Genomic DNA, 72,089 nt, shown 5'->3' with positions numbered 1-72,089 from the left:
AAAGGCACACCTTCGTGGCAGAGCTGCTTTAAAGAAGGGAAAAGAGAAACCCAAGGGGGTAATCGCAGGACTCAGGGCAGAGAATCGTTAGAGATGGTTCTGGAGGGGGATGGGGGAAGAGGGAGCACGAAACATGCCAGGTGCCGGTACCACCTCGTTCTTAGTTGACATCAGACTTGTCTCTGCTCCTTGTATTAATAACGCTTTACTCTTTATGTAATTTTACATATTCGTTTTTATGTATTAGAGACATTGAAAACAACAGCAGTGACAATGAAGGCTTCTGCACTTCTCTCGCCTTTAGTGTTTCAAAATTATGCATCAAATCTAAAATTATACCAATGGAGGGGCGCCTGGGTGGCTCAGTCGGTTAAGCGTCCGACTTCGGCTCAGGTCATGATCTCGCGGTTCGTGAGTTCGAGCCCCGTGTTGGGCTCTGTGCTGACGGCTCGGAGTCTGGAGCCTCCTTTGGATTCTGTGTCTCCCTCTCTCTCTGCCCCTCCCCCCCTCACACGCTGTCTCTCTCTCTCTCAAAAATAAATAAACATTAAGAAAAATGAAATCATACTAATGGATAAAAATGGTATTTACGGTACCCCAAGCAGTGACAGGTTCACTTAAGTAGCCTTTTCCAAATTTAGTCTTTGAATTGTTTTTTTCTACAGAAGAAAACATATAGTGAAAAAAAAATCTGACGTTACATCAATGTTTGTAGAAGACACACGTTTCTTAAATTTTAATTTGATCAAAGTACTTTGTTTTTTGTCTTCCTACTGGTCTTCAAACAATTCAGGTATAATTCATTCCTCAAGTGGTGAAGGGGACTGCTGAGCCCACGACAAATTACCCAAGACAAACACTGAGTTGTGGTGGCCACTATCGTCCAACAAAGAAAGAAGTAGATGCAAGAAACAAGATGACTGGGAGTGGAAAGATGTAGGGCCTCACATCATCAGTTACGTTGTCTATAGACATTGCAGAGAGGTAGGTAGACACACCTTTCTATCATCTGTCTATCTATCTATCTATCTATCATCTATCCATTCCTCTGTATCTATCTATCCATCTATCTATCATCTATTGTCTATCTATACACATATATGCATAAACACATATCTGTGCGTGTATGTGTGTGTATTCTAGTCCCCGCCCCCTCCCCCGCCCCCCGCCCAAATCACTGAGTAATAGTGAAGGCAAAGTCAGAGCCTGGTCTATATGCTGGAAAATTCAGATGACAACTACTTTCTAGGACTCTCCTCTGCTGAAATTACATCTGAAGGCGGCACTAGTGGGTCTGACGGGCCATGCGCAGAATCTCTGGGGCTCGGTGCTAGGACATTACTCTGTTCCAGGAGACTCAAGCACCCCCAGACTGGGTAAATTCTCATGGAGAGCACAACCTACACATGGAAGAGCTTAGTTGGCTTCCAAAAAGGCAAAGTCAGAAATAAATATGTTATTAGACACCCGGGTGTGGTGAATCCGATTGCTTTTTGCATTTTTTGTTTCTGTTTTTAATATTGTCTCATTGTTTTTCACTGTGAAATTAATTTCCAATAAATTGGAGCTCGGAGATTGTTGGTGAAGTCATACAACATATTTAGCGGAATCAGATTCTTTTGGAAATTAAGCGTACGAGAGATGTGGAAGCCTGGCATTGTTCAAACTAGCCCAGTTTCCGTCACGGGGCTCTACGCAGGGTTCCAGTACAATCTGGGAGGATTTCACCTTCTTTTGTTAATTTCCCAACTTCAACCTCAACAGACCTTGAGACCTTGTTTGATATGACAAGTGTATAGGATGCACACGTGTGTCATGTACCTTGTCTCTCCTTCTCCATATGGATCGATGCCTAGATGGATAGAGGGTACGTAGATGGGTGATACATCATAGATGATAGATGATAGATAGGTAGGTAGGTAGGTAGGTAGATAGAAGATAGGCAAATGGATAGATAGATGGATAGGTAGATATATGAGAGATGAGTGGATATGTGGGTGGATGGATAGATGGATACAGAGATAATAGATATAGATAGGTGATAGATAGACATACATGGATATAGATAATACACATGTAGATATAAGTATAGTTATATTATACTTGTAGGTACACATGTAGGTATAAGTCTCATTATATGTAATATAACTATACATGTATACATGGCTCCACAGATTCCCAAGTCAGAAATATTTGTAAAAATTTGTGAATCCTTTCAATTCTAAAATTGTGGGTCTCTCTTCTATGCACGTCCAAGAGACTTTGCTTGTTACGTAAAAAAAGGTTGGCAAATTAACAAACTTCTTTCCAAATTGAGTGACTTTTAAGTAACTGGTGGTGGACGTGTGGATGCGTTTGTAGGTGGTGGGGGGAGACAGAGTGATAGGCGATGGCTGGATAGATAGATGACAGACAGACAGACAGACAGGTGGCAAGCAGTTCGTAAGCCGGACAAACTAAAGTAGTAGCTTGTCCACAGAACACACGCTTTAATCCCTCGATTCCCTTTTATGTCAGAAATAGTCTCCTCTGGCTCCTGCCTCTAACCCCGCTCCTGGAGCGAACTCAGTCATCAGCCTGCCACTTCCTCCGGGAAGGCTTCAGGGACACCTGCTCCCAAGATACAGGCAGGCGCCCGGGGTCCTGGGACTCCGGGTGCGTCGGGTATGCACCTGCTGCACTTTCTGCCTCGCGGTAGCTGCCCGTCTCCACTGGTCTCTCACTGGTCCGCGGACCCAGGAAAATGCAGCGGTGTTTGAACGTGGACGGGCCACGGAACTGTTAACGGAAGGGAGAACACAACGAAGGAAGTAAAATCAGTGCATCTTGAATTTGGATAACAGAGAAAACCAAAAATATCCATCTTTTTTTTTTCAGTTTTGCCCTTATGTACTTATCACATATTCCCCCAAATAGCAAAACTCAGTATTATCCATCCAATTACTTTTCATTTAACAATGGCTGTATCATCTTGATAATTATCTGTAGTCTCTACGTATTTTGTGATGGAACAGCATTTATTAAACTGTTTCCCAACCTTCGAAGGTGCAGATGAGTCCAGAAAACCAAGAAGATTGTTTTCCACTTAGAACTTTTCGTTTTATTGAATTATATCTTTAAGAAACAATTCTAGCACTTAGAGTATTTCAGTAAAGGCTACTAGTAGCTTTACTCCTTAGTGATTAAGAACACGGGCTTTGGATTTAGACAGACCCAGCGTCTCCATTTACTTGCTGTGCGATACTGAATAAGATACTTAACCAATCGAAACCCCAATCTCCTCACCCATATAAGCAGGATAACATTAGAAGTAAGCTTGCAAAAATTAAATGAGATGATGCATGCAGCTAATCACAAAGTCCTTCTGCATAGAAATTATTCAGAAAATGACAGGTCTTTGCAAGAAAGAACTTTGCGGAAGGGCTAAGGACCCTGCCAGTCACACCACTGCCAGCCATGCGGTGCAAGGCTCATTTTGCCTGCATGACGGGCTAGAAGACGCCTGTGCCGACGGATCTGGCTTCGTGCTGTGTTCTCCTGGCTGTTGTGCTGTTGTGGATCGGTGGCCCCAAGTGGATCGCACCAACGGATTCCATTCATTCATACAATGAATCAGAAGCCATCAGGATGCTTCTGGAAATATGCCTCTTTCACAAAATGCCTGACAATTCTTTCCTTGTAGTTATTTACTTTGTATTTGCTGGTGGAAAATATTTATTATAGTTGCTTGTCTGAACAGAACAGGATGAGATCTGTAGGTGGAGCATGAAGGGTGGGTTGTGTTGACATCCTTAGCCATTTTTGTTTCTGGTTTTTCCGGCTTTGGGGGGGATACAGTTGGCATCTAACATTGGATAGGTTGAAGATAGGCAACATGATGGTTTTGATTCATAATGGGAAATGATGACCACGATAGTGATAGTTACACCTCAGTCACTTCGGATAATTGCCGTGATTCTGTGCGTGCAGAGAGAATGTTCAAGATCTACTCTCTCGGTAGCTCTCAAGTGTACAATAGAGTGTTGTTAGCCATCGTCCCTGTGCCTTACCCTGGAGCCTAGTACCGTTCATCTTACGCCTGGAAGTTTCTACTCTTGGGCCAACATCTCCCCATCTCCCCCGTCCCCATCTTCCAATCTACTCTTTGTTTCTAGTTCAGCTTTTTCAGCTTCCACATGTAAGTGAGACCATAGAGCTTTTGCCTTTCTCTTCCTGACTTACTTCGCTTAACATACTACCTTCGAGTTTCACGCACGTTGTCAGGCAAGTCCGGATGTCCTTTTTTATGGCTGAATAATACTCTGGTGTCTGTTTCTTTACCGTATTTTCTTCATCCACTTGTCCACTGACAGACACTTAGGTTGTTTCCATGTGTTGACTATTGTAAACGGTGCTTCAGAGGATGTGGGTGCAGACACCTCTTCCAGTATTGGATTCCAGAAGATCCACCAACTCTCCAAAGTCACTCAGTTCTAAAACGGTGCACCCTCGTCACGCTAGGGCTTGAGTAGACAAACAAGTTGTATCAATTCTGACCCCATTGTGTCGAGCAAATCTGACACGTTTAGCTACCGTGATGAAAATGGGTACACATGCACAGAATCCCTTCGTGTGCCCTTGCAACTCAGTTTGGGATGATAATAGACTCATTGTTTGCGGGAGAAAACTGGAAAACTACCGGTCTTGGTTGAAGTTGTTTCCACGATCATCGCTGACAGTGTCCAAAGCCCCTTGCTCCAGCAAGGAGGGAGAGGTAAAGCCCAACGTGAGTGGTGAACTGTCCACCGCACCCCTTTATCACGTTGACTTGACCAGCACCACCATGTGCCCACGGCCCCTCACGGTCACTTTAAGCAATCGTGACCACGGTGCCTGAGAGGTTATGACAATTCCAACAGCTATGCTTCTTGATCACGTGGTTCTTAGACCTCTACCGATCCAACCAGGCCTCTTTGTCTCCTGTATTACTCATCAAGTGCATCTTCTGTCTACACTGCAGAATTCCCTTCTGAGATAAGTTGGTTCTGACTCCATTTCCAGTCAACGTAACTTGCCAACTCAGCTAATGGAAAAAAATATTTTAACGTGTAATAAGAGCAATCCCAAGGCTCCCATCTCTGGCTCTGCCACTGAATTGCTTTTTGACTTTGAAAGCCTTGTCACCACATCTGTGAAATGAATGGATTGCACCAGGCAGCTTTCGACGTTCCTCTCAACTTTAAGTTTCTGGGAGTCCTGGATTCAATCCTAAACAGAATCCTCAATAAAGCAGACCCACAATCTAATTCTACGGGAAAAAAAGGAGCAAATTCTAACAGTAACACTAGATATGTATTTTAAAGATATCTGGTCTGTGAGAGCTTTACATAAATATCATAGAATAGAATAGAATAGAATAGAATAGAATGTATGCAACCCATCCTTCTTTACATTCAATAGAGTGATCAGAATATCATTTCGGATGAACTCCCTGAACCACTACAACATTCTCAAGCTCCAGAACATGACTAACAGTCCAGCATTTTCTAAGGCAGGTGAGTGAGGTCATACATTTTAGAAAGGTTTCCAACATTGAGAATTGAACCTAAGAAGGATTTTACCAACTCAATTAACTGGACAAGTCTATTGAGAAATGCTTAGCCTGTAACAAAGTACCACAGACTGGGTGGCTTTTGAACAATTTACTTCTGGCAGTTCTGGAGGCTGGAAGGCCACGATCAAGTGCCAGCATGGGCGTGTCCTGGGGAGGGCCCTCTTCCTGGGATGTGGCCAGCTCCTCTCACCTTGTCCTCACGGGGTGGAAGGGGCCAGGGGCCAGGGGCTCTCTGGGGTGTCCCGTGCAATAACACTGATTCCATTTGTCTATTCTGCCCTCGTGACCTGATCACACCCTAACACCGTCATTTTGAGGGGTGGCTTCGACCGACGGACTTCGGGGGGAGACACAAACATTCAGACCGTAGCTACAAATGTACCCAATTTCTTGAGTGGTTTGGTTTCTGATGTTTCATTAGATCTGCTTATTCATTCATGCATCTTTCTTGAATTCATTTTTTAATTGTCTTAGTCTATGGTTTCTATTCCTCTGCTCTAGTTTATTAATCCCTCCACCCCCCCTCCCGTTTTTAATCATGGTGCTTACATGCTGACAAAGCATTCGCTTTCTTGCCTAATTTTATAAACTGTTCAGCCGTGCCCTTATTCACTGTTTTCTTTTAATTATGTATTCTTGTTAACCTCTGCATGCATTCAAAGTTACAGATTGCCATTGACACAGTATTAATTAAAGCATATAATTTATGACATTGGAGCTTGAAATTAATAAGTGACAACACAATTACATGGTTTGCCTAATTGTCCTTCAGTAATATAAAGATTGACATTTGAAGCTGCATTAGAGGCTAACAGCACTCATAAAGTCACAATAGCTTTGAAAGTAATCACAAGAGAATGTAAAGAAACCAGCCCATTTCGAGGGACAGATACTGGGCAGTTAAGCGGGAGTGCAATTATCTTTTCTCTTTTTATTAACAGTTTGAATCTATGGGGGAAAGTTCGTCTTAATAATTGAAAAGTACCTTGTATTATGCTTAATTTGTGTTGTACAAAACTTTGAATACGTTGTAAACAAAGCTCCTTGTCTTTTGGGTGTATTTAATCTCATCTTTGTCATTTTTGGTTGTTTTCGCTTTTTTGCCCACATTATTTTTTATGCATTCAGATTAAAGGCATTCTACACATGTTCAGCTTCTGACATCATCTTCAAACCCGGTAATCTGACCAAGTGTTGACATTCTATTCAATGCAGTCTTACTTTCTAGAATAGACACCATGACATCAAAATAAATCAGGGCCCACAAGCGTTGCTGGCTTCAAGTTCTCTCTCGATCAAGTACAGCGCTGCACTCAGCGCGGAGAAAGGGGTCTGAAGGACGGCATTCTCATTTAAATATCATATTGGTCCAAATGAGTCCGTCCAAACAGGCTAATGAATAGAGAGAATGGCGATTTCACAGAGCCTGAAGAAAGGGGCTATTTCAAAACTAAATTCATAATTTAAAATGTTAAATTATTTGTACAAGTTTTCAGTTTGGAAACTTAAAAAAAATCTATTTTTTCTGATAGTAAAAAAAAAGCTTATTATAGAGTGAGACAGCAGTTATTTACAGTGTCAATGAATTATCAATAAATATTTGAGTTAATATTTGTTTTATCATCCAAACATGAAAATATATTCACAAAATACACACATATGGAGTGTGTGTGTGTGTGTGTGTGTGTATGTGAGACATGTATAGGTCCCCTTCACACTTAGAAAGGCACAATACATTGATTCTGGAACTCAATGGTGAGGTACTCATTATTGTAAATATCTCCTTCAACTTTTTAGAAGGTTTCCCTAAAAGATACTCAAATAAAAAAGAAACTAAAAAAATGCATGATTCTGCATTGACGGTAGGAACCAGATTGCCTTGGTTCACACCCTGGTTTTACTGCTTTGGTATCGTCTCAGACATAATGAAAATGTTCAGTAAAAAACTATTTAGTGGAAGGTTTCATTCTAGTTGAGCTGGTAAAACTTTATCTCCAATTTCCATAAAAGTTTGTTTATGCACACTTACTGTTTTTGAATAGGTCATCAATTCATCAACTACCTTTCAAAAATATTTGAATAATAAATCAACCTGATGAACAAATGAAAACAGCTGCGGCATCCCGCCCTTTGCACAGTTAGCCAAGGGGAGGGGGGCATATGTCCGCAGAAGGAACACTGCTTGGGGAGCACCGCCAGGGGCTCAGTCGGTTAAGCGTCTGACTTCGGCTCAGGTCGTGATTTCACAGCTCACGGGTTCGAGCCCCGCGCCGGGCTCTGTGCTGACAGCTCAGAGCCTGGAGCCTGTTTTGGATGCTGTGTCTCCCTCTCTCCCTGCCCCTTCCCCGCGCATGCTCTGTCTCTCTCTGTCTCCCAAAAATAAACAAACATTAAAAAAGTTAAAAAAAAAAAAAAAAGAAAGAAAGAACACTCCTTGGGATCAAAAAGGAGTGTGGCCCACTGCTGCATGCGACACAAAATGGATCTCAGAAATAATCCTCAGAGTGAAAACTCCTACTTACAAGGAAATTATTCAAACTTCGAAAACAGGCCAAGGTAACATTTGATTAAAAAAAAAAAAAAAGAAGTCAGGACAACTGTTATTTCTGTGGGGATAAGGGGACAGGTCAATCAGAAGAGGCAAGAGAGAGTTTGGGGGGGATGATGATAATCGTCTCTATCTTGCTAGGGTTTGAGTTAAATAGGTGTATGCATTTGCCAGATTCAGTAAATATGCACTTAAAGCTTTGAGAATTTGTCGTCTATGAGTATTACCTCAAAAGAAAAATGAAGCAAAGGCGTATATGAACCCTAATTAATGATATAAATGCTAAAATATTTATGAGGTGTATCGATGCCTTCAACTGGCTCTCAAATGCTTCTAAGATGAGACAGGTATGTGGGCAGACACGATGCAGCCCTCGGAGTAAAGTCCTAGCGATATAATCTAGTGGTGGCTGTACGGGTTGGGTCACTGTTACGTGTTTTCACTTTATTTACATGTTTGAAATTTTGCATAAGAAAATGGTTGAATAAAAATGGTAAAGGTATAAAAAACTGCCTCTCCGGGGGGAGAAGGGTTCTAATGGATTGTACACACAAGGCAGTTATATTTAAAATATATAAACAGGGGGGCCTGGGTGGCTCAGTCGGTTGAGCGTCCGACTTCAGCTCAGGTCATCACCTCACAGTTGGTGAGTTCGAGCCCCGCATCCAGCTCTGTGCGGACAGCTCGGAGCCCGGAGCCTGCTTCGGATTCTGGGTCTCCCTCTGTCTGCCCCTCTCCCACGTGCACTCTGTCTCTTGCTCTGTCTCGAAAATAAACATTAAAATTTTTAAAAAAAAATATATAAGCAAAACCACTGCTATCCCTTCAATATATGAATTATTCTGATCTTTTGGCTAATGTATGGACTGTTTTGACTTGCCAGGACACAGAAAAAGAAGGCTTTCCATGTATTTGCAGAAACTTGAGGGGAAAATTCATAAACTATTCGGTTCTACCGAGTGTAATTTTCTTCTTTAATGCAGTAATATTGCATACAGATAAAGGACTTGTAAACTGGAACGGAAATTTACTCAATGTGACCCAAACTTTTCTTTCTATATCCCATGTGTATTATGCTGGACTGAGTTTTCGCTATCTTAAACCTTAATGAGAAGTCCCCGAGGAGAGAGAAAAGAAAGCCCATGTGAACAACGTGTTCCCAATCTTTGGTTTCTCTACCTCCAAGCTCTTAAATAATTTTAGTGCCTAAGTTGTAGTCGGAATTTCTTGTGCGGAACTATGTGTCCGTTTTTCCAAAAACCCGGTCTCGTCTCCTAAGTTCTAGTCGGATGAGGAAGCCCATCTGTGAATGACTAAGAAGGTGAGGAGAAAGTTGGGGTGTTTTCACGTTCCCTCCGCAAGCGCTGTGCCACCAGGAACCGCAGCCTCACGGGGGGAGGTTGACGGACTCCCACGTTCCTGAGGAGTCACTTGTGGGGAAACGATGGATGGCAGCTGGTCAGGATCTGCAGGCTTTCTCTCAAAGTCCTTCAAAATACCACTATCAGCATTTGACGACGCTGGAGATTGGAGAGAGGCAGGTTTGCCTCGCACTCGATGACCAAACGGAAGTCCCGGGGTGGAGGGCACCCCCGTGCCCACCCCCATACATGTGCGTGTGTGCGGATGTTGAAATGAATGGATATGTTTGCATCCAAGAAAACAACCTTTCCCGTCTCTTCCTTTCTTTCCCCCCCTTTTCCGCCTAAATCGTCAAGAAAACAGAGCCACGTTTTCCAGAGTCTGACAGGGCACACCTTCTCAGTGCGCTTTTCCTTCCCTCCCCTGCTCTCCCCGCCCCCACCCCCGTGTCCTTCAAGTTCAAGTGAATTATATTCTCTAACTGAATTCAAATGAGTTGAGAAGAAAGGGACCCGTAGACAATTTGACTTTGCATTTTTGTTTCTTCAGCTTGAACCTGAGCTAAATGCCAAATCATAATAAAGAGGTCCCTTCGGTGCCTCTATTCTTTGTAGGGTCAGAGGAACGGACATTCTGATTTTCTCAGTTACGTGTCTGCTATGTAAGGACATTCAGCGGGGGCTCCCTCTGGCTCCTGTCGCTGAGCCGAGACCCTGCGCCTCTGGTTGAACACCCCCACTGGTGGGGTGGTTGTGGGTCTGTCTGCCACCGGTGGTTGAACTCCACGTCCCCCTGCCCCCGGCCCCGCTTCTCTCACAGGCCACATGGCGTGTCCACGGTGGTCAGGTTGGACACGGGGTCTGGTTTCCTGGACGTGACATCACTCAGCAGGAAAGAAGCGGCCCTCCAGCCGTGAGTGGTGTGGCTTTGAGGGAGGATCGCTGAGCCCTGCGATCTCTGGAAACATCCCAGCAAATGCTGACAGCTCTGTTCTCTCTTCCCCCAGCATTTCCGGCTTTTGCAGTTTCTAGGGGAACATATTCACCCTGAAACGGGAATGGCTCCAGAGTCTCACAAAAGTGAATAAAATTCTACGGAGGAAAATAAACGCTCCTGACTCTCCAGTCACCGAGACACGACAAGCAAACGGTTCTCCGGTTGGCACTTGGCTGTCAGGGCTGGTGCAGGGAGACGTAATAGATTCAGAAAACTTTCTTGCAGACATACAGGAAGCGGTTCCACTGTGAGCATTTTTATCAAAATCCATTTCAATGCGTTTACATGCATTTAATCCTTCATATGGTTCCCGTGAAGAAGGGAGAAGACCTAAGCAAGAGACCCTATTCCGTGAGAACAAGTTTTCCGGGTGGGGAGGAACCACAATGGTACCGCCATCGTATTTGAAGGGATCCTGGCTTCCGTGGCTGGCGCCCTCCCACCCTCCTTCCTTCCTTCTGCCTTTCTTTTTTCTTCGGTACGAAGTGCAGAGATCAATACACCTCTGAAAAGACAAAACAGAAGACAGAGTGGCTGCAAGCAGCCTTGTACTGAGGCAGTAACCCTGATGAATAATGTTGCTGTCATAACAGCAGGGATAATTTAATGCTGGCACTTAGCGACATGATAAATAGCTTGTCAGACGCAGGCAGCGGCCGAGTCGCCTCAACTGCCCATGACAAGTTCTGAAATATTAATCTCCGGCACGGCCGGGGCTGTGCCAGGAGGCCGACGGGCCCAGCTTCCAGAAGGATCGGAAGAACACAAAGTTTTGCTGTTGTTTTTGCTGAAAAATACTTCATCTGTGAAGCCATGTCTCTAAGGTGACGATACAATTCCGTTTCAGAAAACATGACTGTGGACACCGGGACATTCCAGGCACACGACCTGGTGTGCATTTCTTTTTCTCCGAAGTTCGTGTCAACTCATCAAAATTTGATTTACAGGAAGCACGTGAGAGTGTTCGAGATCTTATTACAGGGATGAATTCACATACCACCTTTCCCCCAGTGATGGCGTTAGGCTTCTAAAAGCATGGGTAGACTTCACTATCCAGGAAAATTAGCAAAATACCTTCATAGTCTGACCTATCAAGTGGTGGGTGTGAATTTCCACCTTATCTATTTATAACGTGATGTCAAAGGGAAGGTGGGGCTTATTGGTGTGTACCTTATATTGGTCAAAATGTGATGACCACACAGGAAGTCAAGCTTTACCTGTCAGGCGTATTTTGGAGGAGAGAATGTGAGCAAAGTAGTTAAAATGAAGTTTTTTTTTTTTTATTCTGCCCTTTTCCACAAAAGGATTTGAAATGGATAACAAGAACAGGTGTGACAAAAACAGCCTGTAGAAAAGGATAAGCGATTTGAAAGAGGGAAGAAAATAATTTATTTCACTGTACATTTTCCGTTTCTAGATACGTCTTATGCTTATTCCAGTCAGGGATTTGAGACAGCGTCTGTGCAAATTAAAAATAAGTACCAAGGGGGGCTCCTGGGGCCTCCATCCGTTGAACATCGGACGTTGACTCAGGTCATGATCTCGCGGTTTGTGAGTTCAAGCCCCGTGTTGGGCTACGCGCTGGAAGGGCAGAGCCCGCTTCAGACCCTCTGTCCCCTCTCCTGCCTCTCCCCCACCCTCTCAAAAATAAACATTAAAAAACAAATAAGCACAAAGAAGTAACTTAAGGGAGGGCAAGTTTGCACCATTTGAAAGACGGTGGGATTTGGGGTTCTCAGGACAAACCGGTCAGTGACCCTCCAAGGATGTGGACTTACCTGCATTTGTGACCAGATTGTCGCCCCATCTTTGCTGGGCGTCCGGCCAGGGCAACACCTTGGTGCTGTTTATGTCTCCACCATGCTCCAAGTATCAGCAATCAGCTGAATTTCGTTTAAATGTAGCTCTCCGAGGGCCATTTCAGCTTGTTTCCAAACAGCTCCTCTGGAAGGAGGGCCTCCCTCCAGAAGGTACACCTGCCTGGCCAGCCTGGAAGGTCCTGGAAGAGAACCACGTTCCGCTCCGCTCTGATGGGCACTATCTCCGCTTACAGGTACAGGTGCCATTGTGCTTCTCGCACTTTCCGTGTCCCTCTTCCACGTGGTTGAGCGGGTCCTTCCTTCCGGCAGCGAAGATGTCCCGTCCGCCGTCCCTGAGCCTCGTCTCTCCAGCGACCACGGCAAGCGGGGAGCGCGGCGCTGACCTGACCTTGCGAACCCGATCACCCCCAGGGGGGCCGACGCCTGCCTCCCCTGGCCCCGGTGCCCCATCTCAATTCAGGAATCCAGACGGGATGAAGATAAAGTTTGGGAGGATTGGCTAATTATCTGTGCTGTATTGGGGAATTTAACGTGCAATTCACCTTTCCCCACTTAGCACTTTATTTGATTCCACCACCAATTACTGTTGGACTGAATTGATTCCCAGGGTACCAATTTTTCAAAATGACTGACGGGGGTGCTGCTTCTCTAAGTACCAATTGACCTAGGTGGATGGGATTAGCGTCCGCAGAGGGTCCTGAGAGGACTCTGCCTGTTCAAACGGTCTCGCTGCTGGAAGTGTGGAAAGAACGTCAGGATCCCTCCTTGAGCCTTTATTCCTCCCGAGCCTGCCTTTCCCGCCCGGTTCCATAGCAACGGCACTGGCCCAGCGGCTGCACTGCTGTGGGCACCAGGAGGCCTGACCCGGGTCTCAGAGGACGTCTGCTAATCCAGGTAGCCGAAGGGAAATAGCAGCGCTGAGCCATCAAAGGCCATTCTGCTCCCCGGGAGCCTTAAGGAGGCTCCGGGGGCTCCTGGTTGGAGTCCCTGTGAAATGCGTCTTGAATGATTTTACGTGAAAACAGGGTTCACTCAGCACGGAGGCTAAACATGTTGAGAACACTCTTTACAAACGGTGATACGATACTTACGATATTTGGGGGGAAGGCTGGAGATGGCAATTTTGAATTTAATTTCTAAGACTTAAGGAGCCCATCAGATGTTGAAAGCAGTATGTATCTGGAATGCAAAGGCTGGAGAGATGTGTGTAGGGATGCAAACACACACACACACACACACACACACACACACACACACAGAAACACACACTGGCGCGTGTCAAAGGAGACTTGAAGTCAGGGTCTGGCAAAGGAGCATATGGTTGCCTAGGTTGTAGACTTTCCCGCTCTCTGACCCAGAGAAGGGATTGGAAACAACTTCTGTACTTCTCTGTCATACTGCACAGCAAAATGTTATTTGTGAATCAAAAAAAAAAGCATATTTCATTTTTTATCGGGATCTGGCAATCACCCCAAATGGAAGTCTTGGGGGGGGGGGTTCGAACAAGGCACAGGGAGAGACTCTCTGTGGAATTTCTCTGGGAGGTTTGGCCCTAAGTGTATCTTGACTTCCTGGTGAAGTTCCATACCTCTCACAGATATGCATGTCATTTGAAGCCAGAAGCTGATAACGTGAATGAAAAATGGGACCATTGGATCAACTTGTCAAATGATTTCATTGCAGGGGAAGATTAGGCTGCATGACAAGGAAGTCGCTCCCAAATCACCAATTCCAATGGTATTAATTGTCCCTGATCTAGGACGCTGGCACAAATAATTCTGACAAAAGATTTACTGTGCAACATTAGATGCTATTTACTGATAAATGATGGAGCACTTCATTAGCTAATGTTGAAAAATCATGGTAGACATAACAGAATTATTAGGGCTTGTATAGAAATCCCATTCTATAATGAGTTATTACTCTAAAATAATAGCAGCAATATGTTACAATTAAGTACTCTAGAAAGGAGCTTTCCACAAGAAAGGTGCCAGGATTTGAGTGATCTCCTGAACCGCTACTCATTACAAATGAATTCCACTGGCTTCTATCCATCAAAACTCTACTTTCAAGAACTTAATGAGAGAAAACAACAGAGTGGCTCGGGCCTGTGTTATTCTAAGTTATACCAAGTTTCAAACCGGGAGCAAAATAGCCAGGGAGACTTTTCTCTCCTTGATTTTTTTTTTCTTTCTTTCCTTCTTTCTCTTTCTTTCTTTCTTTCTTTCTTTCTTTCTTTCTTTCTTTCCTTCTTTCTTTCCTTCTTTCTTTCTTTCTTTCTTTCCTTCCCTCCCTCCTTCCCTCCTTCCCTCCCTCCCTCCTTTCTTTTTCTTTCTTCCCTCCCTCCCTCCTTTTTCTTTCTTTCTTTCTTTCTTTCTTTCTTTCTTTCTTTCTTTCTTTCTTTCTTTTTCTTTCTTTCCCTCCCTCCCTCCCTCCCTCTTTTCTTTTTCTTTCTTTCTTTCTTTCTTTCTTTCTTTCTTTCTTTCTTCCCTTCTTTCTTTCCTTCCTTCCTTCCCTCCCTCCTTCCCTCCTTCCCTCCCTCCCTCCCTCCTTTCTTTTTCTTTCTCTTTCTTTCTTTCTTTCTTTCTTTCTTTCTTTCTTTCTTTCTCTCTTTCTTTCTTTCTTTCTTTCTTTCTTTCTTTCTTTCTTTCTTTCTTTCTTTCTTTTGTAGCTATGCTCATGCCACAGGCAGACTTGCTCCTGGGCCTCATCTATCCTGGTGTCGCAGATACCCGTTAGGTGAGCGGTTGGCAATGCTCTGGAACCCACGGCCCTCTCTGTCTCCCATTCAGGTCCCTCTTCCTAAACAGCTTGATTAAATAAAGTGTAATTAGGAATACTTCCGCAAGACCTTCATTTCTGTGCATCAATTGATTCTTGTTTTTGCTTTGCTTTGGGTGTTTCCTCTTAGAAATGTAAGACCAGATAAGCAAAAAAGGACGGTGCAGGACTGGTAGAAAAGAAGGGATGAGATTTAAGATCGCATCTGTAGTAGCCCAGGCCTCAAACCCTTGGGCAGACTGCCACGCACTGGAGTTCTGCAGATGGGATTATTTTTGTCTGCGTATTTGACACCTTTTGCTCCAAATGAGGGTGGAAGAAATGGGGTTTGAAGTCATTCCAGCTTTCCAGAGGCACATTTATGCCATGTCGCCTTTATTTGGTAGCTGTTATTTGCAGTGTACCTGCTGGGAGCCGATTCCAGCCGACCACACCGGCACGGCACTACCAGACACGCCATCGGTAGACGTGGTCTGTGCGTGGCTGGGAGAGAAGGACCCAAAGACACAGGTGATGGAGTAACTTGCTCAAGTCCACACAGCTCACGAGAGGCAGCGGAATCTGCACCGAGGCCTGGAGGGGAGGCCGGTGCTTTCTCTACCTGGCTTTGCCTTTCCACGCGCAGTGCTCGCTGTTGACCTTGTGATCACCTTGTGATCACCTCTGTCGTCGGGAATGTAATTTTGAGATCTGAGCAAAACCATGCGTGTTCGCTCACGACGTACGGCCGCCCTCCCTTGTCTGAAGGCCGTGCAGACCTCGTGGGTATTTCTGGGGAGCCGTCAAAGAATCCCAAGAAAGGAGGCCGGTGGTTTCTGTAAGATAATACGTTTTCGGCTGGCTCCCGCAGAGGTGAGTTGACAAGGACGACATGTGTGTCCCCGGTTAGGAAGATTGGAGCCTGCGTGTAGACGTCTAACTTGATTTGATTTCCAGCACCCTTATCTCAAAATGTTTAGGAGCAGCAAAGTTTTATGATTTATTACCTTAAAGCCACAAAATCTCTGGGTGACAAAATGCAGCTACAGTTCATCCTCTTCCCAGCTGCTGTTGAAACACACAGAATTGTTCTGCATCGCAAACGGTTTTGAAACAGTGGCCGTTAGTGACGGACGTGTGCTCATTTATGCCTGGAACGGAACACGCGGGACTTTCCCATTTATTTGGAAAGTAGACCTCGCATGATAGAAATGAGTTGTGCCCTCCTTATGGCTTTCAATAATGTGGTTATAAAAAGTAAAAATCATAGCGGGCCAGCTGAAAGGAGCACAATATACAGATTTCTAAAATAGTACTGTCGTGTTAAAATGCAGTTTATCTGGAATTAGTACATACTGGTTAATGCAGATAGTCCATTAGCTGTCTAAAATAAAATTGGTAAATGCAATGACATATTTTCTTGTTTAAGCATGGGCCTTCTAATGAGGTATATTAAACTTCCTTACCCGTTTATCGACTAAAAGAGCTTCACTTACGTCTCTTGATAAGTATTCCCTGTGCGGAACACCAAAGATTGTATTGGATTTGGGCTAATTTAGGATAATAATTAAAAACATACATTGCTTCCCCAGCACAATTCCTCAAAGTTAAAATTATCAAATTTTATTTCAGTTTTGTCTACAGAACGGTGACAGGTGCTTCAAGGAGTACGAGTTTTCCCCGCTTACTGAAATTTTGTTGTGCCTCGAGGTAGCATCGGCTACAGGGTGGAAGGACGTAGAGGTCGTGTGGAAGGACAGGCTGACCTCACCGTTGGATGGCATTGGATATCACCACCGCTGGGACTGCCGCCAGAAGCCCGTGTCTCTGAGGATGAAGCAAAATCTAGAACTCGAGCCAGGGACGGTCCTCAGGAACACCTGGGAAGGCCATCCTTCCTGGAGGTGCGGACACTCCTCGGAGAGCCTCCACCCGGAAGGGCCCAAACCGTGAACAGTGCTGCCCTGTGTTATTTCCCACTATTTGTTGGCGGGGGGTGGAAAAAGGGTAAGTGAGTTAAATGACCAATTATATTCAAAACAAGTGAATTTAAAGCTCAATTATGAGGACATTCCACTGAGCTTAATAGGTCTATAATTTATCAGGAAGGTTGGCTCTCCTTTGCGGGGCTGCAAAAGGGAGAAGCAAGCAGGAAGAGAGACAACTGGAGTGCCAGCGTTAGGAGGGAGGGGAGAGGACAGAGGCCAGCTTTGCTGCAGTCACACAGCCCCGGGCACCGCTGGCGCGTCGCGAGATAGCGCAGCCGCGGTGGGAACGTTATGGGCCGGGCAATCCCACCGCCGGGTGTTCAACCCACAGGACTGAAGCCAGTATCTCAAATCGCTGCTTGGGCCCGCGCCCACTATAGCCTGGACACAGCCACGGATCGGAGAATGTGCCATGGCCCAGCGTCGGCACACGGTGAACGGATCAGAGAACGTGGTGCACGCAGGGCCGGGCAGGGTACTGAGCACTGACAGACAGGGAAATCCTGCCATGTGTGACATCGTCCAGCCACGCAAGGACAGATCTGCTCGACTCCACTCCAAGGAGGATCTTCAAGAGTCAGAGTCAGGGGAGCGGGGAGCAGGGTGGTGGTTGGGGGGCGGGGGGGAGGGGGAAAGGCACTGAACCCGTCTGAAGTTCAGTTACACAAGGGGAGTGGGGCCCCGAGGTCTGCTGGGCCACACTGTGTCCGCAGGTAACAATGCGTAAGTCTCATCTGGAATGTTACAACAAGGAACCGACGGCTTTCTGTGGGTGGAAAACCGGAGGCCTTCAAAGGACAGGTGTAAAGGCCGTGTCGCCTGAGACCTGGCCTCACCCTGCCCTTACGGTTTCAAAAAGAGAGCCCGTTATTACAGGAAAGCCCCTCTCCCCAGTTTCCCTGGACGATTATCTACGCCCGCATTTACAGGGAGCAAGCAGGAAGGACCGAATTCCTCCAAGGTCACGCGGTGATCCATGGTCCAGGCCAGGCCCCAGTCCTGCCCGTGGAGCCAACGGGCTCTCGGTGTTGTCCTGCCCGGGCCGGGCCATGGTGGGGACTTTGGACGCATAGTGTGAGGCTGGCGGCTCAGGTCTCGCCCCGGATCCCCTGCTGTTGGTTGACATGGCAACCCTAGGGTGGCTTTAAAATAGCGAGATCCGAGATCCGGGGTGTGCGTGCGCGCGGGGCTGACGCCTGGTGGGCACCGATGGCTGGTGGGAGGGCTCTATTTAACCAGACAGATAACACAAACCCGGCCCCTCGAAAGCAGCATCTGGCTAATATAATATGGCCCCATAATTCATTTTTAACTTCCTCTAATGGCTCCAGTCATTGCGTCATTACAAATATTAGGTGTCTGGGGGAGGGGCGCGCGTCTGCGCCTGGACGGCCCGGCGCGGGCGGAGGCCGCGCTAATCTAATTAGAAAGGTAGCCGAGCTGAACGGCTGTGCTCGCTCCTCCTTAGCATTCACAAGTTAGGTCCCAGCAGATGCGCTGTGAAATTAATTTCCTCTGGTGTAACCAGAAACTCTCTGTTATGCAATTTCCATTTCACAGATGATAACCTATTATCACTTTATTCAAGGAAAATGTGTTAATAGCCACAAGGAAAATTGAATTATTCATATTTGCTCATTTCTATTCTGAAGCAAGCTCTTCTCTTTTCATGCATTGGGAGAAGGCTAATGTAAACATGACCAGATCCTTGTAAATTGGCTTGTAGAAGAGGCTGTTAGCATACTGCCTGGGGACGGCTCCAGGACGGAGGTAATGACTGATACTGGGAAGTGCGGCATGTGGGAGGCAGGCTGCTACCAGGTGGTGATGTGAGCTAATGGGAGCCAGGTCAAACACTTCAGCTGTTAATTCAGAACTTCGGCAGTGGAGACGCGGGAGGCACGGAGGTAACAAGTGGGAGCGCTCTCCCAGCCTGAGCCGCCCTGGCAGGGGGAGCCCGGCTGCGTGGGAAGGGCCAGGACGCGCCCACAGGTGGCGCGAGTGGGGGGGAGGGTTGCAGGTGCACCTGTTCGAGGAGAGCCGAAGGGGAAGACACGATTTAGAGAAGTCACTTTGCACTTGGGGCCCAGAAGCCAAGTTCTCCCGGGCCAACCGCACAGAGGATCCACGGTCCCCTCTGGTCGCTGGTTGTGACTCTTCCAGACCCAGAATTCTGGGGTGGGTTTCGGCCCTTGTCCTTAATGACACAGGAGCGAGAGCCTGGATTGTTGGACGGGGCTCAGCCAAGAGGGTCCTCTGGGCCCCCACTGGACCTTCCCGGGTGTAGGCTGGGAGCTGAGGTCCCCAGGAGCAGCCTCGGAGCGCACGGCAGAGCACACGGGTGACGCACATCTGGCCCGCGCGCCCCCCGATCGAATCACCTTCTTCGCGCTGAGCTGAGGGGGACAGGGCACCCTCCGAGCACCCGTCATGCCCCCTACCGTGCCCTGGGCAGGACTGGGCAGGCTGACACAGACAGGCATGGACAGAGAGGAAGGTGCGTGGGTGCGTGCGCGCACACACACAGAGGTGGGGCCTCGCGCCCTCGCGCAGAGAGTCAGCGCTTTGGATTGGTGTTTCCAGAGTTGGAACCGGTAGCAGGCATTGTCGGCAAAACCAAGAGGCCGGTGGTGGAGGAAAGGCTCTGGGGCCTGACTGACCGGACCCCAAAGCCCCCTTCCTCCCGTTCCCAGCTCAGAACCTAGGACGGCAAGCTCCCCGGACTTCCCTTTTCGCCTGTGTAAACCGGGGCTGACCCCCGCACTCACCTTGGCCTGCTCCGTGGGTCTTGCTTGAGCTTCCTGTTTCCCGGTGGGGTTGTGCAGGGAGTCTGAGCGGGCCGGGTTCTGGTCTGCGGGTGGGTGTCTCCTGCTGGGCAGGTACGGGTGGGTGGACAGACAGAAGTTCACGGTGCGGGGTGGGGGGCACCGTGGAGGGAAGCCGACCACAGCGGGTGCACCACGAGTTTCCGTCAAAATGTCCGGAACCGGGAGCCTCGGAAGGAGTGTCTCAGCTGGGGCAGGAGGGGGTGCGCCTGGCGTGCATGGAGGCCCGAGGAAGCCTGTGGTCCCGTGGCGTTTGGGGGGGGGGGGGGAGGGACTGGCAAATCCTTTCGGGCTCCTGGAGGAACGGGCTGGAGGCCTCTCCCCGCAGAGGAACACTCAGTCCCCCTCGCCTTCAGAACTGGCTGTGCCTTGGGAAGAGGGGGACATCCCTCTGGCCAGGAGCTCTCACAAGGTAGAAGGTCGGCAGAGCATAAAAATGGATGACCTGAAGTGAGTTATTCTACAGACGTAATTTTTCACGTTGTATGTTTGGACATGCTCGCTGTTGGCGTGTCAGAGCAAAAATATGTTGAATATACATATTTTAAACATTTATACTCTGATGCAGATATTCTGATAGATTGGTGGGTAGGTACATGTATAGACCATCTTCAGAGCGGGGAGATGGCCCCTTTCTATCCACTAGGCTTCTTCAGACTCCTCTCTGATATTCGGCCCAAAGACATATGGCAGGAGTCTCAGCGTCACCATTGCAAGTTAATTTGTCATCATTTTAATGAAAGCATTAATATATTTGATTGCTCAGGCTGGTCCTTAGTGTTACGTATTTTAAATCCACTTTTCACTGATATGGGTAAGGTTTTCTTTAGATTTGTGAAGCAAATTACTGTGATTTACGTATAAAATAGATTGATAAACTGAAGACCTTGTTTTTAAGTTCAGTATGATGATATCACATGGCCCAGGATTTTATTTATTTTTTTATTTTATTTTATTTTATTTTATTTTATTATTTTATTTTATTTTAATTTTAAAGTTTATTTAAGTTTATTTATTTGTTTTGAAGGGGGGGAGAGAGAGAGAGAGAGAATGTGCACGGGGGAGGGGCACAGAGAGAGAGGGGGGTGGAGAGAGAATCCCAAGCAGGGTCCACGCTGTCAGAACAGAGCCTGATGTGGGACTCGAACTCACCAACTGTGAGATCATGACCTGAGCAGGAACCAAGAGTGGGACACTTAGCTGACTGAGCCACCCAGGCACCTGTCTTTTTCAGAATTTTGTGTGAACGCAGGTTTTCCTTTCTCTGGGATAAACGGTCTGTGAACCAGTCTGACACCATCCTGGAAAAATCCATCCTTCGTGACTGTTCTGTGACCCGAAGCCCTTCTGGAGCACAGCCCACCGTACCGTGTTCTTTCTTTCTGTTTAACCACACTCTTGAGGGCACCCTCCGGGCGCAACATCCCTGCTCTGCTCTGGAGAGAAGACTGCAATTCTCCAACATCCCCTTCCTAGAGGCCCCCCCCCCCCACCTACCAGCCTCTGGGGCTGTCAAAGCAGGCCTCACCGGAGGCGACACCGCAGAGTCTGGTGGCTTGTGTCCGCCAGTCCCCTGGACAAACCGTTTCTCAGCAAGCTGGACTTGCCAGCCTTTTTCTTCAATCTTCTGGCTCCGTGGGCCTTTGGAGGATATTTGGCACGTACTTCCCTTGCACAGAACACATGGGAAAAAGATCACTTTAATGCCGGGCCACTTAGTAGTTGCACGTTTACTTGATAAAGCGATTGCCACACCTTTTCCACCACGGGGGTCCCACTTTGCATTCTGCCCAGCAATGTATGCGCGTGAGGGGGTTTGTCCCCCTTACCAGTGTATCCTGGCCAGATTTTGTTTTATTTTAGCCACTCTGATAAGTGTCTCATAATATCTCATGAGTTTGATTTTGCATTTCCCTAGTGGATAATGAAGCTGAGCCCCTTGTTATGCATTTATTGACATCTGTGCATCCCGTTTGGTGACTTGGCGTTCGTGCGTCCTGTCCATTTTCTAATTGGATTTTTTGCTTTTATTCACTTTGAGTACTGAAGGCTCTGTATACCTGGTAGAAAAGAGTTCTTTGTCAGAGAGGTGACTTATCAGCGTCTTCTCCCAGGCCACCGCTGGTCGTCTTGTCCTTTTCACGGGGAGCTTAACCGAACACTGGGCTTAATGTTAATGGCGTCTGAGTTATCAGTTTTTCCGTTTGTGAATTATGTTTTGAGCGTCCAAGAGCGAGTCCCGGAACCTGAAGATTTTGTCCATTGTTTTCTTTCTGTTTTATATTGTTGCATTTTTACATTTAAGCCCATGATCCATTTTGAGTGATTTTTTATATAAGGTGTGAGGTGTAGGTTGAGGAGTATTTTTATTTTGTTTCTTTGCTTTGGTACTATGGGGTTTTCTTGTTTCTGTTATTGTTTCCTGGGGTGTTTTGTTTTTGATTTTGTTTGTTTTGCTTATGAATGTCCACTCCAGCCCCGTTTACTGGAAGGCAATACTTCCTGGGATGATTTACCTTGAGCCTTTGTCAACACTCCATTGAACATATTTTGTGGTTCTATTCTGGGTTCTCTATTCTGTTCCATTGAACAGAATATGTCACTGTTCAAATACCATGCGGTGTTCATTACTGATGATGTGTCACGAGCCTTAATATCCTCCCACCCTGTTCTTAATGTCCAAGGTGGTCTTAGCTATTGTGCACCTGTGCTTTTCATAGAAATTTTAGAGTCAGTTTGTGTATGTCTGAAAACACCATGCTGGGATTTTGATCGGGATTGCATTGAGCCTGCAGCGCAGTTCAATCTTTTTCCACGTTGAGTCTTTCGATCCACGAATCCGGAGTGTCTCTCCATTTATTTAGACCTTGGACTTATTTCGTGAGAAATGGATCATTTTCAGCATCTCGATGATATACATGCTTCATACGTACGCATTTCACTTTCTTTATTGCAATTGTCTATGGTACTTGCTTTTAATTCCAGTCCTCATGTATTCGTTGTTAACGCATATAAATGCGATTGCTTTTTCTACGTGGATTTTGTATCCTGCAACGTTGCTGAAGTCACAGATTGCTTCTGGGACATTTTTGGAGATTTCTTGGGATATTTGTTTTCTTATTGAGCTAATCTTGTTATCCTTATGTAATGTTCGTCTGTCTTTCTGGTAATTTTCTTTTCACCTAAGTGTGCTTTATCTTCTATTAGGATAGCCACACCTTGTGTGTGTGTGTGTGTGTGTGTGTGTGTGTGTGGTATATCTGTGTCCATCATCCTACTCCTATTATCTTTGTCATTGAATTTGTTGTGAGTTTCTTCTGAGAGCATTGTTTGAGGTTGGTTTTGTGTGTTCATTGTTTTAATTTAATTTTGACTCACTTGTAATGGGTATTATTTACACTACTTACAATTATGATGATTATTGATTTGTTACCCTTAGGTCGGCCAATTTACCTATTTTTTAAAATTTTTTTAACCTTTATTGATTTTTGAGACAGAGAGAGAGAGAGAGAGAGAGAGAGAGCATGAATGGGGGAGGTTCAGAAAGAGAGGGAGACACAGAATCTGAAACAGGCTCCAGGCTCTGAGCTGTCAGCACAGAGCCCGACGCGGGGCTCGAACTCACGGACCGCGAGATCGTGACCTGAGCCGACGTCGGACTCTCAACCGACTTTGCCACCCGGGCGCCCCTGTTTTACCTGTTTTTGCTCCTGTCCCTTGTTCCTCTGATTCTCCTTTGGAGTCCCATGTGTTACTTTTACATGACTAACAGTTTTCTCTGTTTGCTGTGTTTGTAGTTGTATTGTTGTGTGGCTGCCCTGGGTACCGCATGGTAGTTGTTGTGTCACGTCCGGCGAAACATGCTAACCTTACTTCCATGGTTCTTCTCCATCCCTGCTCCCCAAGTACTGTGCCCAGTATGGACCGGTGTTACGATGGTGTGGCGCTCATCAAGCGCAATTTAGAAAACGCCGAGGAGTTCAGGCCGCTGCATTCACCCACAGGCATGCCTCGTACTGGCCCTTCTCCTCCCTTCTGCTCCCCCATTTCCCCTTTGGCCGCGTCCTTTCTGAGGCTCGACTCCCTCCAGCCTTTCTTTAAGCCCAGATCCACCAGCAGGAAGTTCCCTTTTCTCCAGATTTCCTCGTGAGAAAGTGTCTTTATTGTCCCCCTATTCCTGAAATATTTGTTTGATTTTTGCCGGATGCAGAATTCGTGGCTGAAGGTCCTGTCACTCAGCACTTGGACAATGCTCTGTCCCCTTCCGGCGCCTCCTTGGGGTGGCATCGGACGTTGCTGGCTTTGCCGCTCTGAGGATAATGTGCTGTCGCTCTCTGCTTGCTCTCAAGATCTTTTTCTTTGCCAATTTTCAGAGATTTCATTGCGACACATCTTAGTTTGCATAGACTTTTCCTTTTGAGTTTATCCTCCTCAGGCTCACTCAGCTTGTTGAATCTCCAGGTTGCCATCTTTTGTCAGATGTGGCGATTTTCTGTCGTCGTTTCTTGAAATGCTCTCTAGCCCCTCTCTCTGTTGTCCTCCGTGGGCTCCAGGATGGGAATGTGGCTCCTGCCCGCAGCCCGAGGCCCCGGAGGCTCTGCCCACTTCTACTCTATCCCTTTTCTCTCTGTGGTTCTGGAGGGTGAACCCCATCGATCGGTCCCCACGCCGCGGTTACCGGCTTGCTAGTGAGCCCGTCCGGGGAGGTTTCCACTCTCAGTGGTTGTGTTCTTCAGCTTTGAAATTTCCAGTTAGTTCTTTCTTAGAAACTTGTATTTCATTGCTGATATTTCCTTTGCCCATTTGTCCAAGACAACTTGTGATTGGTTGTTGAGCTACTTTGATGACGGCTCCTTTAAAACCCTTGCCGGGCACTTCTGACGCGTGATTTGTCTCCAAGTTGGCCACGGTAGATTGCTTCTGGTTCACGTTGTGATTTCCCTGCTTGTTAGCATGTTGAGTGGCTTTCGATTATATCCTGGACATTTGGTCTGTTATGTTAGGGGATTCTGATTCCCATTGAAGTCCCCTATTTTAGCAGGCTGCCCCAGGCCTAACTGTGTGGTTCCCATGATAATTCATTTATTTTTTTTTTAATTTTGAGAGAGAGAGAGAGAGAGAGAGAGACAGCAAGCAGGGGAGGAGCAGAGAGAGAGGGAGAGAGAGAATCCCAAGCAGGCTCCGCACTGTCAGCACAGGGCCCGATGCGGGGCTCCAACTCAGGAACTGTGAGATCGTGACCTAAGCTGAAGTAAGGCGCTTAACGGACTGAGCCAGCCAGCGCCCCCCCGCCCACCCCCACCCCAGGGATCATTTAGCTTTCAGAGCCTTTGTGCTGATATTTTGGTCTGCTTAGTTTGTCTGGCACGGCCATGGCTTTGCTCAAATCTGGCGGCTATGGCTGAGGGGTGGGGGGAGGGCAGAAGGAGCTTCCCCTGCTGGCTTAGCTCCTCGCCAGGGATCCAGGAACGTCTATGTCAAGGAGAAAGGCTCGGCCCCGGGGGGGAAGAAAAGCCACTCGTCACAGGAGGATCTCCTTGCCAGTGTTCTGGGCCCACCTGTGGCTGTTGGAAGGCCCCCGTGCAGCCTGGGAGGGGATGGGCCTGGGCTGCCTTCTGCTGCCAGAGTGCACACACGTTGACTCAGTACGTTCAAAGGTATCGTTTGTCCTCTTACTTAGGAAAAAGAAAAAGTTCCAGAAGTCAATGTTATTTGGTACCGACCAAATTCTCCTCTTGCTCAGCCGGAATCACAGAAGCGTGCTTTCCTCATAAACACTCGCCAAGCTGACTCCCAACTGGCCCCAACCCCGCCTGCTCCTAAGACAGCAGAGTTCCCAGACCTGACCACGTTTCTTTTATAAAATGATCTGATTCTGCGGCTCTCTACAAACCGAATGGGTTAGTCTCTCCACATTCCCGCAAGGGGTCACCCATGGCTTTCAAAGCGCTCCAGAGTATTCTGAGGGATTCGGCGGACCGGCTCCAGACGTCCTGCCCCTCCAGCTTCAGTCTCTTCTACGCCACGTCCCCAGCCCCACCTGATCTGCTGAGGGGAGCTCACGTGCAGAGCTCATAAAGTAATTTCGAGGGTCAATGTGTCCTGTTATTGCTGGGGAACAGATTAACCATGTAGACTGGCTACTTGGTTGCTTTTGAGTCAAAAAGCAGGTGTCTCGTCTGGGGAAACGGGGGCACGACCGTGGCTGAGCCAGCACGGAGGGCACGGACGCTGATGCCCCGGCAGGAGGAAGCCCGGGCTCTGCGTGCGGGGAAATAGTGAGGCTGTGGAGTCTGGAGCCCGGAGCCGACTCCTTCGCGGCCGCGTAATGCCCCCCAGGTTCAGCTGCCGGGGCGCGGCTTTCCTTCCCGCACCCCGTCTGGCTCCGGGGGGCCCCTCTGCGTCCTGGACCGTGGGAAGGCACACGCGTCTCAGCGTTCTCACTGTGTGGGGGAAACTCCTGGAGCATCGAAAAGCCCCACTTCTGCCGACGGATGACCCCTGGGTCGCAGGCAGACAGGAGCTGGTGGAGAACCCCCGTCACCCTCACGGGAGGGCCCTGGGAGGGGGGAAGAGGGCTGATCACTCACCCAGCTGTTTGCTCGCTCTCTACTCTGGCCAGGGCCACAAACGGGCCTGCCGCTCTGCGTGCAGACCCTGTCCTGCCGCGGGGGCCCCCGCGTGGAGCTCCGTGAGGACTTCTGAGCCGCCCCCCCCGGCCCCTGTGCGTCCACCACCGGCCCCACGGCGGCTTCTGCTCACTGCTGCTTCCCTGCCCCGTGGCCCCGGGATTCCCAGCTCTGCTCCGCCTTCTGGTCAGGACACGGCATCCTGCCTCCCTTCGGGGAGCTCCACTGCGGGGTCCAAGTGCACTTTCCTCTCTCGACAAAACCTGGATTCGTGTTTCTTTTTTTTTTTAATTTTTTTTTTCAACGTTTTTTATTTATTTTTGGGACAGAGAGAGACAGAGCATGAACGGGGGAGGGGCAGAGAGAGAGGGAGACACAGAATCGGAAACAGGCTCCAGGCTCCGAGCCATCAGCCCAGAGCCTGACGCGGGGCTCGAACTCACGGACCGCGAGATCGTGACCTGGCTGAAGTCGGACGCTTAACCGACTGCGCCACCCAGGCGCCCCTGGATTCGTGTTTCAAAGTGCTGGTTCCTGACGTGGACTTCAAGACTCTGTTCAGGGAGGAAAAAGCCCAGAAGGATTACTGCCGACTCTGCCCTTCCTTTCCGTGATGCTCTCCGGTGTCCCGGTTTTCCCGGAACCACGAGGGCGGCGATGGGAAGTTCGGGGCGCGTTCTGTGCCCCAGGCCCCTGAGAACGCAGGGTGCCAGCTGCCCCGGTCGGTCCCAGCCTGGGAACCGTGGTCGGGGAGAGGAGCCCGGGGGCCTTGTCCTGGTTTCACCACGAGGGCAGGGAGAGGGAGGGAGCTCGGGCTCCGGGAGGGGTCACGGCTGTAAAAACTTGAGAGAGACGGATCCATGGGAGTCTGCCTGCACCCGCACTGGGCACGGGGCTCAGACAGGATCCTGAAGCGGCAGTGAGCTGTGGGGGGCACAGCAGCAGACCCCAAAGACGTTCGCATTCGAATCCCTGGGACCTGGGAACGCGTCATGTAGGGTGGCGAGGGGGCACTGAGGTCGTGGTTGGATCACAGGTGGGGCAGTTATTCCGGGTCACCAGCTGGGCTCGGCGTAAGCACGAGGGTCCTTACGTGTGGCAGAGGGGTCCGCAGGGTGAGGCCAGAGCGACGTTGTCAGGAAGGTTCCACTGGTCTTCACTGGCTCTGACGCTGGAGGGCGGGACCACAGGACAAGGAATACAGGGGCTTCCAGAAGGGGGAAAGGCAAGAAACAGGTGCTCGCCTGGAACTCCGGAACGGGAAGCAGTCCTACCGACACCTGGACTTTCATTCAGGGACACTCATTCTGGACTTCCGACCTTCGGAACTATGAGATTATATATTCGCGTGGTTTTAAGCCACGGACGGGCGGTAACTGATGACAGCAGCAGTGGGAAGGTGACGGGCGTCCCGCTGAGAGGCTGTAGGACCTCCTCAAGGGGGTGTCCTGCATGGGCATGTGCTCTGCGGGAATGGCCCTGATGGGAGCGTGGCTCCAGGATTGGGGGGCAGCGTTGACGCCCCGCGGGCCAAGTGGGGGGCTCTTGCAGGCATCCAAGCAGGAGGAGGAGGGGGCTGCTTACGCCAGGACTGGGCAGAAGGCCGGGACGAGTTTATGGAGGGATGACGGGCCGGCAGAATGAGCGGACCCGGCTGGCCGCTGCTGGTGACAGCAGGGGCCGGTGCTGCCCAGGAGGAAGGGGCTCTCCCGTGTGATGGCGACGCCACGCATGCCGAACACAGTCGCGGGGCGTGGGGGGTGTCTGATGAGATCCGGGGTGACTGTGGGGAGCAGGCATGGGTGGCCCGCAGACAGCTGTGCATACGGATGTGGGGCAAGAGGGGAAGTCTGAGCGTAGGTGTAAATTCGGGAGTCATCAGCATATAAATGATAATTGAAGCTTTACCTAGGGATCAAGAAAGAAGATGCTAATAAAACAATCGAATGGTAAAATGGAAAAGCAACAGAAGGAAGGTAATAATGAGAGGAACCCCACAGGGGAAAGAAAGGGAATCGTACCAAAAACTGAGGAGAGAGAGAGAGAAAGAGGGAGGACGGGGGGAATCCGGTGTTGTAGCCGAGACTGGTTTCGAGTGGCTGTGCTGGACGCTGGGCTGAGCACAGAGCGAGCGGGCGTGGTCCTGTGGTGGCATCTCCCTCCTCGCCCCCCAGGGAAGGGCGGGGGATGGCGCCTGAGGGTCCCCAGGTGGCAGTGGGGGGCTGGCCCGGCTCCCGCAGGCTGGAGGCCCTCGAACGTGGCCTTGGAGCTCGTCGGGGGCCGGTCCTCACTGGGGTTCGGACACATCAATCAAGGGGTCTCAACATCACCTATTCCGACGGTCCGTTCGATTCAGGGGCTTGGAAACCAGGGTGAGGGTGCTCCCCCCGCTCCTTCCTTCCCCTTCGCTCATGGCTCTGAGCCACGAATACCCTGTATTTATGTTGCTTCCCTTGAAGTAAATGCCTCCCCTCGAAAACCGTGCCTCAGATGGCATTTCACACTTGCCGAAGTGAAGTGGGAGGATGACTTAAGCCCTCGCTTCGAGCCCTGGGGGTGCAGCCCGGTCCCACTGGCCGAGCCGCCCGTCCTCACCGCCTGGCACCACACTTCCCAGACGAGCTCCCCGCGCTGTGCAGGCAGGGGCGAGGCAAAGGAAGACATGTGGTGCTCTGGGAGCCACGCAGGGCGAGGGTGGGTCACCGTCACGTTTGCAGGAAAGAGGCAAGTCGGCAGCTTGGAATCAGCCACGGTAGGACGTCGGCAAATAACGCAAATGGGAGCTTTTATTTATTTACGCATTTGTTCGCTTTCATTTTGGGGGAACCCGCGGTTAGACATTACCAGCGTCCCACTGGCTCATCTCTGGAAACGTTGGCTTAATCTGCACGTCGAGTGTTTCATTTGATGCCCTGCTTTGAAGCTCACGGTTTTCCCCCCGCAATTCGTCGGGATTTTCATGGTGTTGGTGAGAACCTTCCCGCAGACCTCACGGCCACCACCAAGCTCGTGTCCCACCAGCTGGGTGAGCCCATTTGTTTTATGCGTGAAATCTTCTCCAACCCACTGACGCCAGTTCAAAGGGACGGACTGAGAGCCGAGTCCTGGCAGGGATGGAACCACAGCAGAGGAAGGGACACTGTGGGGACCCTGAGGCCACGAAAGCCTCTGAGGCCTTCGAATGGAGAGGGAGCTGAGGACGGGATTGACTGGGTCACAGGCTCAACAGAGAGGCTGGGCAGGTGGTTTAGGGCTCCAAGAAAGCTACTTCGAGAAGCACAAGAGTACATGGGAACCCGGGCCACTTGCTCTGGAGCCCTCAGGGGCACCTGCTCCAGCCCGTGTCCCTGCTGCCACCGCTCCCAAGTCCGTTTGTCCTCCTGCGTGTCTGGCCCCTGCCCACCAGCCTCCGTTCCGGGGGTGGGGGGCACCAGAAGGGACCACAGGGCCATTCCTCCCTTCACTGTCCTTGCCGTGGGGATTTCCGACACACAGAAGACAGTGGTCATGACCTCACATGGTGACCGCAGGCACATCCTTTGTGGCCCCAAATCACAGGTGCGCCACTCCACACTAACCTACCAATAAACACGCCTGCCTCACCAATTTCTGTGACCCCTCACGTGGCTGAAACTGCACTCGATCTCCTTATCCCCTTATCAAAGTGAGGCCCGCTGCTCACAAAACAGACTTACGATCTCCTGGAAAGGTTGCAATTCCATCTCGGCATCCTGCACAATGTGCACTGAAGGGCAAAGTCATGTGGCAAGGTCACGGTCCCTGCGGAGTCTCCAGGGAGCAGAGGGAGTCAGAGAGCACACCCCGTGCAGGTGTCCAAAGGCGCTGGGGCAGCTGCAGGGGCCCCAGGGCTGCGCAGAGGGAGGCAGGACAGGGGTGCAGGCTAGGTAGTGGGGCCTGCGGGCCCTGGAGTGGGGTCCCCATTGCCGTGGACTTTCCTCCCCAGAAGACTGATCCCGGAAGGAAGGTGAGCTGGCAGGTGCCCCCGTGCCGTGAGCTGAATGCAGCAGAGAGAATGTACAGGGCTTTCCAGAGAGTTATAGAGGCGTCCCTGTCACAAGGATTCCCACGGAGGACAGCAGAGGGGACCAGGGGTGTCGCGTGAGCACAGGTGCAGGTGTCTTCTCGGCCTGGGAACACAGAGGCACCTCGTCTTACCTGAGATCTTTCTGAATCCATTGCACACAAAAGAGAAGCATTTGTTTACACAGATTATTCTTTCTACCATTAGACTCAATTGGTGAATATCTTCGGTTTTCAAAATCATCACAAAGTCGTTTATCTTCAGTTACCCGGATTCCAGATATCCTCAATGTCTCATATACCATAGAATCCAAATTCTTATTTTTTCAGGGAAGTGATGCTCTCACTCGAATATATTCTGCTGTCTTCTTGCAGTGAGTAATGTAGGTGAAACATGTCCCTGCCCTGAGACCTGGAGAGTCAGTGTTCACAGTTACTTTAATCTCTTACGAGCTGTTTTAAAGGCTACGCACATTATTGCATATTTAGCAAACTATTTCAGCTTTTTAGGATATTTAATTATAGCGTGTGGCTATCAGAAATGGGAGATTATGGGCAGGTACAAATCGAATATATCAAAAACAGTGCACTCTGTTGGATACAAACATTGCTTAGTGGGTTTTTTTAAAGGCTAAACATTTTTCTCTGGAGTTGGGTACATGTCTTAAAAGTACTTTTGGGGGGCACCTGGGGGGCTCAGTCAGTTGAGCATCCAACTTTGGCTCCGGTCATGACTCAATGGTTCGTGAGTTTGAGCCCCACTTCTGGGTCTCTTCTGTCAGCGTGGAGCCTGCTTGGGATTCTCTGTCTCCCTCTGTCTCTGCCCCTACCCCGCTCATGTTCTCTCTCTCTCTCTCTCTCTCTCTCTCAAAAATAAATAAATTAAACAAAAATACCATTGGGACTGAAGCAGCGATGTTAGTAAAGTGAACGCTTGATGGGGTCATCGCCACAATGACCGTAACGGGAGACTACTTACGTAACATCTAACTAGCCCGTTTCCTTATCTTGACTTGCAACCAGAGTCATTGAAGAGCTTCTATGATTCCAGAGGGGGGTGTTTATTTAGAAAGAGTCTCCACTAACATGAATAATTGACTCATTGTCCTAAGGCTCCCACACAAGTGGAAGAACAGAGAAAGAACTGTTTATACCCTTTTGATCGAAGGAACCACGTGTTGATGTGCTTGTCGGGCGAGAGTGAGTGTTAAATCTTCACAGACCGCAATGCCTTTGATTCTTTTCTTCAGGCTTATAAAGTGGGTTTCTATCTAAAAACCCATTTTGACAACAAAAAGCATCCTACTCTGTGCTGGTTTTTAAACACAAAGTACTACAGAAATACATACTCTTTTCCTTGATCATTTTTAAAAACAGTGTGATTTCTACTCATGGCGATAAAAAGAGAGGAGGCATTCCATCCAACATTCCCGCCTCCTTAAGCCTGTTGAAAATGTGCCTTTGCTGTCCTTCTTGTGCCACAGAGAAGTGGAGGGTGCGGGGCGGGCACCACTCTGGCCCTCGGTGCCCGGTCACAAAAGGTCACTTCTCTGCAAGGAGGGTGCCCATGGGCACGCAAGACCCAACAATGCGTCCTTAGGACTGGATGCCAGAACTGGTGTGGCAGGTGGAGAAGAGAAATTAATTCAAATTACGTGCTCCCCTAAAGTCGGCGGGACAGGTTTCCAGAATCAAGGGAGTTCAACCACGGCAACGCGATGACCCCGATTCTCGTGAAACACTCGCAAGTCATCCAGCAAGTGACTTAATTCCAAGGTTCAGGATGAGGACAGCTCTGTGCGTCTGCCCTGCCTCTGACCCTCCCTGCCACCTGCCACCTGCCACTCTCTCCATTGCCACCTCTTTATCCCTGCACATCACCCAGATCTGCAACACCCACCCAGCCCTCCGTAATCCACCCACCCATATTCGAATGTCCGTGGAGACCTAAGTGGTTTGGGCGATGGGGATGCCACTGAGGAAAGACATAGCCTGGGGAGAAACATGTAACCATGTAGGACGTTACAATACAACGTGCTTACTGCTCTTGAGGCGTGTCGATGTCCCAGAAGGTTAAGGGACACGCGGGAGAGGCAGTGAGGGTAGGAGCGCCCCGGGAAGGGCGAAGGTGAGGCATGTGTGTGTGGGGGGGGTGATGGCCACAGTGCGGCCAAGGACATGCAGCTTTCCGGCACAGCTGACAGACTGCATTTGGAAGGCCATACCACGAGAAACGACTCTGAAAAAGCCGGCAGGGGACAGATGACGGTGCACCTTGTAAAAGGAATTCAGATCTGAAACTATGCGACGCAGGTGATGGCGTTTATTTAGAGCCTCCTTCCCTCCAAAAAAAGAAAAAAAGAAAAAAGATTTGACTTGATTTCTATTCCACTGGCGTCACTTTCGCTATACTGTGGAGATCCCACCGGGGGAATCAGAATATTTTTATTCTCTGGCCGTAGCGAGGTCACTACAAACGTTGTCGTCACCGATGGAGGTGCTGAGGGAGAGCAGGAGGGATTGCGTGCGGCCGAATCAGTGAGGTCGGTATGTCCACTACCCCCTCCCCAAATATATCCTAAGTAATCATCTCAGTGATCATCCCCTGACTCACTGCTCGTTCCACTGCTTGTGTAAAGGGGGGAGGTGCTCACCGGAACCGTGAAGAAACATCCAAACGCTTGTGTCAAGGGCTTATCCAAGACCCCCGGGAGAGCTACACATTCGAAATGTTCTGAGTGCAGAAATTCAAATGTTGAGGGAAAAAAACAAAACAAAACATCTCCTTCTTTACCTTCTTCCTTTCTTTTTATTCCTCAATAAACAAACAAAAAAACCTTCTGCTGATTACATTATTTTTAAACATCAAGGATGATTTCAACTGAAAAGAATTCGAACCCCGGGAGCCTGGGTGGCTCAGTCAGTTAAGCATCCGACATGGGCTCAGGTCATGATCTCATGGTCCGTGAGTTTGAGCCCCGCATCAGGCTCTGGGCTGACGACTCGGAGCCTGAAGCCTGTTCAGATTCTGTGTCTCCCTCTCTCTCTGCCCCTTTCCTGCTTATGCTCTGTCTCTCTCTCTGTCAAAAATAAACATTAACAAAATCTTAAAAAGTAGAATTTGAACTCAAGGCTACAGTTGATTCCACCCCTATGAACGTGGAGTAAAGAATAAACAGCAGTGGCCGCCTCTGTCCCTCGCAGCACGCCTGCCCTCTTCACCCAACTGTCGCTTGAAATACGTGACCTTTACGCAGACCAGGAGTCCCCGCGTCCTTCAGAACGGCCACAGGCCACATTCAGCCTGGGGGCGGGGGGAGCACCGCGAGGGCCCAGCCTCTCCCGGCGGGGCGGGCGCTGCTCCGGGCTGGGACCCCCGGCCCGGGCCAGTGGAAGGAAGCTCCTTATATCCGCTGGAAATCCCGCTATCGACACCTAAGCCCATTTCCTCCTTTCTCATCCTGAGGGGCAGCTGGTCACCGTCCGCCGGGTAATAACCCTTCAGCGGCCTGAAGATGGTTATTAGGTCTGCTTCTCTCCTCCAGGCTAAATAATCACACATCCTTTAATCTTCCTCCATAGGAGCTATTTTCCGAGTCTTTAATCGTTTCTGCTGCTCTCCACCAAATCCGTGTCAGCTTCTTAAGTCCTGGTGGGCACCTCTTCGGGAGGGGGAAGCACCCACAGTTTCAACGGCTCGGCCGCTGAAGGCCCAGCATTCTGTCCCGTTGAAGGGCAATTTTGCCCTGACGACGACACAGCCGAATTAGTTTCAAGGCCCCCGCATTCCCGAGAACAGGTGTGCAAAACAGCCACCTCCCCCCCCACGGAAGACGACACGACAATGACGGTAACGATCATAAGAAAACTAAACTCTGGGAGCAAAAGCGCAGCCCTGAGCCGAGTGTCACCTTTTTAAAGCTGCAGACAGGACACAGTGGTCAGAGGATTATGGGTCATCGCGCTTGGCTGTGACGGCACGTCCTGTGTGAGTATTTTAAATGTCTAGGCCTTTCTATCAGTGTCTTAAACGTGTCCCGACTACTTAAGTGCCTCTTTTTTGGCGTGGGGTTTGTGCCCTTTCTGGTCAAAATCCAAGTCCAGATTTGAGTTTCCCCAAACAGGAGCTTGTGGTCTGAGGTGCAGGACAGAATCAGCCAGGTGGCATGGATCTCAGGTCGCAGCCACCTGGAGGCCGTGGGGCTGGAAGGTCACAGTCACCTGGAGACCCACCTGGCTCAAGGGTCAGTCAACTGGAGTCCATGGGGCTCCCCGAGCGCCTGACTGGATCAGTGTGGGTGGCGGCCCGGACCTCAGCACATTTGTCCGGCTCCCGAGCAGCTGGGAGGAGAGCGCGGTGGTGACTTCCTCCATGTGGCCACTCCCGGCAGCACCAGTTTGACTGACGCCCCTCGGCCGAACTCCATACCCCCTCTGACCATTGAGTTAAATTTCACGGTCATGGTTAAATCTGTTTCTCTTCTCTGAGGTGTTACCTGCTGCTCCCAGCTTGTTTTCTTGTACGGTTAACGCGTGTGCTTTGCGTCAGGTCATTGGGAAAATTGATGGGATCGCATCAGGATTTTCCTCAGGGAGGCGCCACCTGCCACCTTCACAAATATGGGTATCGAACCAGTTATAGGCAGGCTTGGAAGCTTGGAGTGCAGCCGCCAGCACTACCTTGCTTATGATTTAGGCGATCGTGGTCCTATACGTTGATTAGGATTTCACGTACGATACACATAAACGTCATGCGAAAGACTGGAATATTGGACTAGAATTCTACTTTTTTAAAAGTAGGCTCCGTGCTGGGTGGGCCCCCAAACGTGGGGCTTGAACTCATCACCATGAGATCAAGATCAGAGCTGAGACCAAAAGTCAGGCGCTTAACGGACGGAACCACCCAGGAGCCCCTGGGGTTCCACTTTTTACTGTGGCTTAAGTGGAACCTTTCTTCTCATGTATGTGGTAAGAATCACCCTGTTGATTTTTGTCATGAGTAGATTACTTACAATATAAAAGCAATTGATACTATTTCTGTAAAAAGAATACACTTCTTCAAGCCAATCAGATATTTTACCGTTATTTAAAAGAAATATTTAAAATATGTTTAAACTGGAAACATATCCAACCACGTAATAGCTTCAGTTAAATACATTTCAGTATATGTTTTCAAACTCAACATATTTTAACACTAGTAAGGGCCCCTCCTAGAAAGATGGAAACTTTTAAATCAACATCTATATACACTTTTTGGTCTGTCCAGTGAGTATTCATCGAACACTGAGCAGGTGCACAAAACATCAATAAAAATTCATTCTGAGCCCTTTTATACCCACATCTATGTGCACCAGATGGCCTGTCACAAAGCAGCGGGGTCGTCCTAAGCGAGAGTCTGTGTTTCCTACACGGAACCAGAGAGAAGAAACCTTTTCCAAAAGAAAACTGTGAATCTTTGGATTCAGAGATTGAGATGATTTGTGCCAATAACTTGAAAATGTCTCAGTCCTCTGTTATCGCTGAAAGGAGCTCCAAGAAAATGTCTTCTGATGAAGAGGTGTCTTCTTGTTTGTTTGTTTTTTCAACTGAAAAAAAAAATCTCTAGCTTTTGTCTATTTACTAGTTTTATCTCTGTGCTAATTTCGTCTAGTTTATAAGACGATACAAAGATGGGGTCTCTTCCACAGGAAGTGGAGGAGGACAGTCTGTTTTCACCTGCCACCCTGGGTGGGCTCCTTGTGCGCTCCCTTGTTTAGAAATGAAATAATATTGTTTCAGATGTGGCAATTTCCTTTTATTCTCCAAACAAGTAAAGTGGAAATTGCAAAAAGAAGGGGATAACAACATAATTACTGCTTTCGTCTGTTCATACTATATTAATGTAATAGAATTATCCTGTAAGGAGACAGAGTCTTATGAATATTTAACAATAACAGCAAGAAAACGCCATAAAGCGGTTATTCTAGGGCACATGTAAAATGCCCCCAAACTTTAGGAGATGAAATAATTGCTCCATCTTTTACGGGGACGACTGGACTGGTTCGTGGTCTAGTGGCCCAATCGAGCCAATGAGGGAAGTGGACGGACGCGTTGTCTCAAAACTAAGCAGGAAGAGAGTTGCATTCCTTGTAAAGTGAGCCCCAAAGCACAGGGGGAAAGAAGAGAACAACCCTGCAGATCTCCACAGAGAAAGGCAGAGAACAAAGTGGAACCAGCAAGCACTGTGAAGGTCAACCAGATGGGTGGGGACTTCTCCAGGAGTATAGTCATAATTGGCAATAGAGATCCAGTCGTCATGGGAACATAGGGGACATGCCACACCCAGAGGGTGGAGTTGTCAGGCGGGGAGGCCAGCCATCTATGAGAGACCCGTCCTGCCGTCCTGCCCCTGCCGTGTGGTGCAGTGATGACTCCAGGTGGAAGCTTGAGGGGCTTGGGGACAGGGTGGGGGTGGGGAAGAAGCAGAAAAACAGCCTTTCTCCGAGGTGTGCGGGATGTGCCAGATGGCCCAGCACCAGAGCGGGGACCAGGATGGAGACGCGATGCGGAAGCCAGTCCTGATATTCCAAGCGGGCACACTGTGGTTTCTGGGGAGCTAGAGCCCAGAAAGCAACGTGGGCTCTTGGCTTTCTGTGAGAGACTGCTTCCAGGTCCTGACAAAGTTGGGTCTGGCCCCTGTATCCACCGGCTTGTGTGACCAGTGTCCTTCGTATACTTCCTGGCCCCAGTCAAAATTGGCTTGAAATATGCATGATGAAGGAAGAAAATCTGGGCTTAAAATGGAATTATCAATTACAACAATATTTAGTGTCTCTGGCCTCCATGTAGCAGCATTATTAATCACTTTGAATGCCTTATTTTACTTAATCCTGAACAATTTTTTTTTTTTTATCTTTCTATTACAGCCAAGGTCATGGAATCTGAGAGGTTAAATTACTTTCCCAAGATCACTTTTCGAAGAGCCATTAAGAGGCTGGGGTTCATTCATTCATTCACTCTCTGATGCCATCGGTGATGACCAAGCAGTCACGGTGTCCTGGGTAACAGGGTGGCTGTGAGGAGGAAGGTGGACCCTGGGCTTCCGGTCCGGAAGGGGAGCCAGGTGTCAAACTACCAAGCACACTCAGTGTGTAAAGCTACAAAATGTGATGGATTCCACAAGAGAATAAAATAAAGGACTGAGTTCAGAAGCCCTCTTTGGGCAGTGGCACATGAGCCAGACGCACGGGTAGGGATCATGGACAAGGAGAAAAGGGAGATGTTCGTCCCAGGGAGACGGAGTGAGCGGGAAGGGGAACGTCCGGACATGAGATAATCCAGGCTGGCAGTCAGGGGAGCGATGATCCCCGTTCTGGTGATCTGAGCTGGTGGTGACCACACCTGGCTTCATTCTGGCCCCGAGGAACTGAGTTGTGTGCTTGCCGTGGGCTCAGATGTCCCCTTCAATGTGTGGGGCAGGGTGCTTCCTCCATCGGTACATTCGAGAATTACAAATGTTCCTAACACTTGGTCAGATAAACATGCTTTATTCTCAAGGTCTCAAAAAACACACGTACGGAAACCATACAAAGTTATGATTCTTTGAAAAAGGAACTGGGCACAGTATAAAAAGGGCCGCATTTAATCATCACTGGGCCCGCACAGGTGTCTGGAGATCTTCGGTAGGATGGAAACATAACGACATATGGAACTCACAAGTCATACATATCCTATGTGTGCCTGTCGTGAAATTTATTCTTCTTTCATTTTGCCTAGATCTCTAATTTATTGCAGTAGTCGAAGTTTTACATAATTTATGCACTAGTGACCATATGCCAAATGAAGTAACCTTTCTTAAAGAACTGCCCTACTTAGTTTTACTTATGTTCACCTTGGAGAAGCTTTACTCTCCTAAGGTAGTCACCTCTGGAACTGCCAGTAAATGTCATAGAGTTTGATCCGTTCAGAAATTAACTTTCAGGGGACGTCAGGGTAGCTGAGGTAATGGCGGCCACCTAACCCCGTCTGTCAAGACACTGTACGGATCGGAAGTGAAACAAGTGAAACCAGAGACCATAATTAGGAAAAGAGAATATGACAATCTGCAAAACACCCGTAGTGGATGACACCCTTTGGAGGGAGAGTTCTCTCTGGAGCTTGCATGGCAAGCCTTCGGGGGAGAGTTTGAGGTCCTGGAAAGCTTCCCAGAAGGGAGAAAAGGTACTGCTTTGAGTAAAAGTCTTTACCATAGAGTGAGCTAAAATCACCCTGAGAATCTCAAGAAAGAAATTACCCAGGGAGGGTTCTAGAAGATGGAGCCGTGTAGGGGAGAAGCTGAGGAATGGGTTGGATGGTTAGGAAGGCTCCCTTCAGGGCGGGGAGGGGGGCCCTTTGGAGATTTGGGGGTGAAAGGAAGGCAGCGTGGGCCCAGGGGAATCCCAGGACCCTGCACAACAGGGACAGTCCTATGACAGGACCCTCTGCCCCCTCCCCCACCCTGAGCTGCTCTGCAAAGGAGACCCGGACCAGACTCTCGACCACCGCGGTGGAGACTGCATTACAAAATGCTTACACACAGGCAATCTCAAATTGCAGACCCACTCTCGGAAGAACACAGAAAATGAAAACCGAAACATTTCAGGCACTCCCAGTTTCCTCCCTTCAAGAAAAGAAAGAAAAAAAAAAGGAAACAGAAAAGTATAATGCAAATACTCCAAACTCCATAAAATATCCTCAAAAACATGTTGCAAGATTTTTTTTAATGAATCAAAACTTCAAACCATAACAACAAAAATGGATAAGCTAAGGGAAGAAGGGGAAAAATCATTGAACACGAGGAAGAGAAGAAAAATACAGAAGTGTCTCAGAGACAAAGAGCCAATTTACACGGTAACAAGGAGTAAATTCAAATGAAAATGATAAGAGATATTGGACGCAGAACGAACACAAAGGAAATAAAATGAAGTGGAAGGTAACAGGTGTCAGGCAGCAAGTGGCTGAAGGACACAGCAGGTGCAGCTGGAGAAGGCGAACCAGGGGAGGGAGCGAGATTAGCCCGCGCACGCTCAATGGAAGAAGACAGCCCGGAAATGGAGACGATGAGTCATACGCTGAGCCGATCTACCAGGTACCAGGTGTAATTGACCCAGAATGATCCTCGTGGAGACATCGCCTGATAAAAGTATTAGATATTGAAGATTGAAACGTCCCTAGGGCTTTGAAGCAGAGAAATCAAACAGCTTCCAAGGGTGTTGGTGTCAGACCTCTCAAAAGCAACGCAGAAGCAAAATGATACAAATAATGGCAATAGCAGTATTCATAATAATAAAGCCCTATTTTCAGAAAAATCAAGGAGAAAAAGAACGAGCGAACCGAGGATTTTGTAAACAGCCAAGCTGTCATTCCACAGTAAAGGCTATAGAAAAGCAAGCTTTAAATTTCTAGCACTGGGGACTCCTATAGCCCCTCGCCCTGTTCAGCGATGGGCCAGAGGACGGGCCGTGTCCAGGTAGCAGAGGACAGAGCAGGGGCGGGGCTTGTCGTGAGCCATCAGGGGAGCTCTGCTGGGGCTCACCCAGACGTGGGGAAGTTTGCAACGTGTCAATATTCTGTGTCCCAGCACTCCTCTTTGGATTGGACGTTAACGCCTTCTACCCATGTTGCTGTCTGTTCCTATTGTCATGATTAGTAGTAGCTTTGAAAAAAAATATGGAAATAGTAGCCCTTTGTCTAGCATATAGATTAAAATGTGTATCTGTCTTCTTTGTAAACTTCACGCTTTATTTATGGCTTTCAGAACCGGGACTGCAGCTACCTGCGTGTGTCTTCTTTGATTTTAGAGTCTCTTTCCCACGGTGCATTCAAAACATTTCCCTATTTACCTGCCCGTCAAAGATGTTCTTTTTCTGGATAATATTGTTTTTCACCTTCATTTCCTAATGTGCCAGGACACTATTTTAGAGTATGATGGGTGAGGATATAGTCTTTGGTTCGTCACAGAAATAACCAGTTTGATCAGAAATAGCTCCTAGACGACCTCCCCCCTCCCCTCATCAGAAGCACTGATTAATGTATACTTAAGATGTTTGTATAAAATGAGACCTCGCTCAGGATTGTCTGTTTTTTTTAATTGATTTCTCCTTTTTTTTTCTTTTGTTTACCAATACCACACTGTTTTACATATTATGTCCACATTACTGTCACTGTTTCTTATGAAAATAATGAATGTACCTGCTGCAGACAGTGTAGAAAATGCAGGAACCGATGGAGAACAAAGGAGCCACCTCTAAACCCGACATCGCGACACAGTCCTGTCTGTGCTGCTCATTTATGGTATTTCAGCCATTCCCCACATGTATTTTATTTCATTAGGTACACCTTTCCTCTACAGTACATCAGATTGATGTATACGTGGCTGGCACCCCGTCCCCCGCGCCCTCTGGCCCCACAGACCTCCGGGCTTGGACGGGTCCCCTGGTGGACCTTCCACGGCGCAGTGTCCCGGCTGGCTGACTCTGTGTTTCACTCACAAGCGTTCTGTCCCGGGGACGTTTCTGCTGCATGGTCTCTGGCATCTCTCCAGGCCGTGTCTTCGACAGAGGGAAATGTTCCTCGCTTAGATTGACTTTGGTCAGTGCACACGCCGGGTCCATTCTAAAGACGTCTCTCACCTAATAGAGGGGCCAACTTCTAGACCCTCTCACGTTTCCAAGCTAGAGAAGAATTGCACAACAAGGTAAACAGCTTCACCGTACAACAATTTAAAGAAAATATGAAGTGTCCTCAGGGACAAGGGCAGAACAGTAGGCATCACGTGTAGTTGCGTATTGGGAAAAGGATGGGAACGCCTATAAAAACACCTCTGTGGACAGACGCGTCTTCCCGTCGGGAGGGGGCCTAGCTTTAAAAAGGTCAGGAAGCTCACTGGCTTCCAGTCTTGGGCAATAAAAGGGATACAATGATCACAAGCCTAGCAAACTCCCACAGTAATTTTTGCATAGATGTATAGCGACATAGGGATTGAAATGCAATTATTTCGTATTTATTGTGGAAGAAGATAGTTCATTTGATGTGTCAAGGACTGCCTCCAGAGAGAGGGAGAGAGCACTTACGGAAATGGATCAACTTTTGCAATGAGCCTACATGGCTGAAGAATTAAACAGGTTATTCCTATAGCTACCATGTGCCCAATCACAGTGAATTTAAAACCATCTCAAAAGGAATCCTACTGGGAGTGTTTAGGTCCACAATTACAGTAAATGAAGATTCAGAATTAGCAGAAGCATTTCACTTAATTAGAAGCATTAAATAAGTACTAGCAAATGTACAGTACTGTGTCTACTAAAATGAAGAGAAGAGCTGACCCTGAAAAACATTTTATTTATTTGCTGTTTTATTTGTTTACTTTTCTTATGTTTAGGAAACTGTTAAAAAACAGCTTCCAACTAAACCTAAAAGAGAAGATGCAAATAAAGATAGCAGATACTCTTGTCTTATACACACACACACACACACACACACACACACACAAATACACACAGATATACAGTTACATAGATATATCTACATCTGTATATATTCTATTTCTAGCTAGCTAGCTATTGTCTATTAAATACCCAGAGATCGATACCTGCAGATATTAAAGGAAAAAGATGGCTTTTACAGATGACGTTACAGACTTCCTCTTCTATTTCTTCCTTTTGACATGAGTTTCAAATTATTATTTACTAATAATATTTACTAATAATAATATTTACTAATAATATTATTTACTAATAATGATGATTTTCAGTATCAATCAGGATTACATGAATCGAGCTCAGTAAAGGGCTGACAGAATCCCTAACCAAATTTCCAGAAAGAAAGAGTACGGAGAAGGCTGGAAAGAGAAAGGAGGGAGAGAGCGACCCGGAGGAAGACCTCCCACGGAGGCTTCCAGAGCCGCGGGGAAGAGCTCCGCCCCCCGCCCCCCAGCTCTGCACCTGCTACCATGCAGTGGTAGGTTTGCGTCTTGAGCATTTGAACGGAGATTTCTGACTTGAAGGGGGTAGTGGAGACACATCTTTGTTTCAAAGACAAATATGTGAATATTTCTAACACTCTATCACTGTGTTTTGTGATCTCAGCAGATCTGCTAAGAGAACCCAAATCGGCTCCATCACGGGCCCAGTATCTTCAACAGCATCAGCCATCTGGAGTGTGATCAAAGATCCTTGACTCAAATTGCTTCGGTCTCTCATTATTTTATCTAGATTATTTTCAATTTGTTATATGTATTTCCAATCTCTCTCTTTCTCTCTCTCAGAATGTGAAGAGAATCAGAAATTGTATGTGCATACAATTATCCAAAAATAAGAACTTCCATTCTCTATTCAAATACGTGTTAGCTGTTTTCCTTACCTTCAAGAATATATAGGCTATTGAAGTTTTACTTCGTGGTAAGAATTGCAAACGTGAGGTTGGCTGTGGAAATCATTTTTCCCATAATGCCGCTGACCATGTCTTCCAAGGCAAAAATCAAAACACTTCAACTGAGTCACAGCCTGACAACTGGGACCAAATACTCTGAGCACAGTGAGCAAGCTATGGCCCTCGAGCCAAATCTAGCTCACTGCCTATTTTTGTAAATAAAGCTTTATTGGAACACAGCCTTGCTCACTCATTGGCACAGGGTCGATGGCTGCTTTCACTCTATGACATCACGATTGAGTAGCTGCGACAGAGACTCTATGACCCGCCAAACCTAAAATAGTTGGTATCTGGCCCGAAATGTGCCCATTCTCGCTCTTGAGTCTGGGCCCTTGCGAGCACCGAGGGGCAGGGGATGTCGTCCAAGAATAAGCAGTTCTCCCTCAAGCATAACAACTTCGACAGTAAACCGGCCGCCGGTGACCGAGGCCCCACCTGGAACCAGAGACGTTGTTGCGTACTTTCCAGACATTGTCATGTCCATCCCACTGCAAACTCCGAAAGTGGGCAAGCCTGTCAGACCCTATTTACACGGGAAAATAAGGCCGAGGGAAGGTTGACCACTGGTCATGGATGCCCAACCCGTTGCCTAAGACTTGGGTCTTAGAAACTGGGCCACGGTCCAGCCGGGTCTTCGTGCGTGTTTATTCTCCCATTCTTTGAAATACAGAAGAGAACAAAAATCACGCTGCTGGATAAGACCCACAATCTTGATTTTGAGAAGAGGAAAGTTAAGATTTAAATTTTCTTCTTCTTGGGCCACACGCAAATGAAAACGGGGTCCTCTGCTTCGAAGTGTGCCGCGGGGAGCTTCTGTGGCCGAGAGGTCTGTTGAGTTCTCACTAAGCATGCGAGAGGAGTACCCAAATCATTACATTTATGTGTTTTTAATGGCTTGTCTGGGCTGTGTTTTGTCCATAGCTAGTGACTGAGTTGAGCGCTAGCCAAGTTGTTTAGGATTCACACAGCTCCGTTTCAACATCATAATGTGACAGTACCTGGGGCTTCTGCCGTTTGCACAGGGTATATTTCTGAGTCTAACAGCGCATCAGCATAGCCATCAGCTGGCTGGGTGAGTGTCCGACCATCCTCGTGCCGGAACTGAGTGCCACCGAGGTCCAGGGCCACCCCTGCAGGTGGAGGATGAGGGGAGGGGTGGGGATGTGGACTCAATGCTTCATTTTACATGAAAAGACTGCTTCTGATGGGGCCCTTCAGTGGGCGTGAAGTGAATTCGGAGGCCATCAACCCTGCTGCTGCTTGTAGTTTCTGATGAAAGCCCTTTGGTGCCATTGCTGAGGCCAGTAAGGTCTGTAACTGGCTATTATTTTTGTTGTTGTTAACAGAGCCCAAACGTAGCCAGTTGTGTGCTTGGAGAGGGCACCCTTTGGCTCAGAGAACTACAACTGAATCGGCCCTTAGGTGGAAGCACCACGACATTCAAAACACTTGCCATTTGTTAGAAAACACCCTGGTACATCACAAATACCAGTCAACGATTCCTTCTTTCAACGGCCCTGTGATCTTCATCCAGTGTTATCAGCCATGACTTTGCTGCCCTCGACCTTTCAAAATTCAGGTTCGATTTTCATGGAAATCTAAAAACCAAGCTTCACTTAATTTCAAAATATAAATGGCCCCATTTGCCTTTTAAAAAGAGGTGGTAAGAAAATATGACACATTTGGAAAAATAACAGTAAGTTAAAATGGATATTCTGGATTTTAGTATTGAGATAAATGTAGATTTTTACTAAGCACACACGTATATTTGATTTCTTCAATAGGCACATGTATATTCGAAATTTCTTTTTTTTTTTTTAATATTTATTTATTCCTGAGGGAGAGGGAGATAGAGCATGAGCAGGGAAGGGTGAGAGAGAGGGAGACACAGAATCCGAAGTAGGCTCCGGGCTCTGAGCTGTCAGCACAGATCCTGACGTGGAGCTCAAACCCATGAACCGTGAGATCATGATCAGAGCTGAAGCTGGATGCTCAACCGACTGAGCCACCCAGATGTTCCATGAAATTTCAATGTCGACAATACATCCATGAATTTCTGACCTTCCTGAAGAAAGACCAGTTGTTTTGAGTGAGCATAGGCTGCAATGCTACAGAAATCGCATATAGGAAGGTAGGAGACATGTGCTTATTCCTCGTGGATGGAATCTTTTATGTAATTTGCATCTATTCCATTACCTGTAATGACTTGTCCGCCTCCCTTCAGACCTGCCAGAGGAGCAAGGTAAACCAGAGAGCGTTCCTTGGTTTGGGGCTTGACCGACTCCAGAAGCCCGGCGGCTCCAGATCAAGGGCAATTGCAGAAAGGCCCTTGTTTTCAACAATGGGGCCTGGGGCTCTAGTGCGAATCATTTTTAGGAAAGGAAGAAAGGATTTCAAGTTGGACATGTGTGATACACATCAGCTCCTAGGGTCCCCCACACAGAGGGAGACAAGTTCTCCAGCTCGTAAACACACACAGTAGTTCTGAGGGAGAAGAAGTAAGGTGGCACTGACAGCTTTGGGAAACAGTCTAGATTGTCCTTGACTTATGATGGGGCTGCGTCCTGCTAAACCCCTTGTAAGTTAAAAATATCATCAGTCAGAAATGCACTTACTCTACCTCACCTACCAAGCACCCCGGATTAGCCTGGCCTCCCTTAAACCTGCTCAGAACTCCTGCCAATAGCCTCCAGGTGAGCAAAATGGTCTACCACGACGCCTGAATATCTCAACGTACTGCATAGCCCACATTTCGCTCACATTTCAATATGCATTGAAAACTGTACTGGAAGTGAAAAATACACGGGTGTGTGGGTACGGATGGTTGTCAGTGTTTTGGTTGTTGACCCTCGAGATCACTGGCTGACCGGGACCTGCGGCCATCCAGCATCTCGGGAGAGGATCGACCTCGTTCTACTGTATCGCTTTCACTTCCGCTGAAGAATCATAAGCTGAACCATGGTAGCTGGGGACTGTCTGTATTGGCTCCTATATTCCAAAAAGCCACCGATAGAACTGTCATTGGCGAGATACAGTGAGTCTTGTCTATTGCTATTACAAATAAGTATTGTTACGTATAAAGCTCTGCTGCTGTGTTTGACAATTGCTTCATTTTCCCCTAGACTTGATATAGTCCAATATAAAGAAAAAGAAGGAGCTGTATTTTTACAAGATATTTAAAATAATCATTCAAGAGAAGATGGTTTGTGGTTTCTTTGCAGTATTTATATTTATATATTATTTATATTTATATTCTTTGCTCTGTATGTGTGTGTGCGTGTGTGTGTGTGTGCTGAGCAATAGACCTAATGTTAATGCTTTAGCTCTGTTATTATTTTTAGAACTTTTTTTAAATTTTAAGAAAGGGTTATTCTGTTTGAAGCCCACCATCAATCTGGAATGGTCTCAACATAATCTCATGCCTTTGAAATGGGAAAAAAGTTATATATACTTTTTTACTTTTCTGCCATTTGCAAAGAACAGTTTTACACCAGCTTAGGTATTTTTAGTGCTTTTGCAAACCAGTATCAGGATGACAAGCAAATAGCTGGGGAAGACCTACAAAATACTACTTGCTAGTCTCGGTGGCCAAAGCAGGCTTTCCTGGATACATTTCACACACGAAAGGAAACTTGACACGCTAGAAACACACATATTTAAATTAGGAGAGTTTTGTTACCTGGTATTTTGTTTTCTAAAACAATCTTCATAGGGTTGACCTCGGAAGGCGGTCTTGAATAGCTTCTCTGAATGGCTAATTCCTTCTCCTTCTCCTTCTCCTCCTCCTCCTCCTCCTCTTCCTCCTCCTCCTCCTCCTTCTTCTTCTTTCAATATCGCACCTTCGATCACCCAGACTCCTTACTCTGTGCCATTTTCAGATCCAAAAAGCTTTGGGCTAGTGCTTGGCGGGCCCAGGTAGCTGGTGCCACACAATGGCGCCATCACCCCCAGAGGCCAGGAGGGGCCCCCCCGGCTGCGTGTTCCTTCTCTTTCTGCTCCTGCCAGCAGGCCTGTGTGTTCTGACCTCTGCGGAAGGCTGCTTCTCTGCGTCTGACTTCCATGCAAGGCGGGTGTTCGGTAAGACCAGTCTCCGCACCTGCTGGGACCTGATCACAGAGGGGCCTGGCTGCACCCACAGGTGCGGTTTGGAACCTTCTTCTCACAGAGCCAAGCCCCCAAAGGGCCCACAAGGCACCTGTGCCCGAGAGGGGACCCAGGGAGGCCACTAGATGGCAGTGCATCCCCCAGGATCCAGAGTGGCTGGGTCTCCAGGAAGAATGCTCCCACCTGGGAACCGGGTCAGTCCAGGAGGGGCCAGGCGCCCGGGTCCCCCAGAGCTGGCAGGTTCCTGCACATCCCAGGACTCTTCAAGCTTCAGGAGTCCCCGGGGAAGCTGCCGGGTTTTGTCTTTTTTTCCAAATTTCAAATGCTTGAAGCCTGGACTGTAGTCGCCTAAACCGAACAAAAATACAGTTCCTTTTGGGGATGGCTGTTTTAAATAATGTTGGTCCCCTAGTCAAGAATAATCATGCAGCCTTCACGTGGAGGTCCACGATTTCTGCTTCACGGCCACCGCATATCCTGTACCCGGGGTCTGAAATCGTTAACGGCTTGTATTTGTGTGGGGGCTTTTATGGTTAGATTTTTATTGGGAGGCTTTAACTACTTATTCTCTTAGTTTATTTCTTAAAAATACTTCTTTAGATAATTAAAACATTTTACTTAAAATGATTTGAGGAACTTGTATGATATTTCGTACTATTTTTTCTTCTGAAGCAGATTAGACAAATGGATAATATATCTATATATTCACATATTTGTCTTATATATTGTATATTTTATACATGTGTATATATAGAGAGAAATTTACTAATATTTTCTTGATAGCCTAATGAAAAACATCAGATTAATTTTAAAACCTGTTAGAAGCGTTTCAATCTTATATTAGTAAAGATGTGCTAAATGTTTGTTTTTTTTTTTTACTTCAATACTATTTTAGAAATTTAGCAATCAAAAGCATCCTCAGTGTTCCATATTATTAAGTATATACCTTTGGTGATTTTTTTAAAGAAAATCGCTGAAGTTTCTTCAATACCATACTTAGCTTCGAAATATTATCATTCTCATTATTGTATGAAAACTATGCAGTGCTTACATTCTCTAATAGTTCTCAAACTCATTAGGAAATTCAGTGGTTTCGTGGCTGCTTGTGTTTGATGATAGTATGATAAATAAAGAACTGTGTAATAATAAGGTACCTCGCAAAAGAGCAAATGTCATACTGTGTGCAATTTGACTTTACGCAAAATATAAAGTTGTAGAGTACCATGAATCTGACCTAGGATGCTTTTATTATTGATAGAGTCTATTAAACTGTGCACTTGTTATGCTTCATGCTGTCCAGGATTCACAAAAGGCTTTTGGTTCATGACAACCATTGACTGCACGGCTGCCTCAGTAATTGGGTCTGTTGGAGTTTCTCATTTGCACACTAGCGCTGGTTGGTGATAATCATTCCGACTCAACCACATAAATCACTGAATATCTATGTTATCTTCAATTGTTTATTTAAAGTATAAGATGATCTCATGGGTCTTATTTTTATAGCTATGAGTGTGTGTAGAATAATCACGAGCCAAAGCATTGATCACGTGAATAACATTTCTTTCCTCAATTCCTCACTGTTAGGAGTATTCTGTGCCTAAATTTCCCCCAAACAAAAGCAATCCTGTTTGGTTTTGCATTACGTGAAACAAAAAGTAGATACATCTACGTATGCATGCCAACGTACGTTAACGATAGCCTGGGCATCGCCCATGTCTGGTTAAGTATCTCTTGGGAGTCTCCTAGCTAAAATATGAAATAATACAATTTTCTATTTCATATTGTGCCTTTTTCTTTTCTTTTCTTTTCTTGTTTTGTAACGTTTATTTATTTTTGAAAGAGAGAGAGAAAAAGAGAGAGAGAGAGAGAGAGAGAGAGAGAGAGAGTCGGAGTACTAGAGGGGGAACGGCAGAGAAAGAGGGACACGGAATCCGAAGCAGGGTCCAGGCACCGAGCTGTCAGCCCAGAGCCCGACGCGGGGCTTGAACTCACAAACTGTGAGATCATGACCTGAGCTGAAGTTGGATTCTTAACAGACTGAGCCACCCAGGCGCCCCATCATATTGTAAAAAAAGAAATGTACTTTTCCAGATCTTTCTTAGGACGTTCCAATCAGTGCTTTCCTGAACTTTTGAATACTTTTAATCACTGCAACCAAATAGGTTTTTGACAGGAGTTTAACATATGGATGTGCAGGTCTGCTGCAAAAATAATTTTTCCCAGACTTACAAGGCGGTCTCTGACCTTTCGATGCAAAGTACCCATTCTGGCTGACATGACACATACAAATGATCAACGCAGCGTGCGTGGCGGTGCGGACTTCACAGGCCCTCGGACCACAGACCCCAGACCCCAGCCTACTGCCGTGTGAGCCATCGGGTATGGCCCCCCTGCTGCCGCGGGTCCAGCCCGGTCACCGGAGGTTTAGCGGCAGGGGAGGAGGGAGCACGCGCAAGGCTCCGAAGAGCGAAGCTTAACCTTTGCTAACATTTCCTCCCACCACTGGGGTTCTCCCCAAGCTCCCTTTGCGCGCTGATGCGTGAGCGTCTGGGACGCAGCCCAGCCGTTATCTGGTCTTAGTGGAGACGGTCAGGACCTCGGCGGGGAGCCGCGTGAACCCTGACGTTCCTCCTGCCCTTCACACCTCGGCCCCCTCTCCCCTCCACCTGCCAGGAGCGGTTGCAGGAGCCTGTGGCGCGAGCTACGAGATCCGCCGTCTGAGAATACGTGAAGGTGGCATCATTTGCATCTGGCTGGCGTGTCGCAGTGGGTCTGAAGTCCCCCAACAGTTGTGGCATTTGGACAGCCTACAGCTGTGCCAGGGGCGGCAGCCGCACTAAGAGTTCTGGTGGCGTCGATCACACCTCCGTGCCCACGGCCAGCGGAGGGGGCACGGACCTTGGGCTGGGGGTGCTGGGCTTCTCTCGACCCGGAGGCAAAAACACACTCACACAGAAACTGCTGACGTCCGGGCTTTCCGAACCGCCGGGTACCTCCCCGCCACAGACACAGTGATCGTTGACACGGAACAATAAGCTGCGCTGCTGAATATGATATTTCTCTTTTTTCTAATGACTCATTATCCTGGAACAATGAGGAGACGGGTAGAATATAAGTGTATTAAAGACATAATTGCTTTTCTATTCACACAGAAGCGTGCTGTGTACACACGGGGGAAAGTGACTGGTGGATAGGAGAATTCGCGTGTCACTTTGTGCCCCGGCTTGCCAGAAACGCATATTTAAAGCCCTAATTGCTTTTAATTCCACCGGGCAGCTGATTGTTTCTTTTGGCCACAGCCTGCGCTTTACTGTACGTCCCGCCCTACCTTTTCATCAGCAGTATTGCTATCAGGCACGTGTAATGGATAACCTCTTGGTCCACATGGACACATTGATAGAAGTTCTTTGCAAAGGCTGATAAAAACAGCTTAAATCTGGCAAACACTTACGTACATGCAGACACTCGCGTGCGGGTGTTGTATGTACATGAAAGTTACCAGAGGTGTATGTATACAATAATAGGTGTTATATATAATATATAATGACTATAATATACAATACCTAAAAATAGATATATAATAGCGTATAATACCTATATATTACCTATACCTATTTAATACCTACCTATATATAGAGAGAGAGAGGGAGAGAGAGGGAGAGAGGGAGAGAGGGAGAGAGGGAGAGTCCAGTAATGCTGAAGTTTAAATGAACACAGAAATGGGAGCTAGGTCAGTTATCGATCAACTCAGAGTGATCACTTACACACACTCACACACCTGCCCGCTAAGCCCTCCTGAGCACATCGCCGGACAGCGGAAATGTCCTGGGCTTGCTAGTGTCCCAGGCCATCAGGCAAGCCGGGAGCAGCAGTGACACCCTCTGCGGACAGAGATGTCACGCCGGTGTTACCGTTCTCCATGGGGGCACGGGCATGTGTCTCTTTGCTGGATTCAAACGCACTTCATCTGGTGTCAAGACCATCTGGTCTTGAAAACAAGAGCCCTCATTTGCAAAAGTGTCGGTTTTGCTTCTCAGTCCCTGAGAATGCCCTGCTTCGGATCCGTCTTTTCCCAAACTCTTACCCCACGTGTCCTTCTGTCCCCGTTGGCTGGGACAGCGCGTACCAGGCCCCTGCCCGCCTTGCGGGCCGTCACCGCGTGTGCCACTCCACTTCACAAGGTGTTTGAGTGGAACCGTGTCCCCTACTTCCGACGTGGCTCCTCCCAGCGCACCAGCGTTTCCGGGCCGCCCCGTGAAGCGTGGCCAGTCGTGGGTGCGGGTGCCAGGAGCGCTTTGCACGCTGCCAGACGCTCCCGCGGGCGTCGTAAAATCTGGGTGTCTGTGGGTGGCTTTGAGAGATCTCTTCTGAGGGCAGACTAGACAGGGTTAATCCCTCCAGCCCTCGTCTGAGAGGAGAGGCAGGCGTAAGAAAGCGAACAGTTATACAGTGAAACATCGTCATATAATTACCGCATCTAATGTTTCCCAGAGTATAATGTTCGAGTTCAAGAATCTCAGCCAGGGGCCCATAAAACAATTCTTGCGTTTTATGTTTTTCTGCTTATGCTGTTTTATTTCACTGTTTTGGAAAAAAAATGTAAAAATAATTTACTGGAGTAATAATTAGCGCTTATAAAGCGCTTGGTAAAACCTATGACAATGAGCAAATTTCCACTTAAACGTGATTCGAGTCCTCTGAACATTTTAGTCCCGGGGGAGACCGAGGGAAAGACCTCTCTCGTTGGCTGAAAGTTCCCTGAGGGCAAGAAACACCCTCTGGTGAGATATGTGAACCTCGTTAAACCTAACAGAGCCATGGGATGGCGGGAGCCCCTGTGGCAAATGGCAGGGCCGCTGCCTGGTTACAAGGTGCCAGGGGATTCAAACTCAGGCAGCTGGACCCGCTGTCAGCATGTCTCCAGGTAGCATGGCGACATCACGACCTGAAAAGATGAACTGTTATCGGCGTCACCACGATGTGATGCGGCCTGAGCTCAGGTCTCTCTCCGACCTGTGATGCTGGCGGTGTTGGGGGTGACGGTGACCTTGACGGGGTGCTCATGAACCTGGCTGTGCCCCAGGGCCTCCCCCAAGCCCCGCCCTGAGGCTTCTGACCCGATTCTCGAACCCTCCCCATGAAGGAGCTGCTATCTATGCCCCACTGTGCGGGTGAGGAAATTGACACAGAGCAGAATCAAGGAGGTTGTCACATGTCACGCAGCTGGAAAGTGGCGGATGGGGCATCGGGATTGCAAATTCACTTTGGGCTGCAAGGACACCGTGCGGAGATGGGAAGATCCCCGAAGGCCACCTCTTTGCCGTCCATCGGTGGCATTCGGAGTGCGGACCTCCCTGGGGGGACGTCATGGGTGCTTAAACGGGCATGTCCACTCCAAGGCGCAAGGAGGCTGTCATCTTCTGCCTGGACATCGTGACTCCTGTCTACTTTCTCCTTTCTTGGGGCGATCCCTGCCGAGGGCTGCCTCAGCCTCCGTGCGGTGGGTGTTGGGGGCTTGCCCAACCCCCTCACCACCCCCTCCCGCACCCCGGCCGAGCCTCACCTTGGTGTGGTCTCGGCTCCTTCGTCACCGTGTCAAGTGCGTGGTGAACTCCTCTGGTCTCCGGTCGCTCAATACCTCACTGCCATCTGGCTCCTACGGGTCACCCCTTCAGCCCTTGGCAGAACCCCCTCCCCCACCCTGTGCACGTCGTCGCACTCCTGTCACGGGAGGGCAGAGCTGCCCCTCCGGGCCCTACGAGCATCACTGGGGCACCCTGAGCCGAGGTCCTGCGGTCTTGCCCAGGGAAGTGAAAGCCGTGTTTCGACAAGCTGCTGTGCTCATTACACGTGTCACATGTGCACGTGCGCACATACACGCGTGTCCAAGCAGTTGGACATTTTGTAGTTAGTGCTTTCTCCCCCTGAGCACCTGACCTTAGGACGTTTTGGTCTGCATGCTGTGACCCTCCGGGGCGGTCGATCTCACACACACGTGAGGGCACGCACGGACGTATGTATCTACTAACATTCAGCTTCTCTCCGACATGCAGTGTGGTTTTCCTGTGGGTACTTTGGGCGACCGTACCCTTATCTTCTTTCTGGTTCCAGATCCCCTTAGATGCTGACCCGATGGGAAGCTTTTCTCATGCGTTTCATTCTGGTTCCTGTTTTTCAAGTAAATCACGCTCGGATTTACTGGCTGTGGCTTTCCGCAATTTATGTCTTCTCTCCTCACTTCTTTAATGTCCACGCTAGACTCTCAGAATGCAATGGGCTGTTTTTCCCCAGAGGCAGGTCCACGCTGGGCAGAAAGGCTAGACATTTATTGAGTCATAGCGGCAGCTATGGAAATCCTTACGGAGGCTGCCAGCGTTTCTGGTGCCGCCGTGGTGCTGGAAACTCCTAGGTCCCCGCTGCCTCGAAAGACGCCGGATCCGGAAAGTTGTCAGCCCTGTGCTGTGGCATTTTAGGCTTTTATATAATGTGATACAATTTCATCTCACCGGAGGCACCCCCTTGACATTTCTCCCTCGGATAAGCAATTGACCGTGAACTCCGCTTTCTGAGACGGCGTCAATGCCGGTGGGAGCGGTGGGAGCGGTGGGGGCGGGGGCGCTGGGCATCAGACGCCAACTTCCTGTTTTCCGCCCGACTCTGTAGGGTCCTCCTGGCCGTGAACCTCGGGGATGAGAACAGGGCCTCGTAGATATACTCAATAAATATTTGCAGAGATACATGAAAGATGCATTCTGTCTTATTTTGTATGCACAAAATAGCAACCATTTAACTGTTAACTCTGTTTTAATAGTGCCTGGAGATGAATTTAAGAAAAATACACTTCAAATGTAACATCACTGTCATACATAACGGATGATGATGGGCATTTCATTGGTGCAGAGACGTATTAGCGAAGTCGGGGCGAGCGAGCGCTGGAGAGGCTGGGCTCAGTCGGGATGTTTGCACACATTTATCTCCATACATATTTATGCATCTGCAAAACGTGCCACGCTCTGGGGATAAGAGAGCCAGTTCTCTCCGTTGTAAAACGTTCCTTCATTTAAAATAGAAAGAGAAATTGGTGATGGCACACTAAGAAACTTACCCTTTACCTTCTGCTTCATTTACAAGTCATAAAAGTTTTGTTCTATTTTAGTGTCAGATGAGGTTACTAACATTATAAAAAACGTACTATGACATCCTCTAAGTATTTTAACCGCGTGTACACATATACCATCCAGATATGGCAAATGTAAACGTAACTTACATATGCCTATATGTAAATAATGTTAATGTGTATGTGATGTAAGTAATGTTCATATATTACTGTGTAAATGATAAGTATCTGTAAATAATGTCAATCCATATGAGTTTGTGTAATGCGATCAGTGTCATTTAATTTACATCTTACCTTTGGCAAACAGTAAAAATAAAAACAATACATGTAGTGGAAAATTTTTGATAGAGTCTTAAAATCAGCCATCTAAAAAGTAATCAGAGAAAAACTCTGAAGACGGTAAAACGGCCAGGGGTTGGGTTCAGGGGGATAAGTGGAGGGGGGTGCAAAGAGGATTTCTAGGGCAGTGAAATTACCGCGTGATGCCCTGATGGCGGACACATGACGCCGCACATTTGTCCAGACGCAGAGAACGCGCGGCAGCAAGAGTGACCCCCATGTAAACTGTGGACTCTGGGCGACTATGATGTGCCAGTGTGGACTCATCACCGGGAACAAATGCCCCACTCTGGTGGGGGCGTCGATACAGGGAGACCGCGCAGGAGTAGGGCCAGGGGGGCTTGTGGGAAATGCCCGTACTTGCCCTCAATTTTGCTGTGAACCTAAACTGCTTAACAAATAGAATCCACGGGTGCCTGGGTGGCTCAGTCCATTGAGCATCTGACCTCAGCTCAGGTCATGATCTCGCGGTTCATGAGTTCCAGGCCCGCGTTGGGCTCTGTGCTGACAGCTCAGAGCCTGGAGCCCGCTTCTGACTCTGTGTCTCCTTATTTCTCTGCCCCTCCCCTGCTCAGACTCTCTCTCTCTCTCTCAAAATAAATATTAAAAAAATACAATAAATTCTTTAAAAAATTAATCTAGCTCCTTTTTAACTGTAGGTCCTCAGAGCTCAAAGAATGCAATTTAATGTCTATTTGGAATGTGCTTGAATCATAGAGTATGTTGCCCTTTCGACTGATCTGTGTTACGCTGGGACTTTCCAACACACTTTGGGCTCCATCAGTGATTATCAGAGGAGAGCAAAGCCCTCACAGGTAGCCCCGGTTGTAGGCAGATGCCAGGAGCCCTTGTGAGGGTTTGCCACCGTACTGGGTACAGGCAGGTGGCTGCGGTCACACAGAGCACCCTCTAAGTGAGACACGGTGGGACAGCTGGGGGTCGGGGGTCATGGGGAACAGCCCCACACCCAGCAGCTGGAGACCCAAGTCTAAGATCCTAGTTGAGTGACAAAAAGGAAAAGTCATCTTCAGTCACCATTCTCCATGTTTGCTCTACCTTACCTGGAGTCTGTGACTTTACCAGTAGACAACCTGCCCAACAGGGACACCGGGATTGCTATGGCACCCTTTCGCCTTGAGTGCCGTCCTCAGTATCTTCCCCTGTGCAAAGGCAAGGGGAGACTACAGCACCTTTGCCTGTGTCCCTATGGGTCCCAAAAGAGAAAAGCCAAGACTCTGAGGGCACATGCATGGACTCAGGGCACAGTGAACTGTAAGATCTGAGGGGGAAACACTTCCACGAAAAGACTTTGTTTTTCTTTTATTCTAAAGATGACACCAACTGAGGTCACTCACACCAATTTATGGGGTCCTTGATAAAGGACACAAAACAAACAAAATGCAAGAAAGAGCTGACTTTTAGAGCATCCGGGTGGCTCAGTGGATTAAGTGTCCGACTTCCGCTCAGGTCACGATCTCATGTTTCTTAAATTTGAGCCCCGCGTCGGGCTCTGTGCTGACAGCTCAGAGCCTGGAGCTGCTTCAGATTGTGTGTCTCCCTCTCTCTCTGTCCTTCCTGCCCTCACGTTCTCTGTCTCTCTCTCAAAATAAATAAATAAACATTAAGGAAAGAAAGAAAGAAAGAAAGAAAGAAAGAAAGAAAGAGAAAGAAAGAAAGAAAACGAAGGAAAGAAAGAAAGAGGAAGAAAGAAAGAAAGAAAGAAAGAAAGAAAGAAAGAAAGAAAGAAAGAAAGAAAAAGAAAAAAGGAAGGAAGGAAGGAAGGGCGAGCAGAGTTTTACTCCAGGTGCTGCTGGTGTGTGAGGACGTTCGGGAGGCTTCCGGGATTTCGGAGTTTGCTCCCTTGATGGAAATGAAACCGTCTTCAGGAAACCTTGGTGAGGCACATGCTTCACGGGCACCTATGACCCAGCCCACACCTTGGAGGTTCACGCCAGCCATTTTATTCCTTGTAGTGACACCGAATGACCCAGTATCTTGTAAAATGAAATTGAAATCTGCAGTGAGGCAGTGCTTGTGCTATTAAAATGATTTTTCCCTTGTAATGGAGTGCTGCCAGTCCAACCATTTGTGAATTGCAATTAAAATCTGAAGCCGGCAGCACTTTTGCAATTAAAACTGGCATTTTTGTAAAAAAAAAATTCTGCACCAATCTAGATAATTAGATAGGAACTAAAATGCCCATTTATTACGCATATGGACATGTATGAGGAAATAATTTGAAATTTATTATTCAAGATATTCTCTTTTTAACGAGGAATATGCTAAGTTCTATGGCAAAACAAATTGTTTTCATATTCCATGTGAGTGAACCCACTCGAGAGCATCGATATTACGTATTTACTCACTAGTGATTTTCTTCCGTATCTTTACAAGCTTCTCTTTGACTCTTTGTTGTAACGGTAAATTGGGGCCGTCCGGCCCCTCACATGCACATAAGAAAAGGACCAGAATCTCTTGTGGGGCATCAGTCGCGTGGGAGTTTTGATTTGCCAAGTGAACTACAGTTTCTCAATCAGTTTGTGGCAACTCTCAAGAAACCCGAGAACCGTCCTCATTACGTGAAGGTATTTGGAAGTACAGTTCTCCGAGTGTTTTCGCAGGAAGTCAATGATGTGACCAAGAAACAATGAGAACGTTCCAGGTGAGGACCCTTCTGCCTGGTGAGGCCAGCTCTCCAGTCCACAAGAGGCCTTGTGGGAGGAGCAGCTGTTGGTAATCGTCCCTGGATGGTGATGAATTGTGGGGTTCAGTTTCCTGATTGATCTATTTGAGAGAATTCAGAAAACTCCGCTTAAGTCGAAGCTTCAAATTCACCTGCCCACAGTGGCACACGTGGTCTGTGCGTTCAATATTCATGCAAAATTTCTGTAGAAATGGGCTTTAAACTACATTTTTATGGTCGTTTCCTGCCATGAGACTCTCTCTGCAGGTACAGTCACACTGATTTATGACTTTATGTCTAGTATTGGGAAAGCAAATGCAGAACCGGGAACGGAGACTAACCCCGGGCAAAACCGCTTTGCTTGTTTTCCGCCACTGGAGGCGTGGTCTCCGTGCGAGCGCCAACTGGGAACGTTCTCGCGCGCTGAACGCTCCGTCTTAAAACACGGGCCTTGGCACGTTGGCTTCCACGAGTCAGTCCCTAGGCTCGGTCGTTGCATCCCGGCTCCTCATTCTTCCTTAAAACAGCTCCCCCTTAAGCTTTGCTCCAGCCTCACAGTCACGTGCTTCCGCGGGTCCCAACCCCAACGTTTCCTCCCGAGATGGTAGCAAGTGCAGGTGCCTGGGGGACCACCCACCCCCCTCATGGGGAAGACGCTTGCCTTTTTCGTACGTTTCCAGAAAGGGAAAAGAATTAGAAAATAGACGTTTTCAAATAACCCCACGCGAAGCTGCCTGGACCGCTGAGTTTGCAGGGGGGTCTGTCGGCGAGGGGGTGACTGGGCCCAAAGGGGGAGCAGAGAGAAGGTGGGCGGGAAGGTAACCAGAGCCAAGGGCGCTGCCCCGGAGAAAGCAAAGCCGAGTCCACAGAGGCAGGACCGTCTGCGGCCAGTGACTGTGGGGCCCCGCGCGAGGGCGCCGGCCGCAGGGGGGCGTCGGGGCTGAGAAGGCCCTCGCGGGCTCCCTGGCCCGGAGCGGCTGCAAGGTGCCGGCCAACGCGGCGTTTCCCTCCGGGGGCAGGTGTGGGGGCGGGTGGCCCAGCGGCCCCCCCCACAAAGGCTCGGAGGCCCGGGAGCACCCCCCGCCCGCGCTGCCACCGTTTTCGCAGTGCAACACTCACTCACCCCACTTATCTTATCTCGCTCCGAATTTACAGAATTAGAAATACAAGGCATAATGGCGAGAACGCTAATTCCCTGATTTACTGAATCTGCACATTCACGTTGAAATAAAGGGTTTAGTTCCCAGCTCCCCATTCCATCATTTCTGCCTGCGTTACCGGGGACACTTGTCCGGGTTTCTGTTTTTATGCCGACGGGATTCACCACCATAGTCCGCGCCCTTTTAAAGCACATGATTCAGCATGTTAGTGTATTCCCACGGTTGTGCGACCATCACAGACCGATTTCAAAAGGTTTCATCAGCCCCCAGCTAGACGTGTCCCCCTTAGCAGCCCCTCCCTACGCCCTCCCAGCGGGCTCTCTGTCCCTGTGGCCTGGCGGAGTGGGGACAACTCATCCATGCGGAGTCCTGAACGATTTTCGTGGCTTTTCTGGGGCGCCTCTATTTTTTCCGGGACATCTGTTTGATTTTCCAGACGATCGTTTCCTTTTCCACATGTTCACCTCCCTTTCTTTGTCAATGGAGCCAAAGTGGCTGCTTCTGGCTGGTTTGGGGTCTCTCCAGAGCCGTTGCTCCCAGGAGTCCCTCCCCCAGCTTGCTGGGGTTGCTCGGCCAGACTGTCTCATCTGCGTGTAACACGTTCCACTGAAATTGGGGTCCCACTCACTCCGGAAATCCGAGCAGCAGGACCGCCTGCCTGTAGGCAGAGGTTCGGAGCCTGGCCCGCCAGACTCCGGGGCCTGCGCGGCATCCCTTGTGCAGCCGGACCCCAAGGCTCTGCACAAAACCCCCTCGACTAGTTAGGGTCTGCCCACCTCCTGATAGGAAGAGACTACTTACCCAGGAATAAATTTCCATCCTAACATCCTCTTTGTAAAGATGTAAAATTTCGGAGATGGACGGGCTATGAAGTAGAAAGGAAGGCATAGTTCTCCTCTCAGAGAGAAAACATTACAATATAAGGTGTAGGCCAACTGGCATTGTTTTAGCGTGTTCTGAGTGGGAGTAATTAGCGATATCTATTTAGAACAGAGGTTTTTCTCTCCTGCTTTCCCTTCAGTAAAATAAAAGAAATGGTAAAGGAAGAGACAAGGAATGTACGTCGGCCGAGATCTCTGAGGCTCAGCTCTTTCTGCGACGTGGACATTAGTACCTTGAAGACGTACTGTGCTCATCAAATTTCTATCAATACTCATTTACTAATATCAATAATAATCTGTTTCCCAGCGGACCAGTGTCCCAGGCGGGGGCCGTGGGCTCCTCACGGCCCCCTGAGCTCTTCAGCGTAAGTGTCGATAAAACTGCCTACTGCTCCCAAGCTATTGACAGTTATTAAAAATGACCTTGATGTAATGTCATGCCTATGAAAACAAAGGCGGTGTGCTAAGGATTAGGAGAGCCCCGGTGAAGGAACCCCGGGTGGCCCTGAGCCAGTGGGCAGGGGCGGCTCTGCTTCCCACACGGTTATTGGTTTTCTTCCTTCTTTCCCAGGTGACCTGCCCCTGGGCTGAGGCACCTGCTCTCCCGCGGGCTTGACCGGAGCTGCTCGGAGCCCTGTGTGTTTCGCAAAGAGCTGTCATAGTGCATCGTTTCGATAGTTAATGTGCTGGGAAGTATCGTGAGCGGCTCGTGACCTCTGAGCACGTGCCAAACGGCTGGTCACTGCGGGCTGGCGGCCGCCTGCTCCCAGGGCACAGAGGGCGACGGGTCAACAGTGTTGCCCTATTTCTACCACTTTGAGGTGCAGTGATCAGGCTCCGTTTGAAAGCCTGCTTTCCCCTGGAGCTGCAAACTGGGGTTTGGTGGCAATTTTAACAGATGGTCCTTGTTTGCACACTAACAACTGTGGAGTGTGAATACGGAGTAGCCAAATAGTTTATTAATAATTGCAACCAAGGCTGGAAGGCTTCCCTCTGTCTCTGTTCGCACAGACACGGTGGAGGTGGCATGGGAAGAAACGGAAACGGTGTCTAAAACCAATCGATTTTTGAGAACACTGCTTTCAGATGGCTTAGAATTGTTTCTGTCCAGTGACCAACGTGTAGATTCTAAAAATTCCTTGTGCGTCTTACCTCCTGTAGCAGGGACCCCGTTGCCTCGGCGGCTTGCTCGCGAGGCAGGGGCCGCCAGCCTATAGACCACGAAGCTTTCGATTTCAAAGGAACATATTCTTTCCAAAATGAAAGTACTGCATCTCTTGCTTCAGCTAAATCTTGAGCTGACGAAGGTCATTCTGTCCCTTCGTCATGGGCATCCCTGTAGGTGATCACCAAGATCCTGCTAGGAATTTTCCTTCATTTTATCAAGTAATAGCTTGTGCTGCAATATTTTTTTTTCAGTTGATAACAAAAATGGTCCTGAGAAAATTCAGAACAGTTTCTTACTGATGAGGGTTTTCACTGCTTGAGACTCAATGGCTAAATAAAAGCAAAATGAACTCCGCTAGGAAGGCACACCCCTGACAGTAGCATCAAGCAAGTCTAAATATCAAAGGCTTGTTTTCTTTTTCTGTTTCTTTTGACAAATGTCTGTATAAAATTTGAAATTTCTTGGATTTTGTGTTTTATTTTTGATTTTTAAAAAAATTTTTAACGTTTATTTTTGAGAGAGAGGGAGTGCTCATGAGAGAGTGCAAGCTGGGGGGGGGGGGCGGAGAGCAAGGGAGACACAGGATCTGAAGCGGGTTCCAGGCTCTGAGCTGTCAGAGCCCGACGTGGGGCTTGAACTCACAAACTGTGAGGTCATGACCCGAGCTGAAGTCGGACGTTTCACCGACAGAGCCACTCAGGTGCCCCTGGATTTGATTTTTTGAGTGCAGGGTAGGGGTGATGAATCCAACAGATAACTCCATATGTGTATCTCTGTTACCTCTGTGGTCAAATCACATACTTGAGAACCATCTAGTAAGTAGGCTTATGATTGTTTACGTTAATGGGACAAAATACAGAAGTACACGGCACTAAAAAATGGCTGTGTGGTCTTGCCACTGAGATTACTGATCTATGTGCCATCTAGCTATCTCTCTATGCATTTACTATTGATCTATCATCTATCTATCTATCTATCCATCCTATCTATCTATCTATCTATCGTCTATCTGTCTATTATTATCTGTCTATCTATCTGTCTACCATCTATCTGTCTTTCCATATATCATCTACCCCTTCATCGTACCCCACCTACCAACAAGTCCATCCATCTGTGGACAGAAGTGGCTCCTCGGGAGCTGGGATTCAGTGCCACACAGCGAGGGAGTGGGGGAGGCTGGCCGAGCTGACCTTCAGGTTCTCGGCACACAGACCGCAGTCCTGCCATGGAACTTGCGGTGGCCGGTGCACTGGCTCCGGCTTCTTTAGGATGTGTCCCACAAGTCCCGGACGGCACGGATTCGGAGGATCACCCACGGACAAGCCAAGATTTACGGAAGCTCAGTTCCCAGTGGAGAGCTCCCAGTACACCGTTGGAGCAAACAAGACAAGTCTGGGCACATTGGAGAGGGTCAGAGGGACGTTTCAGCTTTATTTGCGTCAACCAGTCTGGAGAGGGTCAGACCAGCCCGTGATTTCTTCTGCAGGGAACGTGAGAGCCTGTAAGCCAACACTGGCTTCCCCAGCCGGGCTGGGAAAGCCATCCAGGGGACTGAGTCGTGGGCTATATGACCGGGGGAGGGAGGGAGGAGGCTGGGAGGATTAGAGGCGTGAGAGTCCCACTGACCGGTCACGAACTCCATCCGGAAGCCCAGCCATGAGCAGCTGGGGCGGGGTGGGGGGGGGGCTTCACCTGCAGATCCCCCAGCTGCCCCAGGCATTACACACACACACACACACATGCACATGCACACACACGTGTACACTCGCATCCCCACTGGCCTCTGTGGGCACGCTCCCCATGGCAGTGAGGATGAGCATTGGCAGTGCTTACCAAGGCCTGCCAAAAGCTAGCCAGGATCTGTGGGCCAGGGAGAGACCACGGACTTGACTCCTTGGTCCACCCTTGGGAGAGCAAAAGCCCGAATTCATGCAAGATGGAGAGAAAGTGCTCAAGTAAGAATTCTCCCATGACAGGAAGCAAGGGGCTGGGAGCAGGTAGATCCATAGAAAGTCCAAGGAAGCCTCAGGATCCCTAGTGGGGCTAACAGGGGGCTTTTCTCTCCCAAAGTCTATTAGTAAAGTCTGAAAGAGGTGACTGCTATTGCAAATGTGAAGAAAGCAAAGCAAGAATTTCCAAAAAAAAACAAAAAAAAAACCAAAAAAAAAAACAACAACAACAAACAAACAGGAATACAATCAAAGAAATGTGACATCACCAAAAGGTCATGAAGTCTTCTAGTCATGGATCCCAAAGACGCAGAGCCTTGCAATTTCTCCAAAAAAGAATTCAAAATAGTGGTTTTAAGGGGGCTCCATGAGCTGCAAGAAAACATGGAAACGATTCAACGAAGTTGGGGAAACGATATACAAGAAAACGAGAAGTTTAACAAAGAGATGGAAATCATAAAAAAGAACCGAACAGGAATTCTAGAGCTGAACCACACAGTGAATGAAATGCAAACAGCAAAAGAAAGCTGCAACAGCCAGACAGACCAAGCAGAGGAGAGAAGCAGGCAGGGAGAAGACAGAGGCTTTGGGATGATCCTCGGGGGAGAGAAAAGACAGAAAAGTGAAAGACAGTGAAGAAAGTCACATGAGCCATGGGCCACCGTTGAAGCAAGAGAACCGTTGGAATCCCAGAGCAGAAAAGAGTAGGAAGGGGGCAGGAATACATTTAGAGGAATAATGGCTGAGAACTTTCCAAAATTTGGGGAGAGGTTTGGACATCCAGGTTCATGAAGCTTGAGAGTCATGGATTGAACTGAAATGGCTGTTCTCAGTCTGTAGCACAGAGCAGAGAAAAACAACCTAAAACCTGCACTCAGAAATAATGGGGAAAGTTCACTGTCAGAGTGTCATCCATACTGCCTTGAAGCCATCAGAATGCCCATACAGGATGCTCTATGCTTGAGTAAGAGAACAAGGAACATTGTGTGTACGTTATAAAAATGTGTGTACATTTAAAAAAAAAGTCAGGAAAATAACAGTGGCAAAGTGCTTACGTTAGAGGAAAATTCAAGAAATGGAACAGAATCCAAGATCTTAAGATCACGTCATAGAAAACTTGATTAGAATGTGTATCTGACAATCAATAGAATAAGGATTAAAATACAAGGTGATAAAAGAAGATAAAGATATAAAAAGGGGGTGCCTGGGTGGCTCAGTCGGTTAAGCGTCCGACTTCAGCTCAGGTCACGATCTCACGGTTCGTGGGTTCGAGCCCCACGTCGGGCTGTGCTGACAGCTGGGAGGCTGGAACCTGCTTCAGATTCTGTGTCTCCCTCTCTCTCTGCCCCTCCCCCGCTCATGCTCTGTCTCTCTCTCTGTCTCTCTCTCAAAAATAAATAAGTATTAAATTAAAAAAAAAAACCAGGAAGATCATCTAACAAAAGGATAATTGTTGTTTCTGAAACAGAGACACCAAAATGTGATTTGAAAATAATATGCAAAGATACGGGAATTTCTCTGATGTGAATGAAGAGCTGAGAATATAGTTTTCAGGGATCCAGACAGAAAAAAAAATCATATTAACCACAAAGGGAAAGTAGTAGATTGATCTCAGAATTCTCTGTCACCAAAAGAAAATGATGCAATGTCTACAAATATTTGGAGAAATGATCATTTGACCTAGGAATATTATACTGAGTCATAATGTCATTCAAATATAAAAGTTATATGTATCAAAGAACCAGGGAAAGTGGATACAACCCATCTCTGGGCATGAGGGAAACTATTTGTCAATGGAATCAAATTATAGCATTTAGAAATTGTGTCTGGCTGCCAATATGGAGATCTGATCAACAGTGGGGTTGACGAAATAGAAAACGCAGAGACCGGCAGCCTAAGACATGCCCTGTGCCAGGAAATGACACCCATTAACCCTGGATCCTTCTGTTTTTTTCAGCTCTCTACTTTAGGCCCATTATTACAGACTTCACGTTACCTCAGGATCAAATGATGGCATTTGATGGCCATCTCGGCCAGCCCCTCCAATCGCGTTTTCTCCTGCAAGTCTGAAAGTTGACAATCTCAGTCCTCATTTCGGTAGTCCTCTCTTGGCAGAGTGGGTCTCTCCCTCTTGAAACACTTTCTTAACTTGCCTTAGGGACCCTCACCTCCTACTTCCTGTCTCCTGGCCCCTCCCACCAAGCCCCATGTCCAGTCCCCTCTTCTTGAGGGTCTGTTCTCATATCACTTGTCTTCTGAATCTACCCTTTTTCTGTCAAATATCACCATGCAGACCCCTCCATGTGCGCCTTCCACCATGCACACCCCCTCAACGTGCACACCCCCCCACCGTGCACACCCCCCACCAGGCACGCTTTATCGCCCACGCTTTATCTTTAGGTCAACAGCCATCATCCTGAACACCTACTGCGTGCCAGATGCTGTCCTAAAACTAAGGGCGAGCGGCAAAGAAAAAAGAGACATTTAGGAGGGCAGTGAATCGTGGAGACAATCAAACAATAAAATAATCAAGTAAGGAGTATATTATGTGTTCTCTAGAATAAAAGCTCCATCAGGGCGAGGACAATGTTTGACCTGTTCGACACCGGGTCTCCTACCGAGAACGAGGCTCGGTGCAGGCTGGCACTAAATGTTTTCCGATGGGTGTCATTTTCATGAGTGAAAGACAATTATGGAATATAAAATTTGAATGCTCTTTAGAATACAAACATAATAACCCGGGGAATTTTATTTACTATTTCTTTAGATACTGCCTTTATATGAAAGAATTACCTTTACTCAGGTGCATTCAGTGATCTCCTTCATATTACATTAGCAAGTAAATAATTAACATATTTGGCAATAGTTGCCTTTTCTCCTTCATATAGGTATATGAATATATATATTGAACGTATTGAATGGATATGAATATATGACTATATATTCACAGATATGAATGGATGGATGTACATACACACACACACATACACGTATATGTGGCCATCTCGCTAAATGTCGGTTACATTACTGGAACTAGATGGCATATATTAAAAATTCTAATCAGCTTGTCAAATATTATCCATCAGTAAACAAGGGAAAGACACTTTGGGCCTAATAAGATAATACCTGTTTTCCAAGTTTGTGGCCTAAAAGCAAGGGTGTTGGGGTGAGATTGAGTTTCCTGATAATGGCCTATATGTCATGTCAGCAGTGACGGGTACAGGTCACCAGGCTCATGTTTCATCATCCTTTTTGTTTCCTGTTTTGCATCCATCCAATCCCTTCCGAATGAATGTGCGAGGTGTCGGATCTCAGGTGTGATTGATAATTCCCCCACATGTGACTAATTTTCCAATACATCCCAAACGGAGCCTCCCATCAGCCGTTGTGCACTGACTTCTTTCCTCTGTACCGAAGGCGGGCGAGAGAAACTCGTCTGTACCTTGCACTTCGGATAATGGATCCCTCCCCCTGGCTCCTGCCCACCAGAGACGATATTTCAGCACGGCGGTTAATCACCTCCCTATTCACACGCACGGACTTTCATCCCCGTGAAAGCGCCAAACGTGTCTGGAGGTGCAGCCCGTCTTGGGAGCAGACCCAGGTCCGGCCTCGTGAGTGTGGATGGGAGTCGAGCCTGCCCCGGCCTCCCTCGGACCGAAGCCAGCCGGGCCCTTGCCGCGCTGCACACATTTACACGTGCACGGCCCAACATGAGAAACGTCCAGGATGTGCTCGTCATCTCTATCCCCAACGCCCACAAAAGTATCCGAAAGAAGAACAAGTTTTGTAATAAGACGGGATGTCCAACGTCCAAGTCTTTGTCAGTTTAATTGCCTTCCTCTGAGGGAAGTGGGCACAGGCTGTCCCAGACACGGACACGTCACAGCGGACACGTTTCTGGTGCATTCCACTGTTAGTGGAGAAGAGATTAATCCTCTCTCCTCTGTTTGAACCTTAGGGCATAACTGATCCAATGAATGCGCACACACCTCTAGCTGCCCATCCAATAAACACGTCCCCTTGTCCAAAACACCAATTTTCTTGTGGAAGCGATGCACCTATAGGGGTTCATTTCATATGCGAACTCAGGTAGGCCACGATACTCCCATATTTGAATCAGTTCAAGAAATCATGTAAAGTCATTGGGTAGATTTTTTTTTTAAAGAGCCTTATTTGGAACTAGACTTAATTTGTTCTAGCATTTAAAAGTACGGTTATTGCATGAAAAGAGAGAGAGAAGGAGAGAGAGAGGGAGAAACAAAGAAAGAAAGAAAGAAAGAAAGAAAGAAAGAAAGAAAGAAAGTTCTAAACAGCAGATTCTGTGCAACCAACATGTAAACGTATAACTGGAAGACAGAGCAGAACAAGAATTCCTCCTGAAGAAAACAGGCTGACAAGGTGAGGGGCTAATACAAGAGAAACTGGGACAGGAAAGGTCATCAGTGTCCCAGGCAGTTGGAGTACAGACTAGAAAACACACAACAGCACAATTGGTGCTGATGACCAGCGGATAATGTACCTGTTAACCATTTTAAAGGTGAGGTTCCAGATGTCATGAATGCTCTAACTCATTGAACGAGCCCGTACTATTTATAATATTTATAAAATGATAATCCCCTAACATTCAAAAATTATTGTTCCCATATCAAAGACAAGGGGACTGAGGCAGCAGAAGGCCGAATCAGGTAACCAAGGTTATAAAGTTCTGAGACCGTGAAACCAGAATTTGAATTCTGAACGTCCGACTCCAGAGTGTGGACCCTCCCTACCTTTAGTAACTCAGTGGAGTGATGACCAGAAAACTTTGCAAAATCTTCGAGACATGAATTTTCTGAAGAGCCTCGGTGTGTCAGGGAATTTTAAGCTTCTAAAGTGGAGAGTTTCTTAAGAATATAAAGTAGAAATGAGAGAAGTCAGGAGTGAAAGCAGGGACAGAGAGGAAGAGTATGTAATCACTATCCAGCCCTGGTTCCCAAGGTGTGAGGTCAGGAGAGATTGTCTACAGATTCAAGAGTCACATGAGTTAGAAGGTCATGGGACAGGAAGTGTCATAGGAGTCGTGTAGAACACACATTACATGTTCTAATGTGTGTCCATTCTAATGGACATTAGAACATTACATGTTCTAATGTATGTCCATTCTAATGGACATTAGAACATTACATTAGAACATTACATACATTAGAACATTACATGTTCTAATGTATGTGTATTATGTCCAGCATATATCACACGATGCATATATAAGGTGCATTGTTTCATATATGATATATAATTATAAAGCTAACTCCGCATTTATCACAGTAAAAATGAAACCGTCCATGTCCACATTAAATATACAAGGAAGAGTAGGACAAGCGTATTATTTAGCAGTGTGACGGGATCTACCAGAACTCCTTATAAGGAGTTCCCTGTAGGACATCCAGGGAGACAGGAATAAGGCAGAAATGGCTATTTTTCATTACAAACCCTTAGGTATTATTTGATAGATGTATTTCAGTAATGTCTGGTTTTACTAAGTTGAACCATACAAAATCGCCACTTGTGTAGATTGAGAAAAAGGAAAAAACCAGAACAGTGTCGATTTCATATAGGTCCTGGTGTTATGACTTTCCAGGCAAGTTTTTATAAAGAAACAGGTCCTGGGGCTCGGGGTCGACAATGAACAGTCCCAACAAGTGGAATCTGCTCCAGGGTGAAGATGTGCCCTGTTGCCCAACAGGGTTTTCACATCAGAAACGGAATTCTATGTAAAAAAAAGCTCTGTGGAACTACTTTCTCGAAGTATTAGCTGCTGTTGAAACCGCCTGTTCATTGTACTTCTCTCTTAGGTTTTCCTCAGTAATTTATCAATTTAAAACCGCTATTGTATTATTATATCTCTCGCCTATTTTTAAATCCTGAATACCTTAAGCATTTGATCAAATGGTGATGAACACTCAGGCATAAATTCTGCATTTCACTTATTTACTTATTTATTTAATGTTTATTTCCTTATTTTGAGAGACAGAGCACGCAAGCGAGTGGAGGAGGGGTGGAGAGAGAGGGAGAGAGAGAATTCCAAGCAGGCCCCAGACTGTCAGCGGAGAACCGACATGGGCCTGGCTCCCGTGAACCACCAGATCGCGACCTGAGCCGAGATCAAAAGTTGGATGTTCCATCCACAGAGCCACCCAGGCACCCCTAAATTCCGTATTTTAGTATGAAAAATAATCGCCTTCCTTCTCCGCAGTGCTGTCCATGCAAAATGCACTCAATATATTTTTATTCATGTAAGTTCTATAGAATCCGTAATTAAGTTACTCATCAGAAAAAGCCTCCGGTTTTGATTCACGAGTTATTTGTAGCCTCATTCCTGGTCTGTTATGGTAGCTGCATGATAAACGGCGATCACGCCGTTGACTTAAATTTAGTTCACCGTTCTTAACACTTGCCTCTAAGCTTAGCTATTACGTGTGGGCTATTTATATGGTAACCTTTTCGCGTGTACCCCTGTGGGTTTGTTCATTTTTTTCTGCTTTTTGACAAAGTTCCAAATATTGATTCTGCAACACAAAGGCACTAATTCTGGGGATACTTAGTTTGGACCTTTGATGCTTCCTCGCAGGTGGGGTTAGATCCTTGTTTGGGGATGAAATACAGGCTTCCCTCGTGCTGGCTTCTCCTGGGCTCCCCTTTTGCCTCGGCCTTGCACGGGTTTAAACAGTAAGAGAGCATTTCGGTGCCTCCGATGCTTGCTTTGGCCCTGGGTAGTGGCAGTGCTAGGCAGGGTCAGCGCGCCTGAAGTCCGGGCCATCGGGGCTCCCCACTGGCCGGCCGGCGCACTTGGACGTTCTTGGACACTCCACCCCCAAATCTCTCAGTTTCTCACCTGTGAAATGAGGGCTGGGCTCTCTTCCCATGTCAAGATGGGAAGCTCCAGCAAACAGTAGATGGACCCGCCCCCTTGTGTGCCTGGGCGAGACTCCGACCAGAAGTCTCGCCTCAGGCTGGGGACACAGCACGCTGGAACCGGCACTTCCTACTGGGACCCAGAACTGCGCTGCCTTCCCACTCACGGCTCCCGATGCCTCAGTGTCTTCTGGCACCTGTCGTGATTCTGAAGCCACATCCGCAAGTCCCAACAGTCCCTGCCAAACGAAGCGATCATGTGTTTCAGAAAGCGGGCCGGTTTTAGACCATACTTGCTGACGGCTGGAATTACTCCCATACACCACCAACCACTGGGCCTAAACCCCCACTCCACTGGGAGGTTATAATACAGCCGTTTAACACACCATCCAAAGCTGAATTCCCTAACTACTTAATTTTAGCCCCAGGTTCTCCCTGGCCGAGTTCTTTTTAAACCATAATGGCCGCATTGCAGAACACAGATTAAATACACACTTCTCTGCACACACAGCGCTCACACGGCTCCCTCATCAGCGACCGGTGTTCAGAGAAGGCTTTTATCCTCCCTGGGTCATTGCCGATTAATGTGTGATTTTGAATACACGCATATGAGTTCCTCAGCTCTCCTCTCAAATCCTTAGGCACTTGTGCAAGTCTGCACGATGCCTCAGGACCTCTCGAACACACACTAGAGTAGGTGTCTCCACGCGGGCATCTGGTGCTCAGCTCACAAACAAGGCCCGCTTCGGAAACCAGACACGTGCGCAGAGCCTCGCGTAGTCCTGTCCTTATTACTTCGACACGGGCTTCTACAGATGAATTGTTATTTCTGACATGTGCGCCTTCACTACATCAGGCAGCTGAAACTGTAGAACGATGGAGTTAATTGGTTGGTTTTCATAGATTTCAATAAAAAAAAACAGTTGGTTTACATGTCGCAGCGTTTCGCTACCGTCTGATTTCAGGTTTGTAGACGTGGTTGCGTTTGTCGTCAGGGCACTTAAAAATTACTCGGCTTTTAAAGAGCCTCTAAGAGTTTCTAGATTTTTTTTTTTTTAATAATTGACGTGATGAAACAGGGCTACTAACTTGTCAGTTGTGCAGATGGTTTATCAAAGTCACCCAGACCACAGTTCGCATCGTTAAACCAGTTACGTGCACGAGAAAAACAAAAACAAAAACGCGTGCTTGCATATCATGGCATTTTGCAAAGTATATATTAAGGAGAATGCAACTGGTTTGTGACTCTTTCAGGAGAACATGTTTAATCTGAAGTTGGATTGTGAGTCTTGGCCTCACAAATTAAGGATCTTTCCCAAAGACGTGGACCCATAGAAATACCCAGTTAGCCTAAGACCCTCCTTCAGTTAAAGGTTTGGCCAGAAACAACCCCACCGCATAAGGCGGGTGGTCCGCATGGTGCGTTCAAGTCATGTTGAATTGATGAGGGCATATAAAGTTTCATATTTGTAACATACCTAACATATCTGCTTATCTGCCCCAAATCCATTGTTTGAGGGAATTTTTTCCCTATTTTTCTTGAATCCAGCGAAAAGTAGGTTCCAGGGAAACAGGGCTTCTCATCTCTGAGCCTATGTTTTGGAAATCACCTGCTTGTTGGAGCTTGACAGACCTGTATGTGTTTATGTTTAAAGGCATTTCCAACAGTCATCTTTTCAAATTAGAATAAAAACACACCCTGAGAAGACTTCTTTGTCTTCATTAAGGTTTACTCCAGTGCTCAGCAAAGAGCTAGTTTGGCTCGGGTCCTTCCGCAGCCACAACTGAAATCAACACACACTGTTACCGGTTTACCAGCTTTGTTCCCCCCTGCTCCCCCGGGACGAGCTGCCTGTGTGTGGTGGTGACCTCCCTGGGGTCAACGGGGCCACTTAGAAAGCCGGAGACCAGGCTAGCCTCGATGGAGAAGCTTGGGCAGACCCGTGGGCTTCTGGATGTGTGCCAGTTCACATGGCGTGCATCCCAGGTGTGCACAAGAAAAACAATTTTGGAAAAATGTCCAGAGCTTTGCCTTCTCTCTGCAAAATAAGCCATTCCCCCATCCTCCCCACCGTTCGCCCAGACATCCTTTTCTGTCATTTACTGACGAGCTCAGTGTTTTCATAGACACTTCACAGTACCAACTAACTCCAGTTTCTAAAGATGAGAATATTGATGACTTCACACTTTCCTCCCCATCTCTGGCTCTCATTCCGCCACCCATACTAGAAAACTCTCATAAAACACAACACTCGAGGACATGTGAAGCGTGTTAGGCAGGTTACTTTTCACTGTGCTGACACATGCCATTGTTTCCGGTTTTATTTTAACCCCAGTTTGACACGGGTAAATGTTTACTATTTAATTTGCTCTCCTTTCCTTTTGCTCCAAGGATGTTTCTTCAAATTTGTTTTCCTTCTTTTTGAAGTACTTACTTTCAGGGATAATTTTAGTAAGGATCCATTGGTAAAAACTCTCCATATTTCAGGGGCCTGTGTGAAGGTCAAGTCTTGTGTATGGTGTGAGGCAGGGGTCCACACAGTTTTCATACAGAGATGCCCAATTGTCCCAGCATCATTTGTTTGAAGCAATACGAAGCTTGAAGGGGATTTTTTTTTCCCCATTGGTTATCTGCAAGATTACTGTTGCAGGTTAGGGACAGGACAATGTGGCTTGATGATTACCTTCCAAGATGATCATTAAGGAGTGTTTTGAGGGTTAACATTTATCAGAGAAGGAAGACAGGCAGGTGGAGACAGGAATGGATTGGGCTGTGATAAAGGTT

This window comes from Neofelis nebulosa, chromosome 11 (genome assembly GCF_028018385.1).
Source record: "Neofelis nebulosa isolate mNeoNeb1 chromosome 11, mNeoNeb1.pri, whole genome shotgun sequence".
NCBI lineage: Eukaryota > Metazoa > Chordata > Mammalia > Carnivora > Felidae > Neofelis > Neofelis nebulosa.
Note: the sequence above shows the minus strand (reverse complement) of the source record.